Raw genomic sequence first — 60,948 nt, forward strand, 5'->3', positions numbered from 1 at the left:
GATCCGCTTCTAATTAATTAAGTTTAATACATGTTTTCTACATTATTTTTCATGTTATATGTTTTGTTCTAAATTTTCCAATTTGGTTTTGGTATCCCATCATCATTGTCGAACATTCGACTATGAAATATCATGATCAATTTCATTACGTTCTTGAATCTTGACACACGTTCATGGCATCATCCCTCACTTTGAATTTAGGATCTGCATTTGCAAACAAAATTACCAATTATTAGTTTTGGATGGATAGAAATTTCCATTTACTTTTATTTCATATGAATATAACTTAAATGGTAAAATCAACATTCAATTTAAAATAAAATAATGGGTAGTTATATATATGTCTTAAACAATTTCGTAGCTAAATTTGATTAGGATGTGTAGTAGGTACACCAATATATAAAAGAATATGGTGTTTCTTTGTTTTACGTGAAAAAGAAAACTTGTTGTTAATGGTCGGATCCATAATTATTGTATTTAATGACGTAAAATGAATGTAATACTACATAATCTGTTGATTGAAGAGTTTGAACTTTAAACTTCGTCATAAACTCATAGCATTATTGAGGTTGACGTAAAATGAATTATTTGCAAATATATTTATTTTTCAATTCATATTAGAGCCTATTTAATTTAATTTATAGTGAAGTTACCTCTAACTCTTAACAAGATTATTATTTTTACGTATTTATTTATCATATTTAGGGATGTCAACGGGGTAGAACGGGGGCGGGGCAGGCCTCCCTGCTCCCATCCCCGCCCCAGATTTATTCCCCATCCCCATCCTTATTCTCCACTGTGGGAGAATATTGCTCCCCATCCCCATTTTCTACAGGGCTCTATTCTCTGTGGGGACCCCATTCCCTATCTCTCTAATAATTTTGACTAATTATTAATTTTCATAGTAGAACTAAAAGTATCCATCCTATATAAAAACAGCAAGATTTTATACAAAAAATCCAAACATCAAGATGGTGACTTTCAAAATGACACAGTGGGAGACATCATGGTGAGCCAGAGCACAGAGCAGTGGACGAGGGTCGAGGTAGGGGACACGGCATCAGAGAGGAGAATGGACACGACGACAAAATTGTGGAAAGGAACGCCACGAATATAGAGAACGACACAGTGAGGGTAATGGAACGGTGAGGGATGACAATGCAGTGAGACGAGAGAGAGTGGTGAAGGGGTGACTGCAGAGAGGTTGGATGGAGTATGGATGACGTTAGAGATCCATGAACCAAAGAAGGGTTATGCAAATAAGGATTAGGAGAAATAAACTATTAAGGACAATTAAGTAAATTTGAATTTCGGATTAGCGGGGACAGGGTGGGATCCCTGCTCGGGTCTCAGCGCCTGCTTCGGGGGAATTTCGTCCCTCGTCCCCATCTCTGCGAAAAAAATTTTTCACAGTCGGATCTCTATTTGGGGCAATCCCCGCAGGGATAGATTCTCGCATCTCGGGGATTTTTGCCATCTCTAATCATATTTATCATATTTTGTTGTTGCATGTATAAAGTGAAATTTAAAATTTTAATACTTATTTAAACCACCACAAAACCAATCTAAATTAATTTGAAGAGACTCTTTCTTTTTCTTTAGAAAAAATAATTTTCATACATTAAAAATTTTGATTAAAAAATTGTTTAAACATAAGATAATAACATCAAGGAACTTAAACAGCAGCAACAGCAATAGCAATAACAACAATAACAAGGGTAAAATATTTTTTTCTCTTAATATTTTTTATTTTTTAAAAAATACTTCTAATGTTTAATTTTATCTCTAACGTTTTGATTTTTTTTTATTTTGTCTTGAATGTTTTTTATTTATGTCAAAATTATTTCTGAAAATTTTTTAATTTTGTCCCTAACATTTTACATGGAGATAACATCTAGGGTTAATTTTGATATAAATTAAAACGCTAAAGATAATTTTGAAAAAAATCGCAAACGTTAGAGACAAAATAAAAATATACTTTACCCTAATATTATTATTATTATTATTATTTCAAAATTTGTATTCAAATAATATAACGACAGGATATTATCAAAGTTTTGCTTGTTCATAATCTTACCAAATGGGTAGTTAAGATCTACTTTTGAGTGAAATTAAACAAATAATAATTAGAGCATGGATCGATATTATTAGTGGGGTCTTCAAAGTCTTGAGAGTAATACAAAATTCAAATTAAGTAGGGCTTATTATTAAGCACGGCAGAAAGAAAAAGACGGCAATATATAGAGTTTTATATATTCATTCATGATATTATGATGGTACAATGAATGAATGAATGAATGTAATAATGCATATCTATCTTTTTTCCAAGGGAATATTTGCGATGCAATATCCAAAAGCATTGGAACCATTCGATGTGACCAACCATTATTGGACCAGCCACCCTCCAAATACTCTTGACTCTTGCAGTACAAAATTCTAGATTTTCATTTTTTTTTTAATCTCAATCATGCTATATTTGGTTTTCAAACATGAATAGGAACTCTAAAATTAACCATCAATTTATTACAGTATAAAGATATATATTTGGTATTGAAAAAAAATTAATTATGTTATTTTGGTGACTGTTATAATAAAAACATTTAATTATCTATTATATCATATTTAATTATTATGTTGTGAAAATATGTGAATTATTTTAATGATTAATTATTTCGTAAAAACAACCTGTAAAATAATATGTATAAATATATTCAAATACTTGATAATTATTTTGGTAGTAGATTTTTAATGTTCATGAAATATTATTATTTTTTTTTTGGTAGTCGACTTTTACTCTAGTTAGGTATTGATGAATATGTATACTTTTCTAGAAATAGGTTTAACTTGTACTAAGGATAGTAGGATACTATTCCTTAGACTATGGAGTCTCTGGCAGACGTGTTTGATTTGTTGAGTTTATTTTAGATTTAATTATTTTGTAGGTTTTATAATTTGATCAAACTTATTTTTAATTAGATATTTATGGTTTAAAAATTTATAATTAAGGCTTTATATTAGATAAAAAATTGTAAATTTTTTTTAATAATTATATTTTGTATTTTGTTTTTTTGTTTAATAAAATTTTAAAAATAGAAAATAAAAAACAAACAACACAATAGAAATTAAGTGTGTTTAATTATAATTATGTTAAGTATATATTAAAATTAGTTACTAATATAAAATAAATATTAAATATATATATATATATATATATATATAATGATTTATAGTTAATTTTTTATATGTACATAATTCGTAAAAGTATAATACACGAGAAATATATTGTCAATTCGCAAGGGATATATTATCAAATTTCAATATTTTTTGTTTTTTGGAGTCAGGGTGAGAAATTAAAAATTTTGTAACATCATAGATAGATAACACTTTCAGTATCAAAGTATGGTTTAAGATCACCCTAACTCTATTTTCAATATCCTGTTAAACATACACCATTCTATTTTCAATATGGAGTAAAGTATCAACTCGATTCTTGTTCATTTTTCAAAATGACAAGATGATCCTTAACCAAAAATACGTTCTATTACGGTCTCTGATTCTGTATTTCGTCTGTCAACCCGGTTTTTCTGTTAGTTTTTTGGCGAAAATTCGACGGAAATTGCTGACGTATCAGGTTAAAAAATGGACAGAAATCTAGTTGTCTCTAAATTTAAATTTGTTAGGAGTTTATTTGTCCGTATTATTCTTTAAACAATATTTTTTAATTATTTTTTATTCATTATATTAATGTTCTTTTTTTAATAAATAAGTACAAACTAATTAATAAATTATTCAAATTTAAAAATATCATTTATTATGAAACCAAATAAATAATTTTTAAATATAATTTTAAATATATAAATAATAAACATTAAAATTTAGTTAATACATTAATAATAATAATCCTACGATATACTATTAGTATTATGATCTAGCTAATTTTTACAATAAAGTGAAAACTAATGAACACATTATTTAATATATAGTAAAATTTTTTTTACTAATAACAAATTTAATTTTTATCTCTTTAAACTAAATTAATAATTCTATTTGATATCTTTACACTAAAATATACTATGAGTAGGCTATTAATACTAAATGAAATAAAATATAATAGAGTTATTAATTTAGTTTAAAGAGATAAAAAATTAAATTTGTTACTAGTAAAAAAAAGTTTACTATATATCAAATAATGTGTTCATTAGTTATAATACTAATAGTATATCATAGGGTTATTATTATTAATGTATTAACTGAATTTTAATGTTTATTATTTATATATTTAAAATTTATTTATTTGGTTTCATAATAAATGATATTTTTAAATTTGAATAACTTATTAATTAGTTTGTACTTTTTTATTAAAAAAAGAATATTAATATAATGAATAAAAATATAATTAAAAATATTGTTTAAAGAATAATAAGGATAAATAAACCCCTAACCAATTTAAATTTAGAAACAATTAGATCCCTGTCTATTTTTTAACCTGACACGTTAGCAATTTCCGTTAAGTTTTTGCCGGAAAACTGACAGAAGGACCGAGTTGACAGACGGAGTACAGGGTCAGGGACCGTAATGAAACGTGTTTTTGGTTAAGGATCGTCTTGTCATTTTGAGAAATGGACAGGAACCGGGTTGGTATTTTTTTTTTTTTGGTTTCCCACGGTATCCCCCAACCCGACAGGTCAAGGACTAATCCGTCGCGGTACTGAGCTCCATTTAAGGGTTTGCCGCTGGCCAATAGGTTGCTGCATGCACAAGGCGACCGGGTTGGTATTTTACTCTCCAATATGTGGGTGTTTCACACACTGGTCTGCTGTCAAAAAAATAATTAAAAAAAAAAGGAAAAGGAAAGAAAGAAGAAATCCCGTACAGTTAGACATTTAATGGGCCAAGAATATTCTTATGGAGTGGGTTTGATTTTGGGCTTTTACCAATGTAAAAAAAAATACTGAAAAAATTATGAAAAATAAAACCAAAAGAAATTAGATAAAAGACACCTCTTTCTGGTCAAGATGTCCAAATCCATCTAAACGATTATAAAAAAAAAAAAAAAAACATAAAGTTGCAACATTATATAGGTGAATGATTCGGTGGTCCTCACTTGTTTTTTCACCAATTGTGGTGAAAACTTAAATCAACGGTTAGATCATTATTAAATTTGATCCAACGGTGGGTTATATTTTGTCAATTATAATCAATTTTTTTTTTTGCAATTAATGGTATATGAACTACGGCCCAATAGAATTTGTTATTTTCATAAAAAAATTTGCTGAATCCTAAATTTCACCCACACAAAATTAAATTTCATAATTTTCAACTAGTTAAACACACAATTATCTCCCTTCGTCAACATCAACATCAACATCATTATCTTCTTCTTCACCACTTTAATATTAGTTCTGTTGATGTTCAACTATACATCTCCTAAGTTTCATATTTTACACCCTTACAAGCTTATTTCTTTATCAAATTTACGGTGTATATCTTATCTCTCAATCTCTGCGAGGAAGCAATCTGAATCTCAATGTCTAATGAGGTAGGTTTTTCATCAATCTGAAACCCTAAGTCACACTCTTAGGATTAATTTTGATAGATTTCTTGCATCATGCCATCAAATGCCTAGTCTAAATTAATTTGTTCATGTAGGATTATGTAGATGAAACCAATAATGTTGACGGGTTTTACGGAAATTTGGAGAATCCCTTGAGAAACGGTAATGAGCTCCTGGACGACGATATCTTCATGGATGCTAACTTGGCAAATGCAGAAGTTGGTGCTTCTGAACCCAATGAAGGTGCCCATTTTGATCAATTGGATGAATCTTATAAGATTGATGGGTGGGAGGACATAGGAAAGACTGAGTTCTTGAATATTGTAGATGTTGATATAAAAAGATATCATTTCAGTGATCTAGGAGTGGCTTTTGATTTCTACAATGCATTTGCCAAGTCAAGGGGATTTAGTGGTCGAAAAAGTAAGACGCGAAAGCACAATGGGATAATCAATCGACAGAATTTTGTTTGTTGTCGCGAGGGCTTCCGACAAAAAAAGCCAGATAATATGCATACCAGAAAACAAGAGCCTAGAGCTGAAACTAGATGTGGCTGTAAGGCAAAGGTTCAGGTGTCGTTTGACGCTGTTAGTGGTCGCTGGATTGTTTCAAAATTTTCTGATTTGCATAATCACGACCTTCTTCCTCCAATTTTTACTGCAATGCTTCCTGGTCACAGGAAAATACCTGCTGCAGACATTGAGCAAATAAATATAATGAGGAAGGGTGGATTAGGCACTGCACATATTTTTGCAGCACTCTCAAGCCAATCTGGTGGTCACCACAATGTTCCCTTTTTGCCCAGGGACTTGTACAATCAAGTCGCACAACAACGTCGACGGTTGAAGGGTGATGCTAGTGCGGCTCTTCAATTTTTGAGGAAGATGAAGTCCATTGATCCTGTCATGGTTATAAGATATGAGGTTGATAGGTTTCACTCGATAAAGAATTTATTTTGGTGTGATGGAATAAGCCAAATGGATTATCAATTGTTTGGTGATGTATTGGCTTTTGACGCTACTTACAAGAAGAACAAATATCATTGTCCGCTTGTCGTTTTTTCGGGTGTTAATAACCATAACCGCACAGTTGTCTTTGCAGCCGCTCTTGTGTGTGATGAGTCGGAGCAAACATATATTTGGTTGTTAAAAAGTTTGCTGGAAGCAATGAAGGGGAAGGCCCCAATTTCAGTTATCACAGATGGTGCCCTTTCAATGAAAAATGCAATCGAAAAAGTTTTTCCTAATGCACATCATCGCCTATGTGCTTGGCACCTTATTCGCAATGCCACGAGTAATGTAGGTAATCCTAGGTTCACATCGCAGTTTAAGAAGTGCATGCTGGGTGATTACGAGGTTGGTGTATTCCGTAGTAAGTGGGATCGGATGGTTGAAGAGTTTGATGTGCAAGACAAGCAATGGATAATTGATATGTATGATAACCGTCATAGTTGGGCAACAGCACATATCCGTGGGAAGTTCTTTGCTGGGTTTAGGACCACTTCTCGATGTGAGGGGTTGCACTCAGTTATTGCAAAGTATGTCAAGTCCAGGTATAATTTAAGAGATTTTGTAGAGCACTTTGATAGATGTGTTGCCTACATTCGTTTCAAAGATAGTCTAGCAGACTTTGAATGTGCACATGGAGTACCTGTGATGCAAACTCATTTATTGTCATTGGAGAAGTCTGCAGCTAATTTATATACAAGAGAGGTATTTTTTCTATTTCGCCCTATTATTATAAGGTCTGGTTCAATGAAAGTGTTAGATTGCATTGATGTTGGTTCTTATATGTTATACACGGTGGTTAAGTATGGTAGTCCTAACGATACATGGCAAGTATCTTTCTGTGATTTACCAATGGAGTTTACTTGCTCCTGTATGAGGATGGAGTCATTTGGCATTCCTTGCGAACACATTCTATCTGTTTTAGTTACACTTGACATTTGTGAATTGCCAAAATGTTTAGTTCTAGATAGGTGGACCAAAAATGTGAAACAACAAATACAAGATACAAGGGGGTTCACTTGGGATTGCTTAAAGTCTACCCAATACTGGTGTTTGATGGACTGGTTTAGATTGGTGGCTACACTATCAGCAGGTAAAGATGATAGGTTCAGGAGCATGAGGGATTGGGCAATAAACACAGTGGATAAAATGAAAGCTGATGATATTGCTAGTACAATTGCTTCTAGTAGTGCAATTCCTGCCACTCATACAGATCCTCGTGACCCCCCAATTCGTAGAAGAGCTAAGGATCGTGCCGGACAACGGTGTAGTATATGCCGGGAGCTCGGACATAACAAAACTACATGTCCAGATCGGAGTAAGTATGATAGGGATTCACATGAACGGCATAGTCTACCTACAGATGATGATGCATATGAGGCTATGTGGGATGAGGAAGAAGACTTCATTTACGAGGAAGATGAAGGTGAATGTGCGGTAAATTCTAGTTCTGAATCTAGCAGAGATCAAGTGAGACATTTCTCAACTTTGATATTTTATTTACTGGCTACTTTGGGATTTTTCATGTGTTGCTCATAAATTTTGTGTTATTTCAGGATATGGAGATAGATGACTCTAATTATGAATTTGGAAATGAGGACGATGGAGTCAATGAAATTAATTAGTCCTATATTATTTTTGTTTCATTTAATTTGTAATGTGTATTACGTATTATTTACTTGTTCCAGCTCAAATTACCTTTGATTTAACCTTTAGTTTTTTTGTCTTTTTGAAATATGGATATCTTCTATTTAAATACAACACAAATGTGGAAAACTAATCCTGTCTAATTTGGTGTATATTGGGTTTAAGTTCTAACTTTTAATTATGTCTAATTGATTTTGTGTAGTTACTGATTACCAATTTTAGGCTACATTGATGAAAGATGAAAGATGAAAGCTGGGAATAAATATGGTGTTTATGTTAAAATTTGAGGGATTTTTTCATCTTGTCTTTTGTTTTGGGTAATAGTGTTTCATAAGTCTGAATGCTTGGATCTTATATTACTCTTCATATAATAACAAGGATATTCAAATTCATGCACTAGTAATGTTATGTAATTTAGTTGGTGGTAGATCATACAATGGCAAAACTCAATCCTTTTAACTTCAATTCATTCATTAGTTATGCTATGCAAGTTAGTTAGTGATAGATCATACAAAGACAACAATGGACTCTTTTAAATCCATTATTCTAAGTTGTCTACTATTTTGTGATTATATTTCTATTTTAAAGTGCTACTTTTTCACTAGTGTGAGACACAAGAGACTTACAAAAATACATCCTATTAGTAAAAAATAGTCACTCAATTTTTTTAATTCATCTTAATTTTTGAGAAATTGGGATGAGTTAATTATTTTATCACACATTGAAGTCTCTAAAAATAGAAGAAAATAATGTAAAATAGTCCTTTGTTATCCTCTATCATCATCTTTGTGACTATTTCTATGACAGGTTTCTTTTTATGTTAATAACATAGTGCTTTAAACTATGTGCTCTCATTTCATTGTTCTTTAATGATGAGAAGATTTTTAGTTATTAGTTCAATTCTAATATTTTTTGCACCTTGCAGCAAGATTGCTATGTGCATCAGTTTAATTCAATGTGAAAATGAGTAAAAAATAATTTAAATATGATTAAAATAGTTTAAATCATAAGCATGGATAATTATCTTATCCATAAGCAAAATAAACATTTTGGAACTTAAATTCAAATATCCAAGTTAATAACCATATGATAGAAATATTTTTGCACTCAAATTCAAATATCTAGTTAATTTTTTGCCACAACCGCATTCCACCATCGATCTGTGCTTATTTGAACGTCTCGCTTCCTTTCGTTGCTCTCAGATAATACAAGCTTCAAGGTGCTACTCATGCGGACCTTCTCATCCTTGAGCTACATGTTCACCAAATTGGCACTTTAATAATACAATGATTATAAGTAGAGCTAAGACAACTCAAGGTGTGTACCCTTACCACTCCAAGGACAGATGGGGTGAAGTGAGATTCCATATTCAGCCATTGCATAACCCAACAAGCAGAATTTTCACTGTGTCAGATTGTTAAAAGTTTGATTAAAACCTCAATGGAAGGATGTGCATTGACAAGAGAAGCGAAAACATACTAATAAATGGTCTACCTTGATTCCAGTTGTGGTAATCCATATCCTCTAAGTATATCCCATTTTTCAAAATGGTCCTTACCTGGCATTCCATGTTTGACATAATCTTCCGATAATATTATTTGAACAAGCACTTGTTCCTGTAACCATGGGTTTATGAGATACAATGGATCTTATTTTAGCATATCATGTTACTTGCTATATTGAGATACTTACTATTACTTTCATGTTCTGGAGCCTTTGTTCCTCGCCATGTTTTGGTGATAACACATCGAAATAATAGGTTACCTTGTCTACGATGCTAAAGACTATAAGATACCAATGACCAACCTTCTCCTTAACTGGTATATATACCTAAAATTTGAAAATTTTTTTGATTTAAATATCATGTACACAACAAATGATATATATACCTAAATTAGTTTTGTCCTCTAATTTTAAATACTTAAATTAGTTAAGGTCAGTGGATATACCCACTTAATATTCTTGTTGGGTTGCATAAAATCTTTCCCATAGTCTCTGAGCAAGTCATCCAGTGTTTTATCTCTAAAGATGTCCTCCTGAAATTTGATAAATAATGTATAGCATAACACACAAAATATGAGACTAGTCAATTCAAATTGTATTAAATCCAGTTAATCATTTACACAATTGTACAAGTTTCTCGACATAACACTCATATTAGACTTACTATATGCTACATTGTTACACATATTTAGAATTGTTATACTTAATAATTGAGATTACCGCAAACAATGGTGGTAAGCTCCATAGTATCCTTTTGTTACTCTGTTCATGTGTTGTTCTAATAACCATCAGCGTAAACACCTGCAGTTTTAAGGTAATTTATATTATTGTTTCGATGTGTAAATCACTGAAGAATTAATGAGTTAGTGTTGTTAATTTTATGGAATTTTAATTCTTAAATGCAAACCTCTTCTGAAATCTCATGCCCCGGACACATGCATGTTAGCTGCGCTCTAGAGATTCTGCAGTCCCCATGCTTAATGATATCCTCTCTACAATAGAGTTCAGTGAATTGGATAAACAAATTTTAGTTCAATGTCATCTTCATGTAAGGTTTCGATTGGAGACACTTAAAAAGCAGCAACTTACTCCCCATCAAGTGATGAACAAAAGATATATGCTCCGATTTTCTCATGTTCTTTTCTTAAATTCATCTCAGGGACTGGTTTGAAAGTGAATGATAACTCCACTAACGATGCAACATCGTGATTGACTTTTTTTCCTGATAGGATTTTCCCTCTTGGTGCAGCAGCTTGGAGATGGAGTTGAGTACTTAGTGTTTCAACGAGGGTACTGCGATGGTTATTCTTTGGTGGGACAGTGCTTGAGGCATTTCCATTTGACAGCATATGCTACGTTTTCCCCATCCATCAACATTAGTAACAGAACCATATCACAAGATAAAAAATGATAATACAAATCGGAAAATTCATAAGATGCAAAGTGTTACCGGTGTTCGAAATCTTGCCGTGCTACCTATTGCCACTAAATTTCCCTTAGAATTGGTGCCAGTGGGAGCTTTCTGGGTTGGCTTAATCCTATGCGGTGGATGAGACATGGTTGTAATCACGTGACTCCTTGGAGTTACCACCCTGTTAATGGATTTTGGAGGTGGCATATCAACTGTATTGACTTCAAAAACTTCCTTTGGGTCCTCATCGACATCAGTAAGCAAGGTAATCAGGTCCGTTTCTTTATCCGTGAGCTTAAAATTTTTTTCCTGTGCTTTGAGTTTGGTAGTAGATGCTGATTTTAGTTGTTGTTGGACCCTCTCAGTGGCACCTTCACTGAACACACCTGGATGAGGTGACCTCATTCTCTGTTTCTTCCTCCGCCCTCCTTTGATCCCACTACTTGAGTCACCGTTGGCAAGAAGGATAGACTCGACGTGAGCCAGGGCGTTTATCTGCGTATCAATTTTTTTTTCAATGTCGTCAACCTTTTCCCGGAGTAGTCGTATCTCAGACAGCAGAATATCCATCAATGTGTTATTCCCCTCCATATTGAAAATGGATGAATCGATGATCCTTGCATTCTATTGCGTACGCATTCTTTTGTGGGGGTGATTTGCTACTGAGGAGTGTATGTGTCTTTTCGACTTCAGCCACCTTATTTGCTTACACATGGCTACACAAATTCGCCAAATTAGAAAAGCACATGTGTAGACACTAATGTCCTACTACTACTGCCAGTGAGTGTGACATAATTTTGTCTCTTTTGTGAGCCTTAGCAAATAGTACTGCATGCTCTCTCTTTTTTGAGTGTGTTTGTTGAGGTTGTACCTGTATACCAGTCGCCCAGGCTGTATTGACAAAGTTGTGGACATATATGTGGTCTGGTTTGTCCTTGACATAAGCTTTTGGGTGGTGATGATATGAATTTTTGATTAAAAATCATGCCTTTTCTTAGAAATTTATTCTAATAACTGTGGGTGGTAGTGAAATTAAAGAATTTAAATGACCTAAAAAAGCTTATGTGGAAGTGTATAGACTAAGGTGTCGTTAGCTTAATTAATAGTAAGTTTAGACATTAGATAAAATTACATTAAAAATAAGACATAATAAAATTAGATTAATTAACAGTTAACAATTTGACAAGAGGTGAACCCTTTCAAAAATACTAAATGACAATCAAAATTTACCATTTTAAATAAATATTTAACCAATTATAAATCTTAAATACTAAATTTTAAATTATAAACTTATAAAATAAATTCTTGTATGATATTATTTTATTAGTAAGAAAAATTTAGCAAACTCTTTCTATATTACTTTATTTGATCTTCATTTAATACTCCCTCAATTAAAGACAGGATCAGATGTGTGGGATACTGGTATCACATAGGCTGTATAGTAATCCGATAGTAAGTAACTATTATAATCAAACAATAGGCTATTATCATTATGTAATCATATACTATGACAACCATAACTCATGCGACCATCTCTCGCATTTGTCCTCCCAACTGCATTGCTCAATATTCATACATGATCGTGCCTTGTCCAGAAATTTTCTGCACAACCATATTTTGGCGCCAATATGAGTCCATACAACTTCCTATATCCCATATTATTCCCTATATAACATATGTTTCACAATTCACTATTACACAGAAGGAAAACCAGTCACAGAAAAAACTCTTCAATGGAATTCCTGAACTTGGAGGCATTTGACATCACTGGCTCTGTTTCACAAGTTTACGACAGGTAACAACATTAAGATTGCAACTTCAGTGTGTATTTTAATAAAAGTTTTTATTTGTTGGGTCCAGGTATACTAACTTATCTAACTATATTGTTCACCATATGCTTGTAGTGATGCTTTTGCCAAGGTTGAAAGCAACCATGACCATGCTGTCCCAGAAAAAATGGTGGAAGTTGGACAAGTTGACAACACCAATGGAACAGAGTCTCTGCATGGAGAGTCTAAAGAAGGGACACATGCAAACTTCAATTCTAATGGAGTTTCGATTGAGACCCCGCATGATGCACAACAATTGAATGAAGTAGTTGGAGGTGGACAAAACATGCTCTTCGTAGGCTCGAAACAGCTGGATCCTTCCCAACACGGCTTTCATATGTTTAAGGAGAGTTTGGCCACTGGGACGTGCCAACAACTGGACATGGAGACAAGGCAATTCATGCGGCAGCTGATAAGACTCTTTGAGGTAAAAAATTCAAAATAAAATTATTATTATTATTATTATTATTATTATTATTATTATTATTATTATTATTTAATGGCCTGTCATTCACAATGCTCTCTGAAGTTTTTTAAACATTTATATCAAGCCAAATGCTTCATTGTCTTGTAGGAGCAACAAGTTCAAATTAAAGAGCTGAAGGGCTCAGTTGAGAAATTACAGGCTGAGAAAGAACCAAAAAATGATCTTACTGAGAAGCCTGCAGAAGATTTAATATATATTGATTCTGATGACAATTTGGTTTACACAAACAAGGAAGAGAAAACCCCAACTAACTTGGTTCCTTCTGGAATTCATAACATCTCTCCTATAGCTCCCGATACTGAAGAGAATTTAGTGCAAGCTCCAGCCTACACCAATATCATAAGGAATAGGTTGTTCAGGACCCCTTTTACTAGAAAACCAAAAAAGGAGAAGGGAACAGGTTTACCTACAGTTAACAGTGCAGGTAATCAGGGGCCAACCAGGAAAAGCCCTCCGTTGAAGAGGCGTTGTGTAGGCCAAGGATCTCGTCGGACCAATGCTACCACAAAGGTACCTTGTTTAATTTTGTGCTAAACTCAATCACAGTCAATAATATAGTTGCATTACTTTGTCTCTATAACTTGTATTAAATATATTTTTTGTGCAGAGCGGGAGAAACAAGTTCAAGGTAACACCTGCAATGGACTTCAATGATGTGCAAGCCAGGATATTTGCATACATTTTCAACAGCGGAGTGTATCAAGAGTAAAAATCTGAACTTTATGTGTTTGCAATATCATAAAAAAAGACAATAACCACATAGTCAAATTATAATTATTGATTAATCCATGTGTTCTTGTTGACTCTACAAAGGGAGTATCTGGTGAAGATGGGCGAAATGACAGCTACAAGAAAAATCATGCATAGCCTTCTTCCTGAAAATGATATAGATGAATTGGTCGTGCAAATGCTATGCAAAAACGTGACACTTGCTCAATTTGCTTACCCTGACCCCTACATTTGGTGTCTTCCTCCCACTTTTGCGGTTAGTTAGTCCAATTGCATGAAATATTATGAATATTGTGATCATAACATAGCATATTTTAATAGAGTTTATCAACTATAATCCAATAATTTATTTAACATAAATTTTGATTGATAGGAGGATGTGCATGAGAAAATGAGTCAAGCACTCATGCAGATGGAGTATATGGACACTTGGATCAAAGCATCAACACAACTGCAATATGTAAGATGACCCTCTCCTTTAAATTCTACAAAATCTTTAATTTGGATACAGTATTGTTTATTGTTACCTTTAAGTTTAAAGGTCCTGTGTATTAAGAGTAATTATGATATGTGAATATCCTATATGCTATCTAATTAATCCAAATTTCAAGATCTATGTGCCAATTGAGGATCTCGGTGCCAATTGGTTTGCGATGGTAATTGGAATGCACCAAGAGGCTTTATATTACCTTGACTCTAATCCACAACCGTACTTGGTTAGAGATAGAAAGGCTCGGATGCGCGATGTTGTAAGGCTTCTTTTCATAAGATCAAAAATTACAAATCAGGTGCTTGCTATCAAATAATTTAACCACTCAAAAATTCTTGGTAATTTGTAGGCCAGAATGTTGTTCAAAATAACAAGTGAATGCTTTGACACGGATGAGAAATTTCTACCCCATGGCTTACCGGATTGGCCAATTATAGATGGAAAGGGCATACCAAATTGTCGCAGCGGGTAGTTGTTAAGCCACAAAAAAATATTTAGCTGATAGTATAATTAAATAACATTGTATAGTAATTGTTTGTTGTTACTGCAGCACCAATTCTGCTAGCTGGGTTATTTCATGGATCAACATGGAAAATCAGTTTGATTATGATCTCCCAGGCATGGTGAGCTACCTGGCTTTGATTACTAATTCTTATCACTATATTAATCAAGGCAATTTCTTTTATTATTTTATTTGAAAAGATAATTGAGTTTCTCGTATAAAGAAAAACATTATTCATTGGATTGCAATGGGGAGGACATTAAGAATGTTAGAAATTATCCTATCATTTATCCCATCAAATATATATACTAATAGATAACCAAACTCTAACAAAATATAAATTTCATGAAACAGTTGGAACACAACTTGCTTCGTGCTAAGTTAGCGGTGGACTTGGTTACTAGTCCCTTCAATCAGTTGAAGAATGAGATTCTTAAAGATGCAATTGAGTGGGAGAAGCACCAGGTGGGAGCATGAAGGACCAATACCTAAGCATTTTCTTTGTGGCATATGTAGCCCGTATTATGTAGTTTGCTTTAATTATAAACTAGTTTTATTTTCAAGCTTTAATTATCATCTAATTTTATTTTAGTTGTGCTAGTTTGGATATTATGGGTGTACTTACAAAGGCTTTAACTTTAATTATTATCTATATTATGGATGAATCACTTATTTATCTTTCTCTTTTATTTTATGGCAATCAAAATATTGGCTAGTCAACATTCATTATTCTTATGAGTTCTTTCATAAAAATGTTATTAAATGCATGCTTTTAATTTTGTAGTTTTATTATATGAAATTTCTCCAAATTTATATCTATTTACTGACTGAAAGACTTGTATGTGAAGTCATGATACTATTTATTTTTAGAGTTCACGAACATATTTTTACAAAACTAAACATGTATTGATTGCCAACTATTTATGTTACTCAGTGACACAATCATATAATTATAAAAGCATTAAATATTAATTTATGCACAATAGTACATAACATGACATTACATCACAATCCAAGAGTATTAGCAACATGAAATTGTGGCCTTAAGTTGGACATAAAGTGAAAGATACTAATTATTGAGTCTTAATTGGCTGCATAACAATGTCAGTTACACAGAATTATGAAATTAAATTAAATAGCATAAATCAAGCTCTAATTAATGGTCCTTTGTTTTGAGACTCATAACTAGTAAAAGAAATGGATATTATCTATATTAGTGATCCAAAATTCCAAACTGTGCAACCTGGGAAAGAAGATAAAGAAAAATATTTTAGAAACATAAATCTAAGTCACAAAGAACAATGTAACAGTTTCAAATCAGATGTTATATAACTTCAGTGTTGATAATCTATATTATAGCATTAAGAAAAATATAATATTTATTTAAATTGATTTATTTATATTAAAAGGAAGCTCATTTAAGCTTTACATATTATGCAATTCAGAAGAATTATACCAAAGCCCTTCAATTTGTCTTTAACACAATGAATGATAAGTATTATGAGCGAAATTTACTTCATCAACTCACTAAAAACTCAGAATCATTTACCTTCAAAGAAGAATGCATTAATTAATGTAAACTACTTCAGCAAAGCTGATAATTATATACACAAGGAGATTTGAAGCCAACCCCTCCTCAAGATTTGTATAAGTTCAAAAACAATTGAAGATATATATGAATGCATAATGTATTCTTAGTTAGATTTTCCGATAAAGTGGAACTAATTTTCAATTTGCAGCATAATAAGCAACACATAATCTTTATCCTTTTCAACACATTATTGCAGGAAGTTAAGTTGTAGTAGTTACTTTAAAATCAAAACCAGTTTCAGTTGAAGTCACAATTACAATAGAATAATCAATAAAAATCATAAGTTAAACATGAAGTGACAAAATGAAAAATACAAAGAACAGGGTTAGTGTTATCTCATAGAGGTGAAGCTTTTTTTGGTCTACTGCTAAGTCATGGAGATAGAGGAGTTTGCTAGATTTGGTCCACCACTGTAATGTAGAAAAACTATCTTCTCGTCCACCACAACAAAAACTACAAAATTAGAAAATTTTATGTCAAAACCGAACAGGGGACAATTCAGATAATGGGAACGGGTAGTGCAAAAGAGAGCATTTCTAGAACAATCGATGAGTCAACAATACTCGTCGCCACTATCGTCCCCATATAGGTGACTGTCTTCCACCGATGCTATGCACCCAACAAGAATACAATTTCGACAGTTTTCTCCTTATCTAAAGTCGTTAATAATTTAACATTGCTTGCAGTTGATAAATAATAATCTAATTACATAAGTAAATAATGCTAGAAATAACCTAATTTTAGGCTAGGTATTTGATGGCATGATGCAAGAAATCTATCAAAATTAATCCTAAGAGTGTGACTTAGGGTTTCAGATTAATGAAAAACCTACCTCATTAGACATTGAGATTCAGATTGCTTCCTCGCAGATATTGAGAGATAAGATATACGCAGTAAATTTGATAAAGAAATAAGCTTGTAAGGGTGTAAAATATGAAACTTAGGAGATGTATAGTTGAATATCAACAGAATTAATATTAGAGTGAAGAAGAAGATAATGATGTTGATGTTGATGTTGACGAAGGGAGACAATTGTGTGTTTAACTAGTTGAAAATTATGAAATTCAATTTTGTGTGTGGGTGAAATTTAGGATTCAGCAAAATTTTTTATGGAAATAACAAATTCTATTGGGCCGTAGTTTATATACCATTAATTGCAAAAAAAAAAAATTTTGATTATAATTGATAAAATATAACCCACCGTTGGATCAAATTTAATAATGATCTAACCGTTGATTTAAGTTTTCACCACAATTGGTGAAAAAACAAGTGAGGACTACCGAATCATTCACCCATTATATACATATTTCATGGCCAAAAAAAAAATCATATACATTTATTTCGGTATTTGTAAGCCTAACTAAGAAAAAATATATAAAAGTCATTCCATGCACTTGAAGTAGTTTGTTTGATTCCCATGTATTCTTAAATTTTAACACAGCTACATATTTAAAACTTAAAAATCAAAGCTTGTACTTAAAATTAGCATAGCCCTACTTATGCTGAGCTAAGTATTCAATGGTACATTCTCATGGCTACACACCATATGCAAATTCACTAATCTCTTTTAAGTTTTAACTTTTAACTTTCCATGTGCTGTGGCACCAAAATAATATTATATTTTATGGGATTCATAAGCATGTTTCTCTTAATAAAATGACCAACCTAGAAGGAGATAAATTTGTTATTCTCTAAATAGTACATTTGTGCTATTTTATAAACGCAAGGATTGGTTAAAAAGAAAAATATTAAGAAGTTAATTGTTATAAGTCTTGAGGAACAAATACTTGAAAAAAGAGTCTCATATTGAAAGGCTAACACATAAAAAAAATAAAATGCTGAACTCCCTTATCATAATAGTTAGTTTTTATAGTGACAGTTCTATAAATCATTACAAATGATGTTTTTTAATGAATGACTATATTTTGCAATATTTAATACAAAAAGTTATAAGATTCTTGATTTTCTTGTAATATGTTTTTTTTTTCTAGGAAAAGGAAAAATAAAAAACAAATAGTAACACTTCCATAGTGGTAAACTAGTTTTTTCAAAAGCATTTTGAAGGTGGGTGGGGATGTTGAGCAACCATTCCATCTTGTTACACTGGTTTGGTCTAGTGATAAATAATAAATTCATCTCATTTTTAGATACAAAAAAATAAAAACTCGTCTTAATTAAACCCTAAATTTTAAAGATATAATCACAATTTCATGAAAATGCTAAGATCATTAAAACAATTAAGAAATTGAATAGTGATAACAACAACAATAATTTCTCTGAGGCAACAACAATAACATAGAAGAAGAAGAAGAAAGAAAGCAATAATAATCAAAACAAGTATCATGATTCACCAAATTACAAGACTCTTAAACCTGATCACACTGTGTAGGAACAAAAGTAATAGTCTCCTTCTGAAGATCATGATTCACCAACAAATTCTGCTGTTGAACATTTCCAAATATTGACATGCCAGTAGAAGAACTACCCATAGCCAAACACGCCACACCCAAATTCACATCACCAATCATGTAATTCTCAGCAGGAAGCTCTAAATCCCCACCTCTGAAGTGAAAAACAAGTTTCGGAACCTCGATTCGACCCGTAGCAGACTCCAAACTGAAGCACACATCAAGCCCCGTTGATCCAGAATTATCCACTGGCAAATCCATTTGTGAAACAAACTCCTTCTTCAATGCATCAAAAGCATTTTCTTCAATGTATGTAATTGTTGTCCCTGAATCAATGATCAAGCCACCACTTCCGTTATTGCCGAGTTCAAACGTCGATTCCTCAATGCTCAATTGAGTTCCACCAACCGAGATTCCTTGCAGATCAAGGAAGTAAAACGAAGGCTGCATCGGATTCTTAAGCAACGGTGTCGTTACAGCTCCTTTCGCGTTTTTCGTTTTCGGCAATGATCCTAACAAAAGAACACTGTTTTTTCTGTCATCAATGGATTGTAAGCAATACGAAAATTTCGGCTCTTTGAGCTGCGAAACAAGCGATAATGGCCCCCGGCCTAGTCCGACTAGACCGGAAGCTTGTTCGAATCCACTTCCTTGGTTATCTTCGCCGCATCCAAATCCAATGCTTTTAATCTTAGAACTGCCAAAAGTAAAAGTCTCCGTTGCTAAAACGCCTTGTGTGACGGAATAATCGCCGTATGAGTACATATACTGGCAGCCTTCGCTGTCGCCGCCGCCGCCGCTGCTACAGCTGGAGGAAGGTAGAACGTTGCATAGATTGCTTCCGCAAGAAAGCTTCGAGAAACTCGAAGATTTCTTGGGGTCGAAGATAGGTGTTGGTTGCTTGTAACATTGGGAACAAGGCTGGCATTGTGTCCATATGAGGTCGCTACCAGTGTCCAATATCGCGGGGTACGACTTTGGAGGAGTACCTATGGCTAGTTCCATTAGGTACTCCCCGTTCCCCGCGTGTATTGGAGACTGGATTTGCGAAGAACTAGATTCAGATTCTGATTCTGAATCTGAATCTAGTTCTTCGCTTTTAGAGAATTGGGATTGTTTTTTTGTTACCATTGCGTTGAGCCGCTGGAGGCGGCTCTTGGCGCGCTTCATGCCGTGTTGGACACGCTCCAGCTTGGTTAGGTTCTTGCCGGAGTCAACATGGCGAAGGTTGACTCTGATGATCCCTTCATGGTGATTCTCATCAAGAACTTTTCTTGATGTTGAGAATGTTGGAACAATGAGGAGAAGAGATAGAAGAAGTGGAGGAAGTAACATTGAAGATGATGATGAAGATTTCAATTTAGACATTGTGGTTATTATGATGAGTTTTTTGTGGGTGAAATGGTGAAGGAAAATATAATGAAGTGAATAGAGTGAAGAACAAGGATTATAAAAAAGTATGTGTAATTTATATATATATTAATGTATTAATGTATATGCATATAAGGTTGTGTAGCTAATAATGTGCTAGAGAAATGGTCTTAGTCACACTTGAGAAAAAGAAGTCATATATTGTAACGTTTTTCCATCTAATATGGAGGAGAAGATAAAGGGTTTTTCTTTCTTGGAGAAGACCAAGTGTGTGTGTGAAGAGGTTGAGTTCAGGGTTGGTTGTCATGAAAAAAACAAGGGAAATTATTATGAAGGAAGGAAATAGTTTTTGTTCTGAAGGGAAAGAGAAGAGAGAGAAATGAAAATGAGTTTGATGAGTGTGGAAGTTGAAATATCAAAGGGCATTCTCTTGGCTAGAAATAGATTTTTCTTAATTTTTCATACTATAACAAAAGGTTTATTATATTTTCTTTTTTCGTCTCACTTAAATCTTATATAATGTGATATCACATTTAACAAAATCAATTGAGAGAAAAAAATGTTTTTTTTTTTTTAACTATTTAGGTATTTTCAATGTTGATGTTATTAATAAAACTAAGAATGTCGCTAAATTCTTTTAAGATTTTATAAAAAAATATATGTATAAATTACCCATTAAATTACATTAGTAGAAAAAAATTAAAGTTGAACTATTGCAGGATTAAAAACTATTTTACCAACTTTGTTAACGTTCTATTCAAATATCAAGAAATATATTAATTATACTTATTTTTAGATTATATACTAAGTCATTGTATATTTTTTTATTATTGAATGGGACATATCTCATTCTAGGAACATCATAAATTCGATAAAAAAAAATACTGGTCCAATTTTAAATCAATATGACTGAATATTTTGTGAGGTTTCTCTTTTGTTGTTGAGCAAATATTCAAAGAGGCATCAAATATGGCTGACCAATCTAAGCGTAATTATATTACAATGGACCGTGGTTATTATTATCGATGTTGATCATGAATTGGGTGAACCACATACTTCACATAAATCATGGAAACCATCGATAAAGTGTAGCACTATATTATTTCCATAGTATATAAAAACTATACAACAAGCTTGTCATTCAGTCATTCCCTCTATCCTTACCCTTTTTGGTTTTACTCTTTCTTTAGTTTCATCAATGATTAAATTTTTGTATAGAGTTGTGATGAAGGGATTGGATTTGATAGGTTGGGTGGACAAACATGTTTACCAATTGCTCTAAAGGAGTAGAAAATTTAAAAAATAACATAAATGAATAAATAAGTAGCTTTGTTTCAATTCCACGCATCTGTGTAGGAAAAAGAAGTAGGTTGACGATCCTTTTTTTTAGTTAGGTAAGAAGACCTTATAAGACAAAGATATGGCAATCTATTAACAAAACCTTCATATTTACAATTTTATAGGGCATTGGTCAAAACTTCATACCAGTATGTAACACCTTTGTTTTTTCAGCAATTATCCATTATCATGTATTCTGCTAAATATTTAAACAACATACACAATTTGAGAAATTAACAGAAACGCCAGGGGGGGGGGGGAGGGGGGAATTGGAAACCAAATGATCACTTAACCTAATGATTCCCTATAATTAGAATGAAAGCATGACCTATTTGTCCCAAGCAGAATTAATGGAGCAATATCATAACCTTAGTCTTTTTTTTTTTTTTTTTTTTGGTTTACTCATAAGTCATAACCTTAGTCTATTTTTTTTTTGTTTTTGGTGAAATAACCTTATGTGTTTTGGGAAATTATATCAAAGTGTCCATCTATTTACATTTATATTTAATTAAATTAATTGTTTTTGGGAAATTATATCAAAGTGTCCATCTATTTACATTTATATTTAATTAAATTAATTGTGTACCATAGCTACCTCGTTCAAGTTTTGAACAATAACAATCATGCTATGCAATAATTAACACCAGCTGTGTTAAAAAAAATTAACACCAGACTTCAAATATGATAATACTTTGGTTATTATTATTTTGATTGGAATTTGGACACTCTTGTCTTGTAAGACATATAATAGGACTCAACCTGTGTCAATCAAGGACAGAAAGGAGAAAAAGAAAAAAAAATCAATTATGAAGATCCACTCCCAACAAGTAATATGTTGATTTTTTTTTTAGTTACCACGTAGGAATTTGTTTAACCTTTTTTTCCCATTTTCAGTTAGTAAGTGTCCATTTGATCTTGAGTGGCGCAATCCAATTAGTGATAGATTTAGGAAGATCACCTACATTAGCACCAAACAATTTTAATAAAGAAAAGGGTAAATGTTCTGGCGGGTCCGGAAGCATTTTTTACCTGTTCCCATTGAGTAAAGTTACCTCTTACTCGATTCAGGCATGATATGAATATGATTATTAATTGTTGGTATTGAGTGCCATTCTTGATACATCATTCCTCTATCTCAATTTAACTATGAACCTATAAGTCTCCAACATAACCCAACAATACGCTTTAGTTTGAGCTTATAAGATCATCAGATGATGATCATGCAACTCACTTCATTTCAATTTCTTGTCACTGAACCACAGATCAATTCATAAAAAGCCTACATGGGTTGTAACGAGTGTTTGTTGTTGGGAGAACCCAACTCTGAAAGAACAAGGGTCCCAAAAGGTGCTGTTCGTTACAATTTACTCGGTGATACTTCACTCGATCACAATCAATTCTTTCGGCTCTTAACACCTAAATGAGATCTCAGAATAACCTTCCCTCAAGAATAGGAAAAAGGGGAACAACCTTGGGAAGAGGAATCAATTAAGTAAGAATTGGAGAAATTAATCCCTGAGATACGTTAGTGGTTGAATATTTTTAGTCATTTACATCATATTGAAAGTTCATAGTTTAAAAGTTCTAAGCAAGTCCATATGGTTAGGTTTGTAATAGAGAAGCATATGATGTGTGGATTGATAAATGATCACCGGTTTTAATTTCAACAAAGTAACTAAATATACTTGTAAATCATCTGATTCTAATGTAGATAACCTGCCCATCATGACATCAGATAAGAGAACTAATTGAAATGTGTCAAACAAACTATTTATTATTTTAGAAAATAAGTACTGCAAACATGGAAAACTTTCTAAGCTGGTGCACTTATATGTCTGACCTTTCTAGATAACAAATATCACAACCCTAATTCAAATACGCTACATGCACAGGTTGCATATAATTGTCCTCCCAAGAAATTCACCATAAAAATTACTTGCACTCTTAATAAGTTTAGATAACAAGGCTTCTAACAGCGCAACTAGGTTTTGATTTTCTATTATTCAAAGCCAATTGTTGACCTTTCATTGTGAAGCAGTACTGGCCTGTCAAAGAAAAGGGGTATTATTTGGCTGTTGTATTTTCCTTTGCTCCTTCATATAGTTTTGGTAGGTATAGAAAACATGCTTCTGCCCTACAAGAAACACTTGTATCCCACAGGAGAAAGTTTGATATATGCCAAAAAAGATTTCCAAATTTCAACCACTTGATTTCATATATATGTATAATGTTTGAAAATTATTCAAAGAACAAAAACAAGTGGCTATGGATAATTTTGACACACTACAAGATGACGAGTATTTCTCACATCTTAACACAAGACCTATGGTATATTTTTGGTTACCAGCTACTGCCTCCAAACTAAAATTTGAAACCAGCTAGGTGTAGCTTCCAGCCAAGCCGGGGGACAGTAGTGTTGTCATGCAACACAAATAAAATTGAGCATAGCACCTAGAATACAGAATATTTATAATTTTATAAATAAATTAGTTGCAAGCCATGGTTTTTAACAAGGTTACAACAAGTTGGGGAAGGACCCCAGGGACAATACATAATAATAAATAGATAACTACAAACCGTAAGATTTAGGCCTAGGTTTGTTCTTACCTAACGAATTCATTCGATTGGCATGTTCTTCTTCCTCCTCCAGCTTCTTTCTCCGAGCAGCCTCCTCTTTCTGTCTCTGGATCATCTCTAATTCTCTCTGCCGTTCCTCATCCTTTCGTTGCAGCTCTAGGGCTTCTCTTCTCTGAGCCTCTTCCACCCTCCTCCTATTCTCTTCAAGCATCTTATCCAGCTCTTCCCTCTCTTTTCTAGCTTGTTCCTGCATCATATCAAGAATCCCCAACCAAATGAGGACATTCTCTTTTCTTAAGCTTTGAAATCATACATGTATCATAAAGATGTTATGAGACCAGAAAAACAAAAAGAAAACTAATTAGGACCTCAACCTGCATTTCTAGAAGAATGCCATATTTTAAGAACATTAAGCAAATTTAGATACAACAACAAAACCTTCTCATCCTAAATATGTTGGTCCTAATTTTCAGATGCAAATGGCAAAGTAATATATTGGTCAAGCTTTTCACAGACACACGTTCAGTACAGTTTCCTGATGATTGATAGTGTTAAGGAGTGAAGATAGTGAAAGAGATAGTTATTTATGTAAGAAGGTTCAGTATTAATCTAGAATTAAACCTGGAAATAGCATTTCCTGTCTAACATAGTAATTTGATTAATATAGGACACTGAAAGGGATTCATTTAAGGATGAGGGATTTGACCATATTTTAAAGATACTCAAAGGTACCAAGATTACTACAAAATTTATTCACACTAAAACAATTGTTGAAAATATGACAATTTTAGTGCTTGAAACTCTCTCGCACTATAATACTATATATAATATGGGCTTTAGAGAATAAGTAATGACTTGCCCCTGATATTTCTTTCCACTAGCAGAGAAAGACGGGTAAAAGAAAAAGGAAAGTCCCAGTTAGCCTACTTACTTCTTTCCTTCGAGCCTCATTAAGAGCATCTTGCTTTTCCTTTTCAAGTTGAACTTCAACATCATCAAACAATTTCTTCACACCCTCTGCTATGCGCCTTTCTATTTCCAATCTAACTTCCTCTGAATCAAGCTTCTCCTCAACATTTTTTCGAATTGCTTCTTCGATTCTTCTTGCGGTCTCTTCTTCCAATTTTTTCAATTCCTCCTCGTGTTGACGCCTGCTAGCAAATGCAAATATTGAGAAGATAAATAAATGTTCTTTGATGAAAAAGAACACAATCAATCTTTTAATTTAAGATAAAAGCATAGTATTAATATAGAGAGCTAAATAATACAAACAGAATGGACAACAAGAGATCCTCCTTGCAGAAACAAGAACTAACAATGGAAATAAATAAAATAAAAAATCAAAATAACTTTGCAATCTCTCAACACATCTGAAAGGGAAAGTTCTCTAAAACAATCACTAACTCTGCACCAAACCGAAGTCAAACACCTAAAATCTTACTCCACAAGCAAGTCATAATAATTTCTAGATCCATACAAGAATTAGATAAAATAAAGGCTTCACTTTCACATTTGTTTAATATTTTTCTAGCCAGTTCATCCATTGACTTGGAAAATATGAGCTTTTTATGCTCACAAGGCATACCTCTCTAACAAGTTTCTGATCCATAACAAATGAAGTTTCAAGTGGAACAGTAGATAAACGATGCAGCAATTGTTTCATCCTAATAAACAAGTTGGACAAGGCAGTAGCTTCCTTCAGAAAAGCCAGTAGCGAAGAATGAAAACAACCTGTTGCATTTTCAAATTGGCATCACTTACCCTCAGAGAAGAAGGAAATTCATTCCAAAAGATCTACCTAGATTGCAAGCATGCTACATTTAACTTTCTAAAACCATTTTAAAAAAATCTCTCACAGTCAAGAAGCTTTTGATGATAATCGATTTGTCAGACAAAAACAAGCTTATCCTAATTCGCACACATACCGAATCTCCAAACTGCTATCAGATTTATATCTTCATATTCATGTTAACTGTAGAAATACAAAGGCTCACCCTCTCGAAATTATATTTGATGTCCCCAAAAACCTAGCAAGCATTGAATAACTGCTATGCATTAATTTCTCATATAAAATTATCACGCATTTTCAACCTACCGAATTTCCAGCGAGGTGTATTCTTCGTAAATTAAAGTTCAAACTAGCAAGCACGAATCAGAAATTGCTAGTCTCAACCAATAGAATTCTCTTCGTTTCACATTTTCTCACCAACATTACACACTAAATTATCAACCAATTCAGGAACAAAATCACGAACACAAATTACAAAATAGATAAATAAATGAAGGCATAAATAACAAAAATCAGTTACCTTCTCTTTTCTTCTTCGTCTTTTTTGAGCTTGTGATGGTTCGCAACGACACTGGGACTGCGCGATTTAGGAGGAGGAGGAGAGGGCGAGGAAGTGCTTCTGCTTCTGTGCCTTCTGCGGCGCCTCGGCGAAGACGGTGACCGCGTTCTGCTTCTGCGGCGCCTGTGGCTAGGGGATCGGCTTCTTCGCCTGAAAATTCGGAACTAATCGCATGATTCAAAAGCAAAGTTGAAACGAAAACGAAGAGATTGGAAATGGAATTACAGAAGAAGAAGATTGATAGCGGACCTTGAGGATGTTCGATCCCTTCGAGAGTGAGAGTGAGCATGACGGTGAGAAACAGGGGAACGAGAGTATCTTCTTCTGTGGGAAGGTGAACGCGAACGAGACAAGCTCCGAGCCATGGATGAGCGAGTTTTCAAAACCTAACTCGGTAACTCGTCGACAACTCGCAGATCCTCACTCACTAATCACCACTGATAATGATTCAGGCTGTCCTTCAGTCCTTCCACAGTTCCAACCATTCAATCCTCGCATAATTTTTTTTCAACTGAATAAAAAAGGATTAAAAGCTAGACCAAAAAAAAAGGATTAAAATGTAGTCTTACTTTTTTTTTTTTACCAAAATAATGTATCAACTATCGAACACCAAATCCTAAATTTTAATGAGATTTGTAGAATCTAAATTTAAAAAATTATATATTTGTGTAGAAAATAATCATTAAAATTTTTGGTGGAATTTAATTTTTTAAATTTAACAAACAAAAATATTAGATAAAATCAAATTTATTCAAAGATTAATCCGACTACAGGAATGCAATTTTATCTTTTTTGAATCGTAATTATACTGAGTCTAAATGATGTAAAAATCGAATTTAGATTATATATCTTGATATTTTAGACTTAAATTAGATTATATAATATGTCAAGACAACATACACTAAACTAAAATAAAGATAATCATGATTTTTAAATAAGTTAAAACCTTACTTGAATACAATAATTTTATTTTTTAACAAAACATAACCTAAAAATATTCATTACTTTTTAATCTCTATCACATCATTTACTATTATTAGGCTTAAACTGAAAACAGCTAGTCCATGTTGCAGCATCATAATACAATAGAAAAAAAATGTTCCAACAACCTTACATATTACATTAACAACTTTCTTACATATTTTAGTTAAAGCCAAAACTTCTAATTCATTTTTTTTTTATTTTGGATTTAATTGAAGTCAGAAAACCAAAACCTTAGTCCTGATCCGGTTGAATAGTTTAGCCGGACCAATTTTTTAAGTTTTGGATTTGATCGAGTCATAATAAAATTGGATCAAACTTAACTAAAAAGCTAAAAAATTTGGATATATATGGAAGTAGAATGGGTATTATATCTTAATATGATAATTTTTTTGGTGTTTTTTAAAATAATAGTAGGTACACAAATTTGACCATCCGATTTGTGTTTAAAAAATTTTAGAAGTTTGTACTCCAAAATTTTTAAATTTTTTCAACAGAAATCGGACGGTCCAATTTATGTAACTAAAAATCGGTCCAATTTGTACTCCGTACATTAAATCATCCCCCATTTTAGAAAAATACCACAGTAAATCATAATTTAAAAAAATACCATTATTAATCCAATATTAAAAATAAAAAAATGTAATTAAAATTGGTCTTGAATATTTTAATGTGTATTTTATATTATAACATATATTTAATATGAATAATTAATTTAGTAATTAATTTTTAATTTATATATAATATTAATTGATTAGCAATACTTTAGGGAAAAAATATAAAGTGGAATACTTCTTAGTTATCTTATTAACAATTAACAATTAACAATGTCAAGCCTAGACAAAATTGTAGAGAAAGTGAGAAACTAACTTGAAATTCATGATCTGGCTAATTAGTAGGTAAAAAGTTTAAAATCAAGTTAAATGTTATATCTATGCTTTAAATCATGTTTTTTTTTTTTTTTTTTTGAAATTAAGAGTGGTAATAAACTAGTCGGATCATGTCAGATTAAATTCAAAATTAACTCACAAAAATTAAATTCAGTTGACTACCCAATTCATTAACAATTAAGTTTGAATGTAAGATTTAAATTCAATTCATAAAAAAATCAACAAATTACCTCAAATTTACGAGTTAGTTCAAAATCACAAACTTACTCAAATAAGATACACATAATTTTTATAGAGTATAAACTATATATAAAAAAGACTCTTAACTATATATATTGCATTTAGCCCATCTCCTCTATCATAATAATTCTCTATGTATATAAAGATAATTATAATCTTTATATCAAAAGATCATTACAAAATATGTTTCACATTTATTAAAATTTAAAAGTATACAAATGATTGATATATTTATCAATGTAAATATTTATAATAAATAATAATATATAATTATAATTTTATATATAAAATAATCGAATTAATTTATGAGTTATGAGCTAAATTTATCTAAGTTTAAGTTCGTCTGCTAACTTAATAGTTAATATACAAATTTAAATTCAAGCTCAAATTCGATTCACAAATTCATGAACTTAACCTATTTGTAACGCTATTTCTGTACAAAAAGATGTATTCTACTTCCAATAGGAGTAAATAATAAAATGAACTTCCACCCTTCATGGGTTCATTGGCAAAATCCACCTCATATGCTTGTATCATGTTCAAACTTTTGTTGAAATGCCGTTTCTTCATATAAAAGTTTCATGATCCAAATCCAATGCTCCTCCCTCGCCTTCAGAAACCACAATGCATGCATTTTCTCTAAAACATTTATGTACCAAAGTATCAGTAATTCAGTACAAAATTAAAATAATTAGCAATCTTTCTATACAAATATAAATACTACAAGCTTTTCTACATAGCCTAATAACGCAAATATATATATCTATATTTAATTTTACAATAACACATACATTTAGACCCCATCATCAGGTAGCTATGCCCTTTTTATCTTGCTGCTGAAAGCCTTATAGCTTCTTGATCAAGGGTTGAATATTCAGCAGTCCAAACAAACTGGTGAGACATGAGTTGATTACTAACCTCTTCTTCATTATTATGTTGCTCCAATTCATTCCATCTCTCTTGCAAACCCACTCCTTGAAGCATTTTCACTATCTCTGACATTGTTGGACGTTCCTCTGGGTAGTTTCTTGTGCAAAGCAATGCAACATGAATTATTCTCTCTACTTCCTCTGAATCATATGTCTCTAGGTTTCTATCTACTATGTCCTTCACCCTGTCTTCCTTCAATAGTTTTTTTATCTGTTTCCATAACATTCATCAACATAAAAGGTAAACAAGGTAACTGAACTAAAATTTCATTTTGGGTGTCGACTTTGTATGCACGATTTATTTTAGTCCTTAACGTTTTGAAATCACTGTTTTGGTTATCGATATTGCACTACTTAATCTACATTTCAGTCTCATCGTTGTGAATTAGCTAATGTGTCACATTATCATGACCACATGACGCGCCACGATATTGTAACAGGTTAGCAAATTTGTAACAATGGAACTTGAAATAACTACTAGTACACAGTTACAAAGACCAAAATGCTAATTTTAAATTGTTGAGGACTAAAAAGAATTATATTTACAAAATCAATGGCCAAATAAAATTTTGTTCATCCACTTATTTTTCTATTCAAAACCTCAACTTATAGAGAATCAATTAAGTAGAACTAAGATCAACACCACCTATCTAAGCAGGTAGTAAAGTTAATTAAATAATGATAAAGCAGGTGTGATTCAGACATTACATGATCAAGCAGAAGAACATCTTCCTCCTCCTCTTGAAGCCGAAACAAGTCAACGGCGCGTTGACCGGTGACCAATTCAAGAAGTGTTATACCATATCCAAACACATCAGTCTTCTCTGATGATTTTCCGGTGCACAAGTATTCAGGTGCTATATGACCCATTGTGCCTCTCACTTGAGTAGTAACATGAGTCACCCTTGTATCAACAAGTTTAGCTAGACCAAAGTCTCCAAGAACAGCTTCAAAGTTATCATCTAATAAAATATTTGCGGCTTTCAAATCACGGTGAATTATCTTAGGGTTGCATTGATTATGTAAATAATCTAATCCATGTGCTGTGCCAAATGCCACATTTTTCCTCATTGCCCAGTCTAAACCTTTCTCACCTTCTTTTAAATCTGATGCAATATATAGATACACAAATGTGTTACAATCCAATATGATTTACCTTGAAGTTTGAACCTACATGATAATGTAGATAACTGCAATATATTAGGGGTAAAATGTCAATTTACCTCTCAATTGATATGCTACACTTCTATTTTCCATGAAAGGGTACACTAGGATTCTTTCAGTTGAGGTTGTACAGTATCCAATTAATCTTAGCAGATTCTTATGAACTGCAACACTTATAAGTTGAACTTCTCTTTGGAATGCAGCTTCTCCACCAGGAGCCTGATAATCGGCGAGGCGTTTCACAGCCACTTTTGTGCCATCTGAGAGTACTCCTTTATATACTTTTCCAAATCCTCCTGTGCCAATTACATTGCTTTTGCTGAAATTTTTAGTCGCGTGTTGCAGTTCACGCCATGAAAATCTTCTCAGTTGCCAAAAGGAAATTTGGCTCTCATCTTCACCTGCAAATTTCATAAGGTACTTAACTTCTGTTATAAGTTTTCTAGATGCCATCACATTTATTATGCTTTGAAGGTATCTAAAATCATTCATATACATATATGTGCACAAATGTTTTTTTGCATTTTAATTAATAATTAACAGAGACATATTATAGGTTGACAATTTAGTTAAGAAAAATTTAGTATGTGAAAATTTCGTTTCTAATAACGTGGGTATGTGAAATTTTGTAAAGAAGTGTCTTTCAAGTATCATGTGCTTGTTTCATTCTTTCAGGACGAAATTATCAGCATTTCAAACTTTATTAGCAGATAAATTTGTGGTTTACTTGTTATTAATGTGTGCTATGAGAAAAGAAACTTGCATTGAAGGGAATGCTTTTTTTTTCTTACCTGAAACATCAAAAAAGACATCAGTTTTATGTCTGTGCATGTGATGGTATCTATATACAAAGATAGCCCCAAGAATTATCAGTGCAAATAAACCACAACTTGCAAAACCAACAATCTTTACAAGTTTTGGTTTGTTGGTTGAACCTGCAATAAGAGGGAAAAATATAAGCACCACTTCTTCTTTCTTAAACATTACTTAAAGCTATGTGGACAGAACATAGCAGTTTATGCAAACAAACCAGGAAGTGAAGGTTTAGAAGCACAAGGCTGATCCAAGCTAGAGCCACAACGAAGAAGTGTGTTCGAAAAACTGAAAATTAAAATACAATAAAAATGAAGATTAGAGGGACATCAATTGAAAGTCAGAAAATACTCAACAAGTTGTATATGAAGTTGTAATGAGATTTACTTAAATATTGGAATTGAAAAGAGTGGTATTGGGACAGTTCCAGTAAGACCATTAGATGAAAGATCCCTGTGAAATAAAAAACATTTATAAAATATATAGAAGCGCCATAGTGTATACAATATAAGGATAAGTTTCATGCAATCATGAGTAGTGTTCTTACAATTCTGCCAATCCAGTAAGGTTTGCAATTGTATCTGGAATATGTCCAGATAAGTCATTCCCTTTCAACAACCTGGATCACAAATGAAATCATCACGTGAGAAACTCGTTCTAATACTACCTCCGGTTACAATAACGTTCATTTTAACTTCTGTTTAGTACATTCATAAATTTATGTATCTTGATTCAGATTGTAGTGATGTTATTGTGAATTGGAAGGAGCATCCTTTTTAGACATTAAGGAGGAAAAGGCCTTTGGAAAAGTACAGATGCTTTAGACTCGAAAGTCGGCCCCAAGTAGCCGGGACAGAACCACTGAAATTATTGTCAGCAAGATTAAGATATTCGAGGCGCGTTAAGTTGGCGATGTAGTCAGGTAAAGGGCCTGCAAGATTGTTGTCCTGCAACTCCCTGCATGTAGAAAGAGTACCCCACCAGGTAACTTTTATATACCAATAAGTCAATAACATTTGATCAAACACTTGGTGAGCACTTTATACATGAACAATAACATTTATAGCATACAGGAAAATGTACTTGAGATAAGTTATGGTAATCTGATTCTTGGATTCGTACAATATCAGAATTATCAAATCTCATAAAAAAATGTGAATCTATGACAGAAACAACATACAAGCTAACCAAGTATTTCAATTTGGCAATTGAGGGAGAAAGTGTTCCAGAAAATCCTTTTGATGCCAAGTTCCTGCAAGAAGCAACTAATGCATTGTCAAAACTCAAAACCAAATAAGAAAAAGAAAGGGAACACAAAAAAAAAGAATATATATATACAGATTTTGAACCTACAGAGATATAACATGTTTGTTGCTACAATCAACATTAGACCAACTGTAGCAGGGGCTCACAAAAAAACTATTCCAATCTTTAATTTGATTATTGGAATCATTGAGGGCCCTCAGAAATTCAATCAATGCTTCCCCTGTATATATATGAACATCCAAAATTGATAAGTGTTAACATAAATATGGAAGAATTAATCGTATCTTTATTATTATAACACTCGTTAATAATTTGTAATTCAATTAACACATCAGTGTAAGTGCTGAGAACCCTAATAATTTTTCAATAAGAATTTAACTTACGTGGACAAATTTAATTAATTACCTTCCACATCAGGATCTGTGATTGGATAACTGTGCCTCAATACACTCAGAAATATCAACCAACTTGAAAATATTTTGAGTTGAAACATATTATAAACTTCGCCTGAAAAAATTAGAAAAAATCAGCTTAGTTGACAAAATTAGAGGTTCCAAGAGGATTAAAAATTAAAGTTGACAAAATTTTTGATTAAGATAAACTATTTCAAACACAAAAAATTAAACAAGGTAATGATTTGATAAAATAATACAAGCTTTCATGCAACTTATTAGAGTGACAAGTAAATGACTAAATTTATTTGTAACTTTGCAATTTAATGAAATAAATTACAAACTTTGTAACCATGCAAATAAGTACTTCAATTCATTGATGAGAATCAGTATCAGCATAGAAATGAAAGTGACAAAACTTATATTACCAGTTTGAGTCAAATATTATGCTTGAATTTGCAGAAGAAGAAAAAGCAGCAAAGAGTATAATGAATGAATGATGCAACAAAGATCAAAGTGATAAATTGAGTCACCTGAGGTATATGGTTGTTGGTTGAGTGCATAATAGGGGGGACCCACATGCCAATGACAAAAACCGAATCATAACTAAATTTAAATATATACAAATTCAAGTTTAACACCTAGCCTACACGGCTACACATAAAAACATATTAATTCTTCTATTGATTTATATAATTTTATCAAATTTATAATTAAGTTTTATATATTTTTTATTTAAATTTTTATACTGCTTTTAACTTTATAACTAGAACTTGTTTACGTCAAAAATAATAAAATTAACTGAATATTTTTCTCAAAATTTTAATTAGATTTTTAATTGTAGATATTTTTAATTTGCAACAAAATATTTAATTAATTCTAATATTTTTTAGACTAGAAAAGACCTAATTATAAAATTAAAAACAGTATAAGAACTCAATTCAAAAAAATTACAAAATTAATAAATAAGGACCAACAGAATAATTAAATTTAAAAAAATTTAATAATACTATTCTCACACCTTACACTTTTCGTATTTGTATAAAAATATAGATATTATTAATTAATTAATTAATTAGATATTTAAATTATTATTTAGTTAATAAAAAGAGTACTTGGTAATTGTTAAGAAAATACTAATTAATTAGATATTTAAATTATTATTTTGGATTTTGCTTAAAAAGTTAGAAACACTTGTTAACTTTTTTCAAAATAAAGTTAAGTTTTGTATTAGAAATTAGAAAATCTAAGGGCTTGTTTAGTTTTTTTATTTTATTTCTTGTTCTTATTTTTAGTATTTCTTAGGCTTAGATGTTTTAGTGAAAAAATAAATAATTGAAAATAGAAAATAATGAAAACAAAAATATGAATAAAATATTTTCAATGTATTAAATAATAAAAAAAATAAAATTATCCCTTTTTTTTAATATTCTCAATAGGTATCCAAAGAATAGGGTAAAAAACAAAAATAAGCCAAGGGAGAAATGAATTTACGTGAATGAGCCAAAACGAAAATTGCTTCATGAATCCACCAATGCACGTTTATATGTAGTTCGAACCAGCTTGGTTCGAACTCCATTTCTACATAATTCGAACCAGCTTGGTTCGAATTATACACAAACACATGCACACACATAATTCGAACCAGCTTGGTTCGAATTATGTAGAAACACACGCACACACATAATTCGAACCACCTTGGTTCGAATTACACACAAACAGACAGACACACTAATTCGAACCAGTTTGGTTCGAATTACACACAGTAATTCATGGTATAATTCGAATTATGCTGTTAAAAAATTAATAATTTATTAAAAAAATTAATTAAAAAATTTATTAAAAAATTAATAATTTAAAAATTAAAAAATATATATTTTTATTTCATACGTTAAAAAAAACTAACAAAATATTTAATTACGAGACTTCTTTAAAATATTAATGAGTTATCAATTCGAATTCCATACAATACTTTTTTGTCCATTTTTAATAGTTCATGAATATTTTTTAATAAATTTTTTAAAATTATACTACAAAAAATATTTTATCCTATGCAAAACAATTTAAAAAAAATGGTTTAAAAAATGTTAGGAGTACTATAAAAATTTGTAATGTTATAATAACTTAGGTAAATACATGCATGTACTCAAATTTTAAATAAAATATTCTACATAGTCAATAATAATTTAGAAATAAAAAAAAATTTATTCCATACAAAATAATTAAAAAATATATTTTATTCTATACAAAATAATTTTAAAAAATGGCTTAAAAGATGTTATGAGTACTATAAAAGTTTGTAATATTCTATGCAAAATAATTTAAAAATTTTCGTTTTGGTGAATATTTATGAACAAACTCATTATTGTATTAGACATTATTTAGGGCATATCTAAATAAAGTATCACACATTAGACATAAGAGTTGAAACATAAAGTATTGACTTGCAATGAAGGTGAACTCTATATAAAGGGAAACCGAGAACATGTTCTTTTCTTTGTTTCTCACTTTTTCCTTTGAAAAAGTTGAAAACAAAATGGGATTTTATTTAGTTATAGGATATTTAGTAGTGAGGGAAATGGATTCTCTCAATTTTTTTTAATAATTGAGGAAATAAAGTGTGATTTTTTATAATTAATTTTATAAATAAAACTAAAATAAATATAAAAAATAATAAAAAATTAGAAATCACATTTTATATTCTCAATTTTTGTTTAACAATTGAGAGGATCCATTCCCAATAGAGAGAAGGTAAATGGGCATTAGTAGTGGGCGAGAATGAGAATCCCACTAAACTTGAGTGATTTTTATTTTGACCTGTGAATCCACTGAACGGTGGATAAAAATCTAGTGAATCCCACTTTTCAAGTTTTCATACTTTAGATTTTATTTTTGATAAAAGGATAAATTTTTACGTCTCTTCAATATAAAAAACTTTTTGACTGTCTTAAATCATCTAGGTTATTGTCAATCATAAAATTTGTGAACTCATAAAACTCATAAATCATCTATGGAACCGGGAGATTAAACATAAATTTAGAGAAGCAAATAGTTGTGTGGATAAAGTCATGGGTACAATTTATAGTTTGACTCTCATATTTTTTATAATTTATTTTCGTGTATTTCTTTATGTTTTATGGTTAATATTATTGGGATGATTTTTTGTTTAAAGTGATTTTTATTTAGTTTGTTTGTTTGGGCGTTCGACCTACTGTTTATCAAAAGATATAAAAAATTTTGTTATTATTATTATGTTAGTAAAAATAATTATTTTTTATATTTATTCTGTGAATAATAATCTAAAATGTTGTTTTATGATTGTTGTTATTGGGATGATTTTTTTTTTCTAAAATAATTTTTATTTAGTTTGTTTTTTTGGACGTTCGACCCATTACTTATAAAAAAATATTATTATTGTTATGTTAGCAAAAATAATTATTTTTTATATTTATTTTATGAATGATTATCTAAAATATTGTTTTATATTATACTCTTCTATATTTTTTTCTTCTCGTACCTCATAGTAATTCAAAGTAAATAAAGTTATTTTAGCTCCTATCTTTTATGTGTATTTTAAAAATAGAGTTAATAGTTAAATTAGTTTCTAAAAGATAAGGCATTTTTTAAATTTGTCCTTAAAAGATTTTTTTAATCAAATTGGTCCTTTAAAGATTATTTCACTCACAAATTTTGTCAAAGATTAATGATGTGAAATGTTAACTGAAAGCATATATGACACATAACATGTTCAATTAGACATTGACTAAATATATTTACAAAAATTTATCAATTTAGTTACTAGCTAGGTCATATTAGGAATAAGATTTGTATAATTGAAAAAAAAATAAAATTAATAAATTTTTATAAATATATTTAGTCAATATTCAATTAGACATATCAGGTATTATATATGTTATTAATTGACGTTTTACAACATCAATCTTTAAAAAAAAATTGTTAATGAAGTGACTGAAGGACAAATATGATTAATTCGTAATTTTTGAAGGACCAATTTGATTAAAAAAATCTTTTAAAAATAAATTTAAAAAATATCTTATCTTTTAAAAATTAATTTGACTATTAACCTAGCAAAAACCCAGGAAGAATACTTTGAAGATAGGCTGTAACCAAATATAAATTAAAGTATCTCAATCTATTTATATATTGATATGTTACTACATATCATGGGGAATGGATGAATTTTTTTTTTTTATCTGAATCTCTTGTTTTATCTAATAATAAAATAAATATAAATTATACATTAATATCATATACGAATAATTTTATGCAGCTGTAACATACAAATGCTCCATGTTACTTTATCATGTGATGATGAGAATCCGAATGAAAAAGCATGTATTTGTGGTGTAGTTTTAATCGAATAATGATATAGGTAGGTTCAACTTCAACGTGAATATGATTGGGCTGTTTTCTTTACTTGCAGATAATTTTAAAAAATCAATTTTCCAAATAAAAATATATAAAAATTAACAACATATTTTTATTTATGGTCAAATTTTATAAAATAATATCAAACTAGATTTATAATAATAATAATAATAATAATAATAATAATAATAATAATAATAATAAATTTTTAGTATTCATAACAAAATTTGATTATTTTGCTATAAAAAATATGATTATTCTATTAAAAAATATTTTAATTATTTTAGTAATTTATTATAAAAATGAAAATGTATAAAACATGTATAAATATATACAATGACCTAATAAATCTAATTTAATGACTAATTTCTAATGTTTATAATTTTTTATGTATTTTCATGAAAAGGCCGATTCATCAAACATCAATCATCATGCTTTTTAAAAAGAAAAAAGCAGTCCACAAATACTTTATTAGACGTATATAAAGAAAGGGTCGATGTAACCTCACTCAAGGATAAATTGCTGAAGACACCCTCACTTTAGACTTTACCCTATGTATTTAGGGCTTAGGACTTTATATCAAATATTAATAGACCTATCTTGTGATGGACCCACAGAGGAGTTGAAAAAAGAATACTACTTTTTCCGTTTTAAAATATTTGATTATTTGTTACTTTAAATTTTTGTTATATTAAAAATTTAATATATATATATATATATATATATATCAAACTTTCAGTTTATTAAATTTTTAAAGTGATAATAATATTTTAAAGAAAAAGAACACTAAATTTATTAGTTTTATCAACCATTTTTTTAATGATGCAAAGGAAAATTTGGAAAAAGAACAAAAAAATTAATCGTTGACATTCTTTCAAATGTTGGTGGATGAAATGAGAAAATTTATATATGATAAAGTATTAAATTGGTATTTATGTTTGGTTTTAATTCTGTTTTGATCTTTAATGTTTAAAGTGTTCTATTTAAATTTAAAAAAAATTTATTTAGATTTAATGTAGTTTCACCGTGAGGTCAAAATTAAATAATTAACGAAATATCTTACATGACAGTAATACAAAAATAATGTTGATAATATGAAGAATAAATACAAACTCCAAAGGCACAAGATTCACTGTGGATACATCAATATATTTATTTATTATTTTTCTTAGTTTTATAGAAAATATTTTATTTAATTTATAAGAAAAATGATAAATAAATGTATTGATGTATCTACAGTTAATTTTTTTGCCTTCTGGAACTTGTATTTATTCTCCAGATTATCGACTTTATTTTTGCACTGTTGTTATATAGGACATTTCGTTAACGGTGGGACTACATTGAATTTAAATAAAATTTTTTTGGATTCAAATAGAACACTTTAAACTTTAAGAACTAAAATAGAATTATACCTAAACATAAGGGATCAATTTAATATTTTATTCATTTATATATTAATGATGTTTAAAATATTTAAAAATAGTAGACAGAAAATTCAATTAAAAAAAAGACTGTGATTGTGTTATCGGAAGCTCTACCGCTGCAGACAGAAATGCTACTAGACTGATGCTTAACTTTTTAAATATAAGTGAATTTTTTTTTGAGATAAGAAAAAAATTATTTATTTATTAAATATTACAAAAATTATAAGAAATTGAATTTTATTTATTCAAAATTAAATAATTATTTTATTATAAAAATTCTTATTTTTTAAAAAATTAAAAATTTAAAATAAATGAAATCATTTAAAAAGAGATTAAGAGTGCTGTTTAATTTATCTCTCAACATAATAATTAACTACCTTTTTAACTCGACTTACCTTAGCCTAAGCTTAATAAAAGTTCATTGTTAGATAGACAGCAAAAAAGATAACCTATTTTTAGATACTAATTTTTGATACTATATATTTTTAGATTTTTATTTTTTTAATTTTTTTTATCAATAAAAATTTTAAAAATTTTAGCCAAAATTTTTTTATATCATATTATAATAATATTTTTTCTTAGAAACTTGAACTCATAAAAAACGCACTTAACATATCTTTTAAAGCTGTTTTTTAAATTTTTGCTAAATTTTTTTTATATATTAAGGAAAAAGCAATTTTTCTTCAATATCAGTTGATTATAACAAAATACTACTAAATAATAAAAAAATAATATAATAAAAATCAAATAACTAATTGTAATCAAACGAGAAATAAAATATATTATAATCTCCAGAGACGTCAATTTTCTTGAATTTTGTAGTTAAATCAACATTTTTGGAGAATTGTAAAATTAATCCCAGTTATATTCTGTTGGATTAAAATTTTCTAAAGTGAGTAATTAAAATAGTGAGATACAATTTTTATAAAACTTATAAAATCAATAATAATTTAATTAATCCTTTATTTTATTATTTTTTAAATTTTTTATTTTAGAGAATCTAAATTCATTTTGGTTTGATAAGTGGCAGAACTTAAAAGAAAGCGCAAATTTTTAATTTTTAGAAATAATAAATATTACTCAGTCCATTTGAAAATATTGTTTTTTTTTTATTTAAATAATAAAAGTTTAGTACTTCCAGCAATACGTAAAAGCCAAAAATATAAAAAATATTTGGACATATAACTACTACCTAATTTTATCAATTAAGGTAGGTGAAGAAAATTGATTTTTGATTTTCAATTAACACACTTTTTGTATGAGGGTATTGTAAAATGGGTTATTTTTTTTTTAAATAAATCCCATTTTGCAATAAAAGGTAGATAAATGAGAGAGTTTTGATTGCCCTAAAAATCCAATGTGGTAATGCAAAATGTGTTGGGAACTCTCAATGCAAACTCTTTTTTGTTGCAAAATTTCCACCGATTTTGCAACACCACCATGTGGTTTTATTCACACAAATCATGCCTCACTTTGCAACCCCACCCTGGAATTAGTTTGGATACCAAAAGCAAAATTCATTTGGTAATATCTCATTGGGGTTTTAAAGTAATTAAATTCTCTCTCATTTTGCCAAACCCTATTCTGAAATGTGATTTATTTTGCATAAGAAAGTTCAACCCATTTCACAATACCCCCATACGAAATGTGTGTTAAATTGTTGATTGAAAACCAAAACTGAGGTCTCTACACACTCATACAAAATGCACATTAAACCATGCACATATTAGAACATCTCTAATTCTATTTTGAATTCCATATAATATTACATAAGTATTTGTAAAATTATACATCATAAAAATTAATTTAAAATTTAATATAAAATTTGTCATTCTAATACTTGATTTTATTTCAATTTAATAACATTACATAATAAGATTATAATATTCATTTAATGAATTTAATAAATATACAAATGATAGTATTTTATTAGTATTTCTTCAAAATGATACGGTATCTCATTATTAATACCAGTATCATTTCAAATATTGTATTTAATACAAATTTTAATTTCAAAATACCCAAAAAATATCTTATTGAAAATTGCTCTTAAAATATTGCAAAATGGTCCCAGTTGTATATTCAAAACAACTTCTCTCATATTTTGTGTATTTTTGCAAATAATGAATTATTTATTTATTTAAATAAAAAGGTTTTTTTAACATTAATGATAATGTTTCAATATTTTTTAGTAATATGATTAATTTAGTTAAAATTATTTAATTGCATATATTCGTTTATAAAAGATAAAATTTTTATAAATTTTTAAAAAATTAATAATATATTAATTTTAGCAAATTTTATAGAAATATTATGTTTTAATTTTTTAAATGAAATTCCTTAGAACATATTTAATTGCATATACTCTTCTGTTTATTTGTTATTTTAGCTAAACACATATTTATTTTAAAAATGTTAAAATAAGAAATCATCTAAAAAATTATTGAAAATTCTATTATTAATATAAAAAGAGTAGTAAAATAGTTTTAAATATATTTGTTACACTAACATTATATAAAATTTACATCAAATTCATTAATTAATATAATAATTTAATAATCATTATATATAAAAAAAACAAGAAAAAGAGAGACTTTTGTTTTTTTTTTATAAAAGTAATATCAGAGAATCAATCTTTTTTAATACCAGTTACTTTTTTTTAAGATAATTTTATTTATTGAGAAACAAAAAATTGGTTGCTATACAGGATACAGCCTGTACTTTCTATTTTTTCAAAAAAAAAAAAGCCAAATAATAAAAGAGTAGAAACTAGAAATAGAAACTTTTTTTTTTTTCCTTTTCTTACATTTATTTTCAATAGAGAGAATATTTTCTACCTAGTCAACGGTCAAACCTCACAATTCACTAGTGTGGTTTTCGGCTCTTCGCTTTCACTTGTCACTCTTCTTCTGTAATCTGTACTTCATCTTTCAATATTCTTCAAAAAAAAAAAAAAAAGAACACGTAAAGATAACCGAGTTTCTTCAATCTGCAACTCTCTGTTGAAAATTAGGGTTCAGGTTAGCTACATGTACCTACTTTTTAAAGTGCTTCTTTTTGTTTCTTTGTACTAACATGGTTGCTGCTAACACCTTTTCCCTTGTATTTCATTGTTTTCTGTTTTCAAGTTTCTCATCTTCATCCTTATATCATATAATAATCATAAAATAATCTGAATTGTTTTATATAAAACGCAATGTAATGAATAATTTGTCCTTGAGCTAAAGTAAGTGGTATCCTGTAACCATGAAACAATGTTATAGAGATTTGAAAGGGGGAAAAAATAATTTGCTAGAAAACTTCATCTTACCCCCATAACCTGTTTGTTAAAATGTCAGTCATGCTGGTCTCTATTTTGTGATCGTTTTCACTTTCTTTTGTGTGAGAAAAGACTTTTTGGTTTTCTTTTCTATTTTTAATTGATATGATGGCTAAAGGTGGTTTTTTTTTTGTTAGGGAAGATGGGTTTTTGGTAGTGTTTGAAAACTGTAAAGTCAAGACAAAGAATTAAGAAGAAAGAAAGTGTGAATTTTTTGTCTAGAGAAGTACAAATGGATTGCAAGAAGAGGAGAAGGACATTGGAGAAGAATAAGGACCTTGCAACTGCTAATGAAGAAAGTTCAATGGATTCTTACAGCACCCTTTTAAGACACATGAAGGAACCATCTGGTTCAAGGAGTGGTAATAGAAAAAAAGGACTGGAGCCACTCTGTGAAGATGTATACATTAGTGTGAAGAGTCCATTCGATTGTCTTGCAGCAGAGGAAGATGACACTTCTACTGACGAAGATTACAGGTATTGGTTGGATTATGTTTTCGTTCCTGAGGAAGACGAGGAGGATGATGGTGTTTTCGTTCCTCGGGAAGACGAGGAGGATGATGGCGTTTTCGATCCTCGGGAAAACGAGGAGGATGATGGTGATAGATTGGTTAATGTGGCTGAGGAACCCCTGATTGGAGATGTGGCTGAAGATCCCCAGTACAAATTATTTTTGGATAATGTGAAGGCTCGTGGAACATGCTATGTAATTGAGATCCCTGAGCAAAATATTTATATAGAATACCCTGATGTGGCTCTTACTGTGGCTTCTGAGGCACAAAATAATGTTGGCAACTATAGTGGGAAGCGCAGGGGTAGGAAACCAAAAAATTTGAGACAAATAATTGAGGATTCTCATGTTGTGTCTGCAAAGGTACAAAATAATGTGGGTGACTATAGTGAGAAGCGCAGGGGTAGGAAACCAAAAAATTTGAGACAAATAATTGAGGATTCTCATGTTGTGTCTGCAAAGGTACAAAATAATGTTGGTGACTATAGTGGGAAGCGCAGGGGTAGGAAACCAAAAAATTTGAGACAAATAATTGAGGATTCTCATGTTGTGTCTCCAAAGGCACAAAATAATGTTGGTGACTATAGCGGGAAGCGCAGGGGCAGGAAACCAAAATCTTTAGGACAAATGGTTAAGGATGCTCATGATGCATCCCCAAAGGCACAAAATCATGTGGGTGAGTGCAAGGGCAGGGGTAGGGGTAGGAAACCAAAAGATTCAGGACTAGTCGTGGTTAAGGATTTTCATGGTGTGTCTCAAAAAGCACAAAATCATGTTGGTAACCGCAGGGGTAGGAAACCAAATGGTTTGGGAAAACATGCTGTCAAGGATTCCAATGGCGATGGCAATGCCAATGTTGTGGAGGTTTCTAGGGCACAAAACAATGAAGGTAAATATAGCGGTAAGCGCAGGGGTAGGAAACCAAAAGAATTGAGAAATGATGCAGTTAAGGACTCTAATGGCAGCTACGATGGCGGGGCTTCAGAGGCAAAGAAGAATGATGTTAATGACAAGGGTACGCTCAAAGGTGAGACACCACAGAAGAATGATCACATAGCAAAGGGTGATCACATTCACCCTCCATCTGGCATAGAAATAAAGGTAAAGGAGGAGATTGAAGAGGATGATGACGATGCACTCTGCAAAAGAAGGCGAAAGGTTCCAAGTGTATGTATCTATAATTTTATATATGAATTTACCCTTACCCTTTACTTTGCATTTGATATTATGCCTTTATGTGTTGCTTTGCAGTTGAATTTGGAACATTATTGGCATGATGATAAAGCCAATGCAACGAAATACACAAAGTACAGAGAAAAACTCATGCAAGAGCTGGAGAAGCCTTACTGTGAGGAAGAGTATAAGAAGCTTTTTAAATATATGAAACATAGAAAGCTAGTTGAATACCATAAAGAGCATCGCAGCGGCCCTAGGACCTGTAAGAGAAATTATCTTGGGAAATCTCTTCTTAATCATCATGTTGGTAAGTTGAATTTTCAGTCCCTCCTTTTGATATGCAAGTATCTTTGTATTTTTGTCCTTGAATAGTCGCCAAATGTAGCTCAAAGCTGTATACTTCAATTTGAATTAGAACTGATTAATTCACTACAATCAATTATTTTAATAGAACATGGAATCACTTAAATACATGAAATGGAAAGATGCTTTTGTCTAGCTTCATTAGATGTTTCAGAAGACTAGCAACAATGAGTTATACTTATATGCTTATCTTGCAGATCTGAACAAAAAACTAAAATCAGTTAGTGGTGATTATCCTAAACGTCTGACGCTCTTACGTGGATTTGTTTTTTGGTTGACGGTATGTATAACTTGATATTACAGCATCCTGCACAATTTAATTTTCTAGCTCTTCGTGCCCTGCTCAACTAATAATGTTGATCTGTCTGCTTATCCACCTAACAACATGTATAACCATAGCGCGAAATAATTAGATTCTCTGGGAACAGGATAGAAGTTTTGCTACATGCCATTCATCACTTAAACACATTTAACATTAAGGAAAGTTGGAGATAATGAACAATCATGTCCTATAAAGGCTCACATGTTTTACAATTAATGGTATTGAACAAAACTTTCAAGAATGTCTTGACTAGTTTGGAGCAGTTTATAAGTTACTTTGCAATCAATTTTTCTTTTCCAATCTATTTCTACTAATTATGTAAAATATTCATGTTATTATTAATAAGTATCTGTTTTTTTATTTCTTTGTCCACATGATCCTATTTCTAATACTTCAGAACTATATTTCTTTATAGTCTTGCATGTATGATAGAGCTGATAAATTATGATAACTCTAAGAAGTTAAGTATAGCTGAAAACACCCTTTAAATCACTAAGTTTTCTCTAGCCCTTGCCCTTTCTATAATCTATATATACATTTTGACATTTATAATTGGTTTTAATTATTATGTTGGTTACACTCAGCATTGTGCGGATGATGAGGCGTTCAAGCCATGGATCTATCCTGAATATTGTAAGCCAGCACCTAAGATGTAGGAAGTGTTATCTGATGTGTATGGTCATGTTCATTGCATGTTTTACATGGCGTCTCAGAAAGAGTGAAGGCTTTAAGAGCTAGCTTGTTAACTTTATCAGTTATTTAGTTGACTTGATGTAGAAGTTTCATATACATGTATTCATGTATGTATATAAAACACTATTAACTTTGGTAGAAGATGAGATTCATCATTCATACTTTTAATACACTTCACACATTCCGATTTATTGCACTTCCCTCCATTTTCACAGGATCAATAATTTTTTATTTCATAAGGATTTGTAATGCACGTTATTGCTCTCTAAAATGAGAAAACTTCATAGAAAATTATGGGCTTCTGAAGAATTCGAAGAACTTCTAATCTTTCACTCAATATTGAAAAAAACATGTCCTAATTTTCTTTCTTAAAAGTAGTTACTTATATCTCTATAGTTACCCATCTTGTTCGACTTCAAGATTCCAGATTCAAATCTTACAATTAGTAACTTATATCTCTATAGTTACCCATCTTGTTAGCATTGTTTCATTGTTTTTTTCCTTAATTAAACTATAAATTCTTATTTAAAGTTACCTAAAGAATTTATGTATTGATTATTAATTTATGCATATTTTGAAGACATCAAATGACTATGATTTTTTTAGTAATTTTAAATTATATATATTTGTTTATATGAGAAAAATTATACTTCCAATTTTTAATATAATAGTATTTTGTATTATTACTAAAGTATTTGCTGGTAGCAAATTGAACAATTACTTTAAATTCATAACTTGTTTGAATTATTATTTTTAACAATAAATTACTAAAAGTAACAACAAATATTATATTTCAACTAGGTCTATTGTCATTTTTTATTGCTCAACAATTATATATGTGTTTTATATATTATTTTGTACATTTAAGAAAATATTATTTATATAATTAATATGTTTATTATTACTTTTGTTCTTTTTGTTATTATTTTACAAATATTTGTTATAATCTGTTTATTTTGGAAAAGATAAATATTATGTAAGTTACAAATAATATTTATAATTTACACTAAGGAACTACTATTTATCACAAATGTGTCGGGATGCATGGAATATTCTTAGACATGTTCAAAGTTTTTTTTTTTTCATTTTTTTTCAACTTTTTTGAAGGATGATTTTCATAAATATATATATTTTTTTACTTTTTTATATATTATACCTCTTGTTATAATAACAAATAATACTAATATGTTAGATACATTTATTCATAAGTTATTTTACATAATATTTTATATATTTTTCATTTTTTAGAAAAATCTCACTTTTCAATTTTTATGAGGTTATTTTAAAATCATATAAATATATTTATCTATGACATAGCATTTATTGATTTTTAGAACAGGAAACGAAGAACGATAAAATAATATAATATTAATTTTTATCACTAATAAAAGTTTAATTTTTAGTAAAATTTTATATATAATTATTTTTATATAAATTGGTAAGTAAAAAAAATTTATATTATAATTATTTAAATTAAATTATTTAATAATTTTTAATTATTAATTTTACATAAAAATAATTGCATGCAAATTTTTTTTTTACGCACATATAATATAACTAAAGCAATACATATTATTTGAGATTAAATAGATATAAAATAATATAAGCTCTATTAACTTGAAACCATAAGATAAGATATAGTTTTACGAGCTAACCGGTTTGTTTAATGATTTTTTATTGTTTTTTTATATTTTATTTTTTTTAACTATTTTGTTCAACGAAATTTTTGTGGTTGTTATTTCTACTTTTTAATTTCTTTCTTTAATTTTTATATCTATTATTTTTTAAAAATATACTTTATAATTTTTATAATATTACAAAAAAATCACCCATTTAGCAATTCAGATTATATTTAAAAAGCCTAATCTGTTTATAGAATAGGTTATGTTTTTTCTATATTACTTTTTTTATAGTAAAATAAAAAATATAGTTATGACATCACTTAAAAAATATTTTTTTAAATATTAAAAAGATCACTTATAAAATGAGAGAAATTTTTTCAAAAATAAAATAAAAAATAATTATTTCTTTATACCTAATTTTTTAACTTTAATTTCTCAAATAAGATTTTTTTGTATTTAGCACAAGTTCGCTACACTCACCGGCAAACTCTATAATTTATATAGATTTTGCTTAATATGCTTTTTCAAAAATATTAGATTGGGTAAAGAAAAAAAAACGTTGGAAGGTTAAGAATGACAACTATTATCATCGTCTCCAAAATATATAGAAGTACACAGGAATAAATTGTATTTTTTTGAAAAATAGTGATTTTTTAATTTATAATTAAAAAAATTATAATTAAATATGACTTATATCGGTGTATCTGTGTATTTTAGAGACGATGATAATAGTTGTCATTGGTGTCGGTGATATTGAAGAAGCTATGTTTATTGTATCATTATGTATGTGTACATTTATAATTTTATGTACTCTTATATTGATGGAAATTATGATAATAGCTTAAAAATTAGAATTTTAAAAAATTTGGACGGAGTTTACCGGAATTGAGCGAATTCACTCTTAAAAAAAATGACATTTCTGAAATTAAATTTAGAATATTGGGTTTAGAAAAATAATAGTTTTTTTATTTTATTTTAAAAAAAATCCTAAAAGTAAACTTTATTTTAATACATATGAATATACTTTTCTTACTAAAAAACGTTTTTCAAAAGTGTTTCCTATGCTTTGTATGCGCTTAATGAAAATTTTTCAAGGCAAGCTTTCAAGTTACTGAATTTACCCGCCATTCGAATTCACAGAGGTTTTCTTCTTCACCTTCCTTCGTCTCTCGCCGTCGCCGCCACTCACCATCTCCGTCTCGTGCGCTCACCACCGTCGTCTCGTGAGCTCACCGTCGCAGCTCACAATCGTCGTCTCGCGCGCTCACCGCCGCTGCTCCCAATCGTCGCAAGCCTCCTTGGCTCATCATCGTAGCTCACATCGTCGTCTCGTCGCTCACCATCGTGCACTCACTAGATAATCATTCTCTGATTCACTCTCTATCTTCTCTTTCTTGCTCATTACCTCACTTCTTCTCTCGTTTCAGTGTCGAAGAAGGTGCGTGTGGCTATGATGATGATGATGATGAACAACAATGGCCAAACTAGACAGAAATGGTATGTTTCGTTTTTCCTAAATTTGGTTCTGTGAATTGTGGAGGTTCTGCGATTATAGGGTTTTTAAGTTTGGGGGTTTAGCTTCTGAATGTGTATTGTTTCTGGTTGTTGGGGTTCTAGGTTCTGATTGTTAGGGTTCTAGGTTCTGATTGTTAGAGAAGGTATATTTAACTGCATTTTATATATAATTAAGTGCTGGATTTGAGATTTTTGTGGTATAAATAACTGAATGCCCTGGTTTAGATGGTCAAACTTGTAAGGAATTGTATATTTCAGTGGAGGTGGAATAATTGGGGAAAAACATCTATATAATGAGAATATAGAATGAAAAGTGAAAAGTGCCCTTTTGATTAAACATCCAGTCCGATTCAATACTCTTTCAAATGTCGTGGTTCATTCTTGTGCAACCTGCAGGTAGCTGAAGTGATACAGAGAGTTTCTAACATGGCAGGGGTTACGACAGAAGAAGTTCCAATTAATACACTGAAGTCTTCTACTGAAGATCAAGAGAATCAGGATAAGTCTGCTGCACTGAGCTTACTTAGCATTCAAGGAACTGCATTGATGTCTATTGCTGTTGGTTTTGTTGTAGTAGCAATGATATGATGGACTTGAAGATGATCATCATCCATTTGGTTGCTTCACTTGTGAAGAACTCTTCTTTTCTTGATTCTTTTAAATTTTGCTTAGTTTTCTCTTTCTCACTTTCTGAAATGTCAAGAGTATGCATTGCTGTCTGATTTGTTCTTTTCAACTTTTTGTTAGTAAAATGTCTGATATGCTTTGATTAATTTGATATTAAAATTCGCAAAACCTGTTCACCATAAGTTCGGCAAAATGTGATATTAAGGCAGGAAACTCTTCAGCTTGGGCCAGTTTAAGGGGTTTGGACTTCTGTGTTTTATTTCTTCTAGAAACTTCAATATAATATAATATGATACATCAGTGTAAATCCTAAACCCTTTTAATGGTAGTTACTTATCTGGAAGTCTTTTAAGACCTTTTAAAAGCCATATTTATGGATAATTGCAGAGAAATACTAAGAATGCAAGCATGGAAAAAGGGAAATTAAATTCAATCTCTTCTCTAAGTCTCAACTAACTTGATTTGTATTAATCATCATCCATGTTCTTAGAGTTTATTAACTCAATGATTGATCTTGAACACAAGTTTTATCAGAAACGTGATTAAGCAATGCATACCAGAGCTGTTTACTTATTCAATTTCCTGGCAGCTTTCTCATGTAATTTCCCCTGAAATTCGAATGAGTTCTATTCCACTGTTTGATAAATGGTCCCTGGGATTTTATCTTGTATGTGTTACTTTTTCAGGAGATTTTGAAGGGCAAGTTCGGTTCAGGTTTATCAGTGATCATAAAGTCTTGTTGTTTTCTCCTAAGTATTTTGTTGAAGTTTTCACCCCATTACTTGTAAAATTATCCTGTCAGCTGCATTCACTCGGATGTGTGCCACTTCTGTGGAAACAATTAGTCTTACAACTTGGGCCTAGTGTCAATTGTGATATTAACTAGCTCGTTGGCATTTCAACTGTCAGTTATGATCTTGTGTTATTCTCATTTTCATTGTTGTATCTTTTCTTACCTTCTCTTCCACTTTATATTAAAAACCTTGTTTGGCTAGAGATTTCTATGTATATCCTTGCTGCCTACTCGAATTATGCATTCTTTTATTAATAATATGCTGAGTTACTTATCCAAAAGTGGGGAAAAAATAATTTTCTGCAGACTGAACAGAAGCAATGAGGCTTGGTATCAATGGACCTTGGATCACCAAATCATATCTTGAAATGATCCTTGATAAAAAAAGGTTGGATTTGGATGCACTTTGACTTTGTCTTTTTGCACTCTATGACTTCTCAATTAATCGAGTTATTTTTTATTGTTTGATATTATTTCTTGTTATATACGCTGATGACTGCTCCAATAGGATAATTGTTTTGAGAATAATGAGCCAATTGGCTAAGCATAACTTAACAAAAGTAGATTATATTAATTATCAAGATAAGCTCAATTTCCTTGATGATCTGACTCATGCTAAACCTGATATTGTTTTTTTTTACCACTTACAGTTGTAACTCAAAAAGACTTGTATGTGTAGCAGGCCTGTATTGATTAAGTGTTTATTTGTTCTGGAACCTAACGTGGCTAAGTGTTTATTTATTCTGTTGTTTTTGATAAATTCTTACAAAACATGCATGCTTACACAAGGATTAACAGCTTCAATTTTTTCTAAAAAAAATTTACTAACATACGATTATCTCGTTGCTTCAGAATTATCTGAATTGGTTACATATGAAACTCTATCTCATGTATCAATGTAATATAAATATTGTTAATTGTTAAGTTTTGTTATCTTTTTTCTTGCATGAGTGATTATTATTTTTCTTCTTTAGTCATAAACTTTGGTATTTGAACTTTTATAAACTTGTTATGTATTATTTTTTCAGAAATGCCTTCCTCGATGCTGATTGGTCACTGGTTGAGAAGACCAGAAGAAATACATTTTTGCCTGCCAAGGCACTGCAATCATTGCACCAAAACCAATTCGTGCGACTCCTGACCTTGTTACCGGATTGGAGGATTTTCTCAGCCATGGACTCGGTTCCTCAACTGATCAAATGGCTATTTGCTCGCAAAACCTCTGATAAATTGTCTTTGTAAAGTTCTAGTCCAAACACAGTAGGAGAGGAGGGAGGAGAGTTAGCCACAAGAGCTTGTTTGTAACTCACATTCTGTATCATACATTTATTTTTTTTATATAATATTTGATTAATTTAATTAAAAATACAGAATTATATATATGAAATTAAAAAAGTAGCCTCTGTGAATTGGCAATGTCTGAGTAGGCATTTTTCACTAAAGTGTCTCCAAAATAAAAAAAAAGTAGCCTTTGACAAAGGCATTTTTTTTTTCATTTTTAGCTATACTTTTCAAGAATTACTGAATGAGTGATTTTCTTGTAGTAACAAATCCTGATTGAATATAAAAACATGTGCATAAAAATTAAATTATTTTCTCACTTTTTTTACTTATTTAAAACTAACAAAATTAGTTAATAATGTGATTTCTCTAATAAAATCTAGACTTTAAATTTTCGTTTTACATTGAGAAATATATCTTTTAATAAACATTTAAATCAATTTTTGATTAGAAGGCAGGCAGTCGGGGAAAAGCTTGTTTCATAATCAAATCAAGAACTAAAAAATAACTACTAAAGACAACAAATCTCACATTATCATTCTTTAAATTCATAGCTGTCAAGAACAGAACGCTTCATCAAGCCATTTCTCGGCTTTTATCTCTTTCCGGTTCGAAGAGTTGATGCGATTAACTTCACTTCATCAAGCCAGGAAAGAAGCTCGACATCCTATTAGAATACTTTCTTTATTTAGTTAAAATTTTCCAAATTTACATTACACAAAAATTAAAAAATTCTAAAATAAAATTTTGAAGATGAAATCTTTCTGGATTTTATCCATAATTTAATGTAATCTAAACCACTTTAATTTAAAAAATGAAACTTATATTAAATGTGAAGAGAAAAAATCTTGGAACCAAATGTAATCTTTGTGGAAGTTCCCTTAATTTAATTTAATCTAACCAATTCTAATCTAAAGTGAAGTTTCCATAAATGAGTTATTAAAGGATTAAACCAACCCAGTCACCAAAAAAATAAGGATTAAACCAAACGAAAGAAACTCTCCAAGAAACTAAGAAGAAGAAGAACCAAGAAACTCACCAAGAAACTAAGAAGAAGGGAAGAAGCTGGGAAGACCTACAGAACACAGGAATGATTGCAGAGGAAATATTTGATGCAGCAATAACTGAAGAGGAGCTAGATGCTCTCTTAGCGATGGATACCAAGGAGATGATGAATGATCTGTTTCCCTTGGACTTGGACGATAATCAACTGCATTCTTGGGATGACACTCTTCCAAAGATGGTAATGGAGGATAACCCAGAAATGATGAAAGAGAAACTGGATGCTCTTTTCATGATGGATAGGGAGGAGACGGAAGCTACCAAGCATTCTCAGCCTCAGCCTCTCCAAGAAACTCTCCAAGAAACCAAGAAGAAGAAGAACCAAGAAGCTGACCAAGAAACTAAGAAGAAGGGAGACCTACAGAACGCAGGAATGATTGCAGAGGAAATATTTGATGCAGCAATAACTGAAGAGGAGCTAGATGCTCTCTTAGCGATGGATACCAAGGAGATGATGGATGATCTGTTTCCCTTGGACTTGGACGATAATCAACTGCATTCTTGGGATGACACTCTTCCAAAGATGGTAATGGAGGATAACCCAGAAAAGATGAAAGAGAAACTGGATGCTCTTTTCATGATGGATAGGGAGGAGACAGAAGCAACCAAGCATTCTCATCCTCAGCCTCTGCCTCAGCCTCAGCTCCAGCATTCAACGAACATGGAAGAGCAATATGCTATTGACGTCCATATTAATCAACCACCTCAGCTAGAATGTCCACCTCAGCCTTGCTCCCAGCCAGTGGTGGAGCTTAGTTCAGACAAGGGGTGGCCATGGCCCCCCCAAACTTTTTATAAAAAACTTAGTAGTACTTTTTCAAAAGATAAAAAATAATTCAATTGACTTAAATACTTTATTATGACTTAAAGTATCTAATAAGTTCAATAAACAACACTCTCTCTATCTTTAGGTTCAAATATAAAAAATTAGATATCTTTTATTTATTTAATTTAATATTATTTTATATTTTATTATTTATTTAATTTAATTTTTTATATGATAAAAAATAATAGAATATTCAAAAAGTATTAATATTATTGTATTTGTATAAATTGATAAAAAAAATTCAATAAATATTATAAATTTTAATATTTGTCCTTCTAACTTCTTCTTTATATATTTTACAAGATATATATTCAAATTTTTATATAAAATAATAATGAAAAATTAAAAAATTGATATATTTTTTAAGAGGAAGGCTAATATTTAAGAAAGAGAACATATAACTTTTACAATATCAACACATGTAGATAGTTCTTCTACTTTAATGAATCACGAAGAAAGCGAGATATAACCTTCAAAATTTCAAAAAGTTATATCTGATGACTTTAATTTTAACTTTTTGGAACGAGATCTTAAAAAAGGGCTTTAAATTTGGCAGTATCACCCAAATCAAAGAGATGAGATTAGACGAGCTTATCTTAAATGAGGTCCATATAAAAAAATATTTTGACAATTATTTTCTATTTGGCCCCCCCAAAATTTTGTTTCAAGTTCCGCCACTGCTCCCAGCCTCTGCCTCTGCCTCAGCCTCGGTTAGAATCTCTGCCTCAGCTAGAATCTCAGCTTCAGTCTCAGCAACCACTTCAATCTCAACCGCAACCTCAGGTCTGGACTTGGGAGGAGAACAAAGCCTTTGAGTCGGTTATGGCCAATTGTTTTCAGGATGCTATACACAATCACTGGAAAACCGTGGCTGCTCAACTCCCTGGAAAGACTCCGGCACAGCTGCAAGAGCGATTCTTGAAAGTGATGACCGACGTTAATGCCATCAAACACGGTTATCCTCAGAACATAAGCATCACGATACCTGTGCCTGCTACCCCATTAGAACACTGCCCTCTCTCCATTTCCATCGTCAATGCAACACCACCACCTCCACCGCCTCATTGGACTCATCATCATCACAGGTGGCTCTTCTAAATATTTTCATTCCTTTTTTATTTCTTTATTTATTTTTTGCCCATACAGATATATGGATACTCAGTGATACACTTACATTCAGATCCAAATTGTTAGCGCTCCTGCTAGTGTCTGCGATGTGTTTATAACTAATTTTGCATCCCAATCATTCTTAATCAAACAAAGAAACAAAATAAAAGGCAAAAAAAAATTATATTGATATATGGAGACTCGTAAAACTATTCTTATATCAATTAAATACAATTGTAATGTAGAAATGAAAAATTTCAAATCTTAGTTATATAATTATATACAATAGAAGTTGATCCATTGCCATTTTAAAATAACCCCAATTTGTATTTACAACATAATTAAAGCACAATTCATATTTTTTTAATTTGTGATTAATCAATATTTTTTAAATTTTTTGGTTAAGTCTTCTATTCTGTTTTGTAAATCCATCTTAGTAATATTATCATGGTAGGATGGAGGCAATGGCGCCTGCGACAGACATGGCATTGCCAATGGATATTACCTTACCTTCATCAGCCATGTCAGGGGCAAGAAGAGAACAAAACCGACATGCCAACACCACCATAATCCAACATGAAACTTTACCTGTGGCTTCTAGTGACAACATTCAACGGCGACAAACAATTCATTGGACTTTACAAGAGCACAAGTACGTATTAATTATATTAATTATATGTTTGTTGAGTCTGTAAGGCGGGGTGGCAGTAAAAATAGCAATGTAATTCCCATTTGATTGGGCAACAAAAGTCGAATCAAATGGATGGCACCTTATACACAGACAAGTATAAGCTTCTGCATAAACCTGATTCAAAAGCAATAATAAGAAAGTTATAATATAAATCATGGGTTAATGGTTATAAGGGTGCTTGAAATATCACGTATGCATCAATTTAGTCCTCAAAAGATCACATCTCAAACTGGTCCCTAGAACATATAATAACCTCAATGCGGAATAAAAAGTTCACATCACATCATACAATGTTAAGGGAGAAAGCAATAACGGACTTGTTCTTCTAGTGCATGCTATTAGTTGTAGTTAGATTAAGAGTGACAACACAAACAAAATTCTTTAAACAGTGTATACTATCATTGGACTTTACAACAATAAAAGTCAGACAGAAAGAATTTCCTATAAAATCTGCTATCATTCATTATATCAAACTATCTCTTTGGCAGGTTATTTCTCAAAGGCTACGAAGAATTAGGAAAATAATGGTCAAGAATTTCAAGTGAATATGTTAAAACAAGAACTTACGCACAAGTTGTTAGTCACTCTCAAAAATTTTTTGAACGCCAAGAGAAAAGAGCTAGAGGAGAAAATCTAAAAAGAAAGAGTATACTTGACATAACTGATTATCGTACGTGGTTTTTTCACTATTCTAAAAATTATTTAATTTATTACTCTAAACTCTTTAAATTATTTAGTCATGGTAGTTATCTTATTTTAATTAATGTTTTATGTAGGAACTATAATATAATAGGTATATTTTATTGGACCAAAGAGAATTTACGAAAAGAGGAGGAGACTATTCAAGCAAGAAAAATATATAAATAATAGACTGAATATTTGTTTTAGTAGTATATTTAGTTTGGTTTAATTATTATCTCAGTTTTTTTTTTCTAAAATGTGAATTATGCCAATTTGACATTATTAGAGGGTAGCATATGGCTTAGTTTGATAAATGGTATAAGAATATAGGTATGTATAGAACAATGGTGTAAGTATTGCTGTATTGGAATATTTGATCCCCTAACTCTCTTGCTCTGATGGCAATGCCGAAGGAGTGGTGGGTTAGGTCTTATCTAAGGTCTTGATGGCTTTGCCGAAGGGACTTTAGGTGGGAATAAGGTATCTTTTTAAATAATTATTAGTTTAAAATATATTGATTTAAGGACTCTTTGAAAGTTTTTTATAATAGAATATAGAATATTTATATATAATTTTTATCAAAAATATTATATACATACTAAAAATTAGTTACTAAATTAATCATCATATATTATATATAAATACTTATATTGTCTAATTTAATTTTGCTTCTTAAAATATATTAATTATATACTGTTAAATGCTAACTAATAAAGTCAGAACGATAATATTGATAATAGCTACAAATTACAGGAAATGGTTATTCACTATGATTTGACATTTCTTTTAACTTCTATTTAAATTAATAATGTAAAAATATTAATTTAAAGTAGAATAAGTGTAACTCTGGCAACCATTTTCTCCTCAAGTTCAAAATAACACGCTTGTGATATACAATGATCACTATTATAACTAAAGTAACTTTCATCCAAACCACAATTTTAAAATTCAAACTAAAATTCAAAATACTATTAATACTAATTAAAATGACATTTCGAAGCATTTTCCATAATAGAATCAATGTTCTTGTATAGATGGCCAAGCAAGTTCATTGACCTATCTCCAAGACATAGCTCAACTCAAATCAAACAATTAAAGGCTGAGTGAGCAGATTTACTTTCGTTCAGAATCTTAATGGTGTTAAACCATAGATGAATCAAAATTGTAATATATATATATATATAAACATTCATAAGTTTCAAATGATAACTAGTTAACTAATTAAAATTACACTAATTAATTTACATGGATTAGCTCCCACAATCAGAGGAACACCAGAATATGAACACAAAAATTAGCTAAAAACTAGGGGGTACAACTTGGGAAAAGAGCACCAGAAGGTAAAAATAATGCAAAATAATAACAATACAAAAAAAATACAAACTTGGAGAAAAACCACCCAAGAATTTTTGGTGATTGTGCACACAAGCTTTCATTTCACACGCTGCCACGGAAACAAAATCCTCCGAAAAAAGGAAGCACGACTTATCTACGAAAACGTGATAGGAGCCTCTTGAAACTTGTTGCAAAACCAGATAGATGGAGTCACAGAGTAACACTGCCACATTTATGTAGCTTAATGTAGAATCAACCGAAGAAAAATGTTATTGGAGTATGGGGGCTGTGTCTAACTCAAGGGCAGCATTAGGTGATTCTAATTTGCAGTTCTATCACTTAATAATCCAGTATCACGTGAAATGATCTTGCCGTACAACTGTAATTAAGTTAAAAGGTGCTGCCCCGTCTTCTTCCTTCTGTTTCCAAGACTCACCATTGCCTTGGATATACCATGTTACTTTCGGGGACAACGGACTATACAAATCTGTACAAAAAGGGTAATTAGGCGATGATCATTTCCAGAAACAGCATAAGTTTCTTAACTGAAACATTACAAGAAAATAGGAAACAATGAGGCATTACCTGTAGAGACTGGAGGATCTGGCTCTCTTGTACTATGCAATACTACTGTGCCAGATAACACAGTGATGAAACCACATAGCTCTGACGCAATGCTGCTTATACTTTGACCAGAATAGTCCTAATAAGAAAAGCAGTTGATGTGTCAGATAACTCATTCTTTTAGGGCACACTTTTCATTTTGTTTTAGTGAATACTAACCTTAAACATGATTGCACTAGCTAATATTGTAAAAGATGTGAACAAGGCATAATAGATTGGAGACACAACTGCAGTGTTAAATGTATCCAACGCCTGCAGACATGAAAGTGTTTGTCACCATATAACTCCACGCAAATGATGCAAACAAAAGTTATGGGAAATAAAAAATTCGAATCTAGCCTTCTAGATCATCAATTGTTAGTCTAGGTCAAACATGACATGGATGTTATTTGGGTTAGAGGGTTACACATTGAGCTTCTAGATTAGCTCTTAGCTTTCAAATCATTTCTTCAATTGGAAAGTGACTTTAGCTAAAATCTTCAATATGAACATGGAACAGAAAGAAATGCAAGAATGATAATCAGTGGTGATCAAAGAAAAATAAACTGGACTTGTAGTCTATAAAACTATAATCACCTCCAACAAAGAGAGGTGTTTCCTCATATTAAGCAGATGACATATAATAGAAAGTCTAACCGTGAAAGCATATCATTTCTTACAAAAGGAATACAAACTTATGTGGCTCTAAGTTTTTATTTTGAATGCAAAAAATTATGTTCACATTTTAAAGGAAACAAAACCAAAAGTGATACTAAGTCACTAACCATGTTAAGATAATTTAATTGAGTAATGATGCAGGAAACAGCGACCATAAGAAAGATCCATGTCTGATAGTAGACAAGCTGATTTGCACCTTCTAATGTAAGTTTTATAGCAATTCCGATTGCTTTAACACTCATGACCTGAAAGAAAGAAAAGAGAAAAGAAAAAATTTATCAGAAGTGTAAAGCAAAACATGACACGAGGTATAGAATTCTGTCAACCATTAAAATGTAAAGTAGATTGGGTTGGAAGAGTCGCTTACAGTCAAGGATCCAATGACAGAGCATATTCCAATATAAACGAGAATATTAGTTTGGCCATAGCGCGGAACACAATACAAGATCAAGAATAATGTTACAGCCATAGCAGAGGCAGTGTACAAGAGGAATGCTGCATGGCAAAACAGAAATCAGCACCACTATAAGGGGCAAAAATGGAGACAACAAAACCGGAGTCTTCATGTCATAGTGAATATAACAGAGTGAAAGAAACCACAGAACAGATATACGGGCAGCACACCTGGTTGAACAGCCAATAGCCAAATTTCTTGAACAGAAGTAAGAGACTTCTCTTGAGGCGCATGGAGTACAATAACAGTCGATCCCACTATGCACATAAGACACCCCAGCATGCCCATTCTCTGCAGCTTCTCCTTAAGCATGAAATGTGCCAACACAGCACTACCCCATTTCCACAAACCACAAAAAAGTATTATAATTACATAATCATATATCTAACAACAGATTGTAGCAAAAATGGCAGAAACATGTAGGATAAAGTCATTTCTCAAAATTTAAAAATGGCAAATTTGTTCCCATTGTCCAAAAAAATGTGCCAGAATATGAATACAAGTATGTGGTATGATACACAAAAACTCAATTTTATGAAAGGAAAATAGGTACAAAAATAAGAAGTTTAAGGTAACAACAGTATTTGATGTAAATACTCATGCAGACATACTTGAGTATAAAAGAATTGGAACATTCAAATCCTCAATAACTCTACTTTATTGATTCCTCATTATTTTAGTTTACCAAATTGGGAGTCTACTCAAATTGAAAAATCGGAGCTTTTACCTAACTATAATACTCAAAGCACCAAGAGGAGTAACAAGAACAGCTGGGGCATAGATGTATGCTACGAAATTAGCAATCTCTCCAACAATCACTGAAATCAAACACACTCCAAAATCAGCTAAGAAAACACAAAAAAGGTTGAACTTTGAAATCATAAAGGTTATGGCGCAGTGTAATACTAACTAGTAATCATTCCGAGCCACCAGAGAGGCTGAAGCAGATAACCATAGCCTCCAACACCTGCAAATGGAAATCAACACAATGAAAATGTTAATTAATTAATTAATTGAGTAATTAGAGTGAATTAGAGAAGAAGAAGAAGGGGAAGTAACTGGCACGAGGGCCATTGGCGCGTGCGCGTTGAAGGCCCTTTTTCTTGATGATGAAACTGGAACCGATGAAGGCGCTAGAAACCAACGCCAACACGAACCCAGTCAAATTGCTGGAGTACATCTAAATGGATGAATGTGGGAATTCGATGCTTGCATGTAAAGAAGAAGAAGAAGAAGAAGATGAAGGTGTACGGATGGAATGGAACCCTAGATTGGAGTTGGAGTTAGAAGTTGAAAGTTGGTTGCAAGTGTTGTGGTGTGTTGGTGTTTGGTTTTTCCCTCTTTTTTTGGGAATCAAAAGTTAAAAAGTGTGGCGCTTTCTTTTATTCGTGTTTTGTGTGTAACTGCTGATGGTGGTGTTGTGCTGTAGTGTGTGTCCTGTGTCGTTAATCGGGGCTGCTTTGGGATTTGTGAAGCGTCCGGCTTTTGGTGGTATTCAATGGAGGAACCAACAATGCAAGCTCCTTAGCCTGCCCAGTTAGACTCCCTCATACAACTCATTCTAATATATTTTTTTTAATTTTGTAAAAAATAAAATAAATTTTTTTATTTTTACTGTTTATATTTTTTTTACGAAATCTAAAAAACAGAAAATATTGAAAACGAAAATAAAAAATAAAAACGCAAACTAAACGTACCTTAATTTATTACAGATCTAAATTTTATTTAAGAAGTTACCGCGGATGAATAAATTGTTGCATACTATAATTAGCATTCTAATTAGATTAATACTTATTTAAATAAATAAATAAATTAATTACTCGATCAATTGAAATTAATTTACCATTTTATTTGGCTAATATTATAGGTTAATATTTTATTTTTATATTATTAGAATTTAAAATTTAAAATTTAATATAAAAATATTTTTATGGCCAACAATAATAAAATTTATCGATTTTATTGTATGTTTTCATTTTTTTATAAATTTAAAATTCTTAATATTTTTG

At 30.8% G+C, this 60,948-nt stretch overlaps 7 protein-coding genes and 1 long non-coding RNA gene across 15 annotated transcripts; 4 read left to right on the forward strand and 4 right to left on the reverse strand.

Annotated features, from left to right (window-relative positions):
- Positions 1-5,527: 5,527 nt before the first annotated feature.
- Positions 5,528-8,186, forward strand: LOC112770590 (protein FAR1-RELATED SEQUENCE 5-like). The gene is made up of 3 exons (XM_025814925.1): positions 5,528-5,539; positions 5,650-8,031; positions 8,118-8,186. Exons 1-3 carry the CDS (start codon positions 5,528-5,530, stop codon positions 8,184-8,186), a joined length of 2,463 nt encoding a protein of 820 aa, XP_025670710.1.
- Positions 8,187-18,956: 10,770 nt separating this feature from the next.
- Positions 18,957-20,910, reverse strand: LOC112772496 (aspartic proteinase nepenthesin-1-like). Its single transcript, XM_025817459.3, has one exon. The coding sequence runs from the start codon at positions 20,524-20,526 to the stop codon at positions 19,117-19,119; it is 1,410 nt and encodes a 469-aa protein (XP_025673244.1). The 5' UTR covers positions 20,527-20,910; the 3' UTR covers positions 18,957-19,116.
- Positions 20,911-23,605: 2,695 nt separating this feature from the next.
- LOC112771927 (uncharacterized) lies at positions 23,606-27,410 on the reverse strand. 6 transcript variants are annotated; one of them, XM_025816781.2, is made up of 5 exons: positions 27,042-27,410; positions 26,754-26,942; positions 25,376-25,595; positions 24,475-24,691; positions 23,606-23,912 (listed from the first exon to the last, which is right to left on the reverse strand). In XM_025816781.2, the coding sequence occupies exons 1-5, from the start codon at positions 27,155-27,157 to the stop codon at positions 23,821-23,823; spliced, it is 834 nt and encodes a 277-aa protein (XP_025672566.1). In that variant the 5' UTR covers positions 27,158-27,410; the 3' UTR covers positions 23,606-23,820. The 6 variants fall into 6 exon arrangements, with proteins under 6 accessions (XP_025672566.1, XP_072080696.1, XP_025672565.1 ...); XM_072224595.1 differs by having other exon boundaries at positions 23,606-24,318; XM_025816780.2 differs by having other exon boundaries at positions 25,376-25,598; positions 27,042-27,400.
- A 1,724-nt stretch (positions 27,411-29,134) lies between these two features.
- On the reverse strand, positions 29,135-33,991 carry LOC112772402 (probable LRR receptor-like serine/threonine-protein kinase At5g63710). Of its 2 annotated transcripts, none has more exons than XM_072224587.1 (13): positions 33,896-33,991; positions 33,481-33,582; positions 33,163-33,295; positions 32,990-33,061; positions 32,623-32,766; positions 32,357-32,428; positions 32,197-32,262; positions 32,027-32,097; positions 31,788-31,931; positions 31,056-31,397; positions 30,541-30,938; positions 29,822-30,043; positions 29,135-29,542 (listed from the first exon to the last, which is right to left on the reverse strand). In XM_072224587.1, exons 2-13 carry the CDS (start codon positions 33,566-33,568, stop codon positions 29,516-29,518), a joined length of 1,779 nt encoding a protein of 592 aa, XP_072080688.1. In that variant the 5' UTR covers positions 33,569-33,582; positions 33,896-33,991; the 3' UTR covers positions 29,135-29,515. The 2 variants fall into 2 exon arrangements, with proteins under 2 accessions (XP_072080688.1, XP_025673122.1); XM_025817337.3 differs by having other exon boundaries at positions 29,695-30,043.
- An 8,072-nt stretch (positions 33,992-42,063) lies between these two features.
- LOC112770591 (uncharacterized) lies at positions 42,064-45,855 on the forward strand. 2 transcript variants are annotated; one of them, XM_025814926.3, is made up of 5 exons: positions 42,064-42,300; positions 42,742-44,277; positions 44,362-44,593; positions 44,847-44,929; positions 45,556-45,855. In XM_025814926.3, the coding sequence occupies exons 2-5, from the start codon at positions 42,832-42,834 to the stop codon at positions 45,625-45,627; spliced, it is 1,833 nt and encodes a 610-aa protein (XP_025670711.1). In that variant the 5' UTR covers positions 42,064-42,300; positions 42,742-42,831; the 3' UTR covers positions 45,628-45,855. The 2 variants fall into 2 exon arrangements, with proteins under 2 accessions (XP_025670711.1, XP_029150997.1); XM_029295164.2 differs by having other exon boundaries at positions 42,085-42,300; positions 42,737-44,277.
- A 2,788-nt stretch (positions 45,856-48,643) lies between these two features.
- On the forward strand, positions 48,644-51,587 carry LOC112772158 (uncharacterized). Its single transcript, XR_003187404.2, has 3 exons — positions 48,644-48,783; positions 49,198-50,609; positions 51,250-51,587. It is a non-coding gene; the product is annotated as an uncharacterized lncRNA (long non-coding RNA).
- Positions 51,588-54,044: 2,457 nt separating this feature from the next.
- LOC112771973 (uncharacterized) lies at positions 54,045-56,391 on the forward strand. Its single transcript, XM_025816839.3, has 3 exons — positions 54,045-54,475; positions 54,952-55,149; positions 55,965-56,391. Exons 1-3 carry the CDS (start codon positions 54,213-54,215, stop codon positions 56,053-56,055), a joined length of 552 nt encoding a protein of 183 aa, XP_025672624.2. The 5' UTR covers positions 54,045-54,212; the 3' UTR covers positions 56,056-56,391.
- Positions 56,392-57,021: 630 nt separating this feature from the next.
- Positions 57,022-60,577, reverse strand: LOC112770900 (probable magnesium transporter NIPA6). The gene is made up of 9 exons (XM_025815377.2): positions 59,999-60,577; positions 59,850-59,906; positions 59,667-59,757; positions 59,110-59,270; positions 58,853-58,980; positions 58,593-58,730; positions 57,988-58,080; positions 57,790-57,907; positions 57,022-57,691 (listed from the first exon to the last, which is right to left on the reverse strand). Exons 1-9 carry the CDS (start codon positions 60,117-60,119, stop codon positions 57,558-57,560), a joined length of 1,041 nt encoding a protein of 346 aa, XP_025671162.1. The 5' UTR covers positions 60,120-60,577; the 3' UTR covers positions 57,022-57,557.
- Between the last annotated feature and the right edge of the window lie 371 nt (positions 60,578-60,948).

This window comes from Arachis hypogaea, chromosome 18 (assembly GCF_003086295.3).
Source record: "Arachis hypogaea cultivar Tifrunner chromosome 18, arahy.Tifrunner.gnm2.J5K5, whole genome shotgun sequence".
In the NCBI taxonomy this organism is placed as follows: Eukaryota; Viridiplantae; Streptophyta; class Magnoliopsida; order Fabales; family Fabaceae; genus Arachis; species Arachis hypogaea.

Bases quoted from the DNA above. Each gene is read 5' to 3' on its own strand.
- LOC112770590 (XM_025814925.1), top strand. The intron at 8,032-8,117 runs GTGAGACATTTC...GTGTTATTTCAG, and splicing joins CTGAATCTAGCAGAGATCAA to GATATGGAGATAGATGACTC.
- LOC112772496 (XM_025817459.3), bottom strand. From the start codon at position 20,526: ATGTCTAAATTGAAATCTTCATCATCATCTTCAATGTTACTTCCTCCA.
- LOC112771927 (XM_025816780.2), bottom strand. From the start codon at position 27,157: ATGGCTCGGAGCTTGTCTCGTTCGCGTTCACCTTCCCACAGAAGAAGA. The intron at 26,943-27,041 runs GTCCGCTATCAA...CCGAATTTTCAG, and splicing joins AGGGATCGAACATCCTCAAG to GCGAAGAAGCCGATCCCCTA. The intron at 24,692-25,375 runs GTAAGTAGGCTA...GATATGATGCAG, and splicing joins ATGAGGCTCGAAGGAAAGAA to GAACAAGCTAGAAAAGAGAG.
- LOC112772402 (XM_025817337.3), bottom strand. From the start codon at position 33,568: ATGTTTCAACTCAAAATATTTTCAAGTTGGTTGATATTTCTGAGTGTA. The intron at 31,398-31,787 runs GTAAGAAAAAAA...TGAAATTTGCAG, and splicing joins TGTCTTTTTTGATGTTTCAG to GTGAAGATGAGAGCCAAATT. The intron at 30,939-31,055 runs GTAAATTGACAT...ATATTGCATCAG, and splicing joins TGTAGCATATCAATTGAGAG to ATTTAAAAGAAGGTGAGAAA.
- LOC112770591 (XM_025814926.3), top strand. From the start codon at position 42,832: ATGGATTGCAAGAAGAGGAGAAGGACATTGGAGAAGAATAAGGACCTT. The intron at 44,594-44,846 runs GTAAGTTGAATT...CTTATCTTGCAG, and splicing joins TCTTCTTAATCATCATGTTG to ATCTGAACAAAAAACTAAAA. The intron at 44,930-45,555 runs GTATGTATAACT...GGTTACACTCAG, and splicing joins GATTTGTTTTTTGGTTGACG to CATTGTGCGGATGATGAGGC.
- LOC112771973 (XM_025816839.3), top strand. From the start codon at position 54,213: ATGGCCAATTGTTTTCAGGATGCTATACACAATCACTGGAAAACCGTG. The intron at 54,476-54,951 runs GTGGCTCTTCTA...TTATCATGGTAG, and splicing joins TGGACTCATCATCATCACAG to GATGGAGGCAATGGCGCCTG. The intron at 55,150-55,964 runs GTACGTATTAAT...TGTTTTATGTAG, and splicing joins TGGACTTTACAAGAGCACAA to GAACTATAATATAATAGGTA.
- LOC112770900 (XM_025815377.2), bottom strand. From the start codon at position 60,119: ATGTACTCCAGCAATTTGACTGGGTTCGTGTTGGCGTTGGTTTCTAGC. The intron at 59,271-59,666 runs GTAAAAGCTCCG...GAAATGGGGTAG, and splicing joins GCTTTGAGTATTATAGTTAG to TGCTGTGTTGGCACATTTCA. The intron at 57,908-57,987 runs GTTAGTATTCAC...TTTTCTTATTAG, and splicing joins CTAGTGCAATCATGTTTAAG to GACTATTCTGGTCAAAGTAT.